Source organism: Dipteris shenzhenensis, chromosome 27 (assembly GCF_047967505.1).
Source record: "Dipteris shenzhenensis isolate YYH24624 ecotype China chromosome 27, Dip_SZ_1.0, whole genome shotgun sequence".
Lineage (NCBI taxonomy): Eukaryota > Viridiplantae > Streptophyta > Polypodiopsida > Gleicheniales > Dipteridaceae > Dipteris > Dipteris shenzhenensis.
The window spans coordinates 38,733,353-38,805,441 of NC_141622.1; the positions used below are offsets into that span (position 1 = coordinate 38,733,353).

The 72,089-nt window shown below is 42.4% G+C and overlaps 2 protein-coding genes across 3 annotated transcripts; both read right to left on the minus strand.

Moving 5' to 3' along the window:
• Positions 1–30,800: 30,800 nt before the first annotated feature.
• On the minus strand, positions 30,801–46,815 carry LOC147884265 (putative E3 ubiquitin-protein ligase ARI2). 2 transcript variants are annotated; one of them, XM_087398454.1, is made up of 7 exons: positions 46,553–46,815; positions 46,395–46,427; positions 37,761–38,049; positions 37,064–37,544; positions 36,417–36,965; positions 36,191–36,333; positions 30,801–31,577 (listed from the first exon to the last, which is right to left on the minus strand). In XM_087398454.1, exons 1-7 carry the CDS (start codon positions 46,682–46,684, stop codon positions 31,186–31,188), a joined length of 2,019 nt encoding a protein of 672 aa, XP_087254580.1. In that variant the 5' UTR covers positions 46,685–46,815; the 3' UTR covers positions 30,801–31,185. The 2 variants fall into 2 exon arrangements, with proteins under 2 accessions (XP_087254580.1, XP_087254579.1); XM_087398453.1 differs by having other exon boundaries at positions 30,807–31,634.
• A 19,160-nt stretch (positions 46,816–65,975) lies between these two features.
• Positions 65,976–67,739, minus strand: LOC147884266 (uncharacterized). Its single transcript, XM_087398091.1, has 3 exons — positions 67,634–67,739; positions 66,750–67,390; positions 65,976–66,125 (listed from the first exon to the last, which is right to left on the minus strand). The coding sequence occupies exon 2, from the start codon at positions 67,224–67,226 to the stop codon at positions 66,771–66,773; it is 456 nt and encodes a 151-aa protein (XP_087254217.1). The 5' UTR covers positions 67,227–67,390; positions 67,634–67,739; the 3' UTR covers positions 65,976–66,125; positions 66,750–66,770.
• Between the last annotated feature and the right edge of the window lie 4,350 nt (positions 67,740–72,089).

A 72,089-nucleotide genomic window follows, 5' to 3' on the forward strand; every position in this document is an offset into this window, starting at 1 on the left:
TTTGCTTCAAGCTTGCTCACAAGCATCTTCACTCTTCTCCCTCCTCCTTTTGCTTCAAGCTTGCTCTCAAGCCATCGACTGGACTTAAACAGCACCTTCGCCATCAAAACTCTACAGCTTGCTCTCAAGCCATCGAAACGGACTTAAACGGCAATGTAAGGCTCTACCGAAAGCTCTACCGTAAGCTCTACCGAAAGCTCGCATGCAATGTAAGGCTCTGCCGAAAGCTCGCATGCAACGTAAGGCTCTACCAAAAGCTCCTTAGCGGCTCTCAAAAGCTCCAGAACGCTTCACGAGCTCTACTGAAAGCTCTACCAAAAGCTCGCATGCTATGTAAGGCTCTACCGAAAGCTCTCAAAAGCTCTCAAAAGCTCCATAAGTTGCTTCACGAGCTGCTCCCAACTTCCAACTTCCAATGGCTTTGCAATCTTGACGTACCCCTTTCACGATGTCAAGATTGCAAATGTTTTGAAGAATAATGATGAGAACGTGAAAGGGGAACGTGAAATTTTTTAAGCTTCTGGGCGATCGGACCATAAAAACCTGGTACGCTTCTCTGTTTGCATTCCTTTCCGATTCTTCCATCCGTTTCTTACTTGTCTGTTAGCGTTGTTGAAACTTGTCAATTCATTGATCAGCTCCTAGAAAATGAGGGCTCGGCGGTTCATAGGCCTGTGCTAGAATCATATAGATCGAGAACTTAATTTCCTACGTGACGAAATCAAAATGAAGCTTGGCTATTCGAGACAAGGGCAAACGAGAAATAGAATTCACATCGAAGAGGTAGCCAGCGCCATGGCGCCATTGCAGTGCTCAACGCTTGCGAAAGGACTCACTGTGGGCTTTGCACTAAATGAATCCGTAGTCATGTCTGTCAAAAATTCTAAAGGTCTCCAGCAAATCTTTCTCTTCCTCACCGCCGTTTCACTCCCAACTTCCGTTGAAAATGCAACTGGTCGAGGTCGGTCCAGATTGAAACGGCCTCGCTGCAACCTCAACTTACTGCCGTTTCAATCTCTTTTGCTCCAATCTCAACTACGATTGAAATTTCCCCATCTCTGTAACATGTCTACTTGACGGCTTCCCTCATCTCCCAGCCTCTCTCTTGAGCTTCTCAATGTCTTTTCTCCTGGCTTCCAAATGCTTCTGTCGCGGTCCTGCTTCTACTGTAGATGTATCTGAAAGACTCTTAGATGGTTTCCAAACGCTTCTATCACGGTCTTGCTTTGCGGGTATATCCCGAAGACTCTTCGACATGCAACTTTCCATTATTACATGCCAATGTTCACGGGCATAGAAAATGGCCTTCCAGAGCCTTGTGATGTCTAAGTCGTTTGTTTGTGTATGGAGTGATTTCAAGGGTGTTCGATTGCGTTGTCGATGGAATTCTGGGCTGTTTTAGTATTTTTGTCTTGCATGTTGCATACCTGAGTGTCTAGGAAAAGAAAAGCACCTTCGTGAGTGCGTCCATTGTGTCGTTATGTTTAGTATGTAGGGGAGGCAGTGGAGTTCTTAGGCGCCTTTGAGCTCGTGCGAAATCCTTCATTTCTGAAATGCTGTTGATGGCGGTGATGCTTGTCTTCTTTACTGACTGTCGGCTCCTTACTGCCCTTCTTAGCATTTTCCAAGTCCCCATTTCTAGGCAAGCAACTCGCGGGTGCCCCCTCAGCACCTCTGAGTACTCTGCCAAATGTTTTGATCTTTCATGAGCGCCATAGTTGCCTCTTCTTGATTTTATAAGATGATGAAGAAGAGGATGCCGATCTCTTCTTCTTCTGACAAAAGGCAGCTCCCTTTCATGGCTTGAGCACCGCGTATTAATACGCGGTGCCAAAGTGTATTATATAAGCTCTTCTCTACAAAGTGCCAAAGTGCCAAAGTGCCTTCTCTACAAGCTCTTTATCCATGGAACCGACATATATCTTCGCCTTTTCATGGCTTGAGCACCGCGTATTAATACACGGTGCCAAACTCTCATATCAAAGCAAGCTGATATGACTTCCTTGCATGTGAGGAAGTAGTTTATGCTTGAATTATCACTTCCTCTTAGTTTGAATTATCGCTTCCTCTTTAATTAAATCACTCTTTGAATTGCCACTTCCTCACAGATCACAAAGCTTTTTGATCAAATCTTCGTCTCCAACTCAACTAGAGCCGTGGAGATAAAATCAAGTACCATTGTAACAAGTTTGGAATGAAGGCCTTTCAAGCAAGCTCTAAACGCATTTTTTTCATTGGTAGAGCACGCGTATTAATACGTGGTTGAAAACCTTTTAATCTTGCTTTTTTCCAAATGTTCTACCATTTTCTCATGCTACAAAGATTTTATAGTTTGCCTTTTATCAATTCTCCATTGAGGTGATTTGTTGGCAAGAATGATGTGTTTTAGGAAACGATTTGTCTATGAAAATTCCATATTTGCACTTGAGGAAGGCAAGATTTCAGATGTCATTAAACAAGGCAATTTGCAGATTTTAGCTCAGCGTATTAATACGTTGTGCAAAAGGTTGTTCCTCGTGCAGATTTAGGAGGACATATTAGTGTTGTGCTCGTGCTTACTCTTGGAGCCATTTCTTGGGGCTTGAGCAAAAAGGTGAATTTTGGCCTGCCTTGATATAGCAAATGCTCGAAAAATAACGGATTGATTGTTTTTTCATCATGGATTGCTTTTTGTTATTGGTGGATTTCAAACTTGGAATCATGGTCAAGAAGAGGGTTTTGAATCTTTGTGAAAACAAAAAGCCTCCTCTTGCCACTACTGCAAGGGCACAAAGAAGGAAAAGAGAGTGCCCCCCGAGTGAGGGATCTGTCCATGACAATGTAGGGAACGAAAGAGAGGTTCTTGAAGTGGATAGTGTTACAATTCAAGGTATGGATGAAGAAATTGAGTGGTCACTTCCACAAGAGGATGAAGAGATAGATGTCGATCTTGCAAAAATGAAGGTGGAGATGGCAAGAGGAGGTGATGTCATTGGCAGATGCAGACTCCTTGGCTCTGATAAGTGTCCACGAATACCATTGTGTAGGATGATTCTATATGCTCGTGTACGTGGTTTGAGGTCTAATGTGGCAACACTTAAAAGTGCTTTTCAATATGAAGGTTACTTACTTGAAAAAGGGGCTTTCATTGTTTCTCTTTGCACTTCAAATGGGGAGGAAACAAAAGTCACAAATGAAGTCAGAGAAACATGGACACCATTGTGGAGGGAACTTGAAGGTGAATTTGAAAAGGAGCTTGCAAGTAAAAAAGAGTGGCAGTTTATGTGTAAGAAGATGTTTTATGTATGGGAGGGAAATCATCGTACCACTGCATGGATGCAATTGATTTCTGAGGCCTACATGGAGACTGAGTTTCATTGTCCATCACCTATGGATCCCACTGTGTGTCGAGGAGACACATTGCTTTGCAATTGTTCCATTGGAGATTATATTGCCATGGGCTTGGACTTTGTTGATGGGAAGAAGAATGGTGTTTACACGCAAGCTCATGAATTTTTCTTAGCAGTGGCTCAAAAAGAAACAGACTATAGGAGATTTGGCAAGAAGGTGAAGTGGGCTGCAAACTTTATAATGCTTGACTTTCCAACTGGTTTTGATATTTGTGGAGATGTTGGCCTCCCCTCATGGAACAAAATCACAGAGGATCACTTGAAGTATGGCATAGCTGTAGCTGCAGCGACGTTGGATGATGATGGGTGGTTGGTACTCATCTGTCCATTGGTAGGTAAGCTTCTATTTACATCCATTTACTTCCTTCTTTTGCTTTACTTCCATTTAAGACTTCGAGCATGGATGCTCTTTGACAATATGGATATTTTGTATGATCTGTATATGAAGGACCATGTATTACATGGATGGAACGATATGTTCATGCACAAGGATTGGAGGTGGACCGTCGCTAGAAAAGTTTCCATATGGTCACATAAATGTACATGAAGGAGAAGATATGTTGGTGAGTTGGGTTCATGAAGTTTCTTCTTATCATTGTATGGTGTGAGAGATAAAATGTCAATGACATATGTTCCTTCATCTTGCAGATGCGATCCTTCATGCTTGTGTTTGTGAGGCGTGTGGGCCATAAACCACCAACATTCCATGTGGAGAGTAAACCTCTTTTTGACAAGCTGAATGTTTGCCAAATGAGTGACCACTGGACTCATTATCTCCCTGACATACAAAAGACAGCTCGAGGAGCATTAGAGAAATCTGCTAGTTTCATTGAGTGTTTGTTGATCCTTTTGTGTCCTCCTAGTGGTTTGTGCATGGAGATGGGATGTGGTGTGGCACCTCTCATGAGAGCATGCTTGGCAAATCGGCGTGCATGCTTCTCTTTTGATAATGATGTTTTCATTGTGAGTAGTGTTGTGGAGCCACTTGTGCAGACCGCCAATGCAAAGAGAGCTCGATTGGAACTTCTTGATCAAGACATTGAGGGTGATGAGAATGCTATTGAGCCTCTCAAAAACCCTTATGACTCATAGTGAGCTACTTTTAGCTTGACTTCTTTTGTGCTTGTTTTGGTGATATTTAGTGACATTTTAGAGTTGTGTGATTAACATGGTCAGGGGTAATGACAAACTATGGTGATTGGTGTTTTTAATACTTTTGATTGGAGGAAGACACATAAATTCTAGCACTCATCTAACTATTCTCTTATGCCACACTTAATTAAAGACTCACTCCATGTGATCTTATGTGATATTGGTCAAACTATGAAGTGCAAATGATAAGTAATTTCTTTTGGAAAGTCAAATGCAATGCTTTAGGATGAGTACGTCTTGTCATACATGTTGTTTTGAAGGTAGGAATGGAGCATGGTGTGCTTGGGTGTAGAGTTCATTGCTTGCATTCTTAAATGTGATATGTCGCAAAAATATTTCAATAATGTTCAATAGTCAAATAGTCATATAAACTTTAGTGCTATTTTTACATTCTTATATATATTTACACTGTATATTGTGTGTGTAGTGAACTACCATGCTATGCAGAAGCAATGGCAAGGGAAATGGTGAAAAGAGATAAGACTGTTCAAAGGATCAAAGGGATGAAACAAGTTCGTTGTGTCTTTGTTGATGATGAATGCTCAACAAGTTCGACCTGAGCTTCAGTTTGTTGTTGAATTATAAGTCAATTTATTGCTTCAACTTGGTCTTCAATCATTGAAAGGAAACTAAGAAAGACTATTGGTGATGGATTATCATGTTCCATAAGATATTATAGTGCTTGTATGATCATGTTTGTTGGCTTTTTTTGTTTCTAGTTGTCAGATCCTAAGTCAATTGTCATATCTATAATATACTAAGCACGCTAATTGGATAGGATCATTTAGAGAATGTGGGACCTTGGATTTAATGTGATGAATGTAAACTGTTAGATCAATTCAATTAGAGTGGTATCAATTGGTATCATGAGGTGCGCTTGATTCTTGCATTGGGTTCTGAATCCTCGAACCACCTACAGGCTTCGAGATCACGTGGATAGCATAGTTCGTGATCAATCTTTCTAGGTTTTTTCTTATCTTTAATTTGTTTCATGGAGTTCCATCACCATGCTTAAAGGACAGAAGTCAACATCCAAATAATGTTCTATAATGCTATTGTTGTAAATGGCTGTTGTTGTAAATACTATATGGCCACTAATATGGCCACTATGAATGTAAAAATGATGCCTGGTGGAATGAAATGGATATAGCCTATTTCAACTTTAAACCTTTGTTTCATAGAGATCCAATAAGATCGTTCTTGCAAATTTTTTGGGTGGATTGTTTGTCTTCCTAAATAGTTTTAAGATGGAGGGGAATGTTGGGATCCCTCCATGGAACAAAGTCATAAAGAAACACTTGGGGTACAATATAGCCACATGGGGCTGGTGATGATGAGACTATTATTTTCCCATTTGCAAGAAGGCAAATGCTTGCTTTATTTTATTATTTTTTCCTTTTTGCATGACTTCACATACAACATCACTACTTATCTTAATGTCCTTCCAGTCAAAACATTTAGTGTTTAATTTGTTAATGGACCATGTATTTCTTAGATGGACCATGTTAAATGTGTTACTTGAATTGCATGTTAGAATCATGACTTTAACTATGTAAAGTATACTCTCTTGGTTTTCACTGCTCACTTTTCTTACCTCACTTGTCTTTTGTCGCTCTCTTTATTGACTACCTCTAGCAACAGCGTGCAGGCAGTACCAGTAGAGCTGTTCGTAGCAATTGAGGAGATTTGCACGGAGGCAGTTCATGTACCTGCGGAAGAACCTTGGATTATTGACAGTGGTGCATCGCGTCACATGACCAGTCGGAAGGATTGGTATACCTCTCTACACCCGGTAGGGAATGACATCCTGGTAGCAGTCAGCAATGATGCAAAATGTCCAGCAAAAGGAAAAGGTACGATTGCTCTCAAGTCAGATGGAGTTGTAAAACAGTTGTCCGATGTTCTTTATGTGCCAGATATCAAGAGGAACTTGTTGTCCGTTTCTACGATCACGGATCGGGACCTCAAAGTTCAATTTGATAATAATGGTGCACAGATTTTGGATCTTCATGGGAAGTCATTGGTAAAGGTACACAACGCAACAACATCTACGAACTCTCAGCTTTCAGTGCTCGAGCCGATGTGAGCAACACTAAGCTGTGGCATGAGAGGTTTGGTCATCTAAACCTTAGTTCTTTAAAGGAGATGCATAAAACTGGAATGATTGCAGACCTACCAGAAATTATAGATCTGCCCGATGTATGTGAAGCTTGCATGATGGACAAGCAACATCGACAGCCCTTTCCTAAAAGGCCATTAGGGCAAAGGCTTCATTCACACAGACCTCTACGGAAAGATGGAGATGGAAGCGTTGGGTGGTTCCTACTACTTCATGACGCTGATCGACGACTACAGTAGAAGGATATGGATATACTTCGTGAAGACTAAAGATGAGGCTTTTAGTAAGTTCAAGAATGGCATGTAATGGTCGAGAAAGAAATAGGGAGGAAGGTGAAGAAGTTGAGATCAGACAGAGGTGGTGAGTTCACATCAAGTGAAGTCGAAAGTTACTGCAAAAGTCACAGGATCAAGAGGCAGAAACCCCCGCCACATACATCATAGCAAAATGGAGTAGTAGAGTGCAAGATGCACGTCATCGCGAAATGGGCAGGAGTATGATGAAAGGGAAAGATTTGCCAAAGACTTCCTGGGCTGAAGCATGTAACACGGTACTTTACATTCTGAATTGTAGCTACACAAAGGCTGTGAATGGGATGACTCCATTGCAAGCCTTTTCTGGTAAGAAACCTTCAGCTGCACATTTCAGAGTTTTTGGATGTGACTGTTTTGTGCATGTCCCTGATGCTAATAGGACCAAATAGGAACCAAAGAGCCGGAAGTGTATTTTCTTGGGCTACAGAGTGAAGAGGTGAAGGGTTACCGTCTCTATAACCCTATTACCAAGAAGGTAATAGTAAGTCGCGATGTGGTCTTCTCAAAACAGCCGCATCAATTGGAGGAGGATGCTTCCTTCCCAGACCAGGATATCCATCCAGTACAACCACCAATAGTAGATCGAACTCCCCCAACGGTGCTTGGGAGGATTCAAGATAAAGAAGAGGAAGAAGAGCCTGCGGAACCACAACGGCCATTCCCAAAGTAGGTAAAACAGCTTTTGGACGGTAGAGAACCTCCAGCCATTGAGGAGGAACCATCCGAACACCACCGGTCCAAGAGATTAGAGGAGCAAAGAAGGGCGCAGGAACACTTGGTCAACTATGCTTTAATGACAAACGTGATCCATGCTGAAGAACCCATGTCTTGAAGAGGCACAGGGTGATGATAGGTGGATGGAGGCTATGCAGTCAGAGTATGGCTCCACAATGAAGAACAACACTTGGGACCTTGTGGATCGACCACCAAAATGCAAGGTCATCGGCAACAAGTGGGTGTACAAGACCAAGTACAAGTCCGATGGCACGTTGGATAAGTACAAGGCTCCTCATGGCAAAAGGATTCACACAGGTACATGGTTTTGATTATCAAGATACTTTTGCTCCCACACCTCGACTAACCACAATTCGCAATGTTTTGGCTTTAGCAGCACAGGGAAGTTGGCCCGTGTTTCAGATGGATGTAAAATCTGCCTTTCTAAATGGAGATCTCAAGGAGGAGGTATACGTGGAACAACCACCAGGTTTTGTGATCCCCGATTCAGAAGGTAAAGTCTGTAAACTGAAGAAGGCACTTTATAGGCTGAAACAGGCCCCACGAGCATGGTACCAGCGGATTGATGCCTACTTTCTACAAAACGGGTTCAGGAGGAGCCCATTTGATGCAAATTTGTATATCTTCAGAGAAGGAGGCAAGTGTATGATTATGGTCCTTTATTTGGATGACCTTGTCATAACAGGGAACCATGAAGAGAAGATCTCACAGACAAAGCATTTGCTAGGAAGAGAGTTTGAAATGATAGCTGATGCATTTCTGTTTGGGGATTGAAGTTTGGCAAGAGCCAAAACAGATCATCTCACAACTGAAGTATGCTGGCGAGATACTGAAGGCATTTAGCATGGCTGAGTGCAAGACAGTTGGCACCCCTATGGAGGTTGATGTGAAGCTCTCAAATGAGGATTCATCACCACTAGTGGACGAAGCGAAGTACAGAAGGCTTGTGGGCAGCTTGATTTACTTGTGCAACACGTGGCCAGACATCAGCTTTGCAATTGGTGTACTAATAAGCAGGATTTCCAATAAGCCCCGGGAGAACCATTGGAGGGCAAGGATGCGGGTGCTAAAATACATCAAAGGCACACTTGGTTATGGCATCACCTATACCAAGGGCAACATCTTGATCGAATTCTATGACTCGGATTGGGCAGGAGACGTGGACAGCAAGAGATCAGTGACAGGTTACTGTTTCTCACTTGGATCTGGAGTTGTGTCATGGGTCAGCAAGAAGCAACCTAAAGTTGCTCTTTCTTCTACCGAGGCTGAGTACAAATCAGCATGTTTTGCTTCTTGTGAGGCAGTGTGGTTGAGGAGGATTTTAGGGGACATGGGTGCAGTGTAGAACAAGCCTCTACGCAGTTATCATGTGACAATCAGAGTTGCATGGCGATTGCAAAGAACCCTGTGTTTCACGCTCGCACAAAACACATTGAGATTCAATATCACTTTGTATGTGAGCTCATCATGGATGGAGAGGTCGACTTGGTGTACTATTCGACTACAAAGAATGCTGTGGACATCTTCATGAAGGCTCTTGGAAGAGACTTGCTGGAGAGGCATCTTCATCGACTTGGCATTGGGCCAAAAAAGTAAGTTCACTTGCGGGTGGACATTGAGGGGGGGTGTTAGATATCAATGCTCCACTCTCATGTAACTACGTGGGAACCAGCTAACTCTACTTATAAGCCCCCCATATGAGGAGAAGGAATTTGAGTAGCTCGGTTATCCGGTAGGTCCTAGTTTGGACACCAAATGGGGGGCATGTGTGGCCTAATGGCTGGACGGCTTCAGATAGAGTTGGCACACTGCCAACTAGGCTACATGCAAGTGCGAGAAGACATCCCATGACTGACTGCACTGAGTGTAGACAGAGCATTTCCTGAGGCAGCCCACTTTTGGGTTACGGGGCCTGTTTAGAGCCCCAGATGATCCCGGATGGCTGTGGGCCGAACGGAGACCGTAGGTTAGTTGCTCTATTCTGTGCCACGGTTCTATCGTGTGGTCGGTGGCCTATTTCGAGACCGACCTCCAGTCGGCCGGTTTGGGGGGACTGGGTCAGTCTCCTAATTGGGTCTAACCGACTATGACTAGTGGCTATATAAGAGCAAGCCCGTGAAGCCCATTTCATCACTGGCTACAACCCTGATTCCTTAGCGTCCAGCCTCCGTCCTCTACTATTTCCAGCATGCCATCGAAGCTTCTCTCATAGGAGCACATGGGCTAGGAGGCAGCGCCATCTATTGTATCAGTTTTACAGTAATCAAATTTTTGATTCTCCATACTATCTGTTTTTCTCTCTTGCATACGAGATCCTGTTATCTGTTGAGCACAGACGTATTATTTTCTTACATCTCTATGCTATTTGCTAATTACTTGCACCTTGTATTGCCTTTGATTATGTATCTTATGAACACTCGAAGAATATAAATTTGACCTCTCTCTCCCTCATCACATTAGGTCTATGTGAAGAAAAGTCCACCATACATCCCATCAAACATTGCATATATAGCCGCTAGCTAAAAAATAGAGGGGAGATCATTTTGATATGGAAGTCATCCATTCATCTTTGCACAAAGTGTCTCTATACACATGGCACATATTCTCATTGGTGCAAAAGTGGGTCTTCCACCTATCATGCCTCTCATCAAGAGAGGTAAACTATGTTAACACTAGAAGAACAAGTGTTTTAGCCTTTGTTGGGTATTCTAGCATTTCTAGGTGTGGTTAATAAAACTAAGGGGGGACTTCAATTCAACCCATTACCATCTATACTATTAGCTAAAACAAAATAAAACCCAAGCAACAAGTTCTAGTTAGGGCTTTACAAACACCTATGAAATTTCCCAAATTGAAAGGAGCCAAGTTCAATGGCAACACACGAGCAAACACAAAGAGGGTGTAAATAGCCACATAGGTCACTTTGAGAATTAATGGAAAGCTAGTAGCTTTAATGTTTTGTATAATGATGATGTGAAAAAATAGTGAGTTGCTACACTGTTTCAAGATTTGGTGGTCTACTTCGGTGCTTGGATGCCCCCTCCAAGAACCTCTAGGACACACATTGCCCCAAATATGGGGTTTTGGGATGTGAAACCCACAAATGATGTCTGAGAAAGAACAAATGTTGCAAGGGTGTGTGGTGGGTTTGACCACGCACTTGCAAGTCTAGCTGCCCATCGAGCATATCTCACGTGAATAGCAAGACATAAACATATGTTTTCTACATAAGCCAGTCCTAGCAATACCAAGACATAAACATATGTTTCCTACATAAGCTATGTTGAGATATCGAGCTCCACTCATCATGCCAGGGTGACCGTTGTGCATTTATGTCACCAACTTGTTAGCTGCAGATGCGGTTGGTACACCACCCATGAATAATAACTGGATGACAGCTATCTTTATGTACTCTAGTTAGTGGCTCAGTTAGTATGCCACCTAGGTTAGATGAGTTTGGTTTGAGAGCCACATATAGGGTTCATCTATTCCTTTTGTACTAAGAGAGAGTTCTTTTGGCTTACACAACTAAGAAGAGGAAAACTATTTTCAGCCTCCACACAGCTATCTTTATGTACTCTAGTTAGTGGCTCACTTAGTATGCCACCTAGGTTAGCTGAGTTTGGTTTGAGACCCACATATAGGGTTCATCTATTCCTTTTGTACTAAGAGAGAGTTCTTTTCGCTTACACAACTAAGAAGAGGAAAACTGTTTTCAGCCTCCACCTTTGTGTGTATTCCCCCATCGTGTATGTGAGAAAGCTATAAGTGAGACTCCTTACCTCTCTCCCACTCTCTTCACATGGTATCAGAGCTCGGTTCATGGTAAGGAGCTCAAGAAAGCAAACCAAGTTCGCGGTGTCTTAGTAAGAGGATCAGTGTTGCTTTCCTTTTTCGAGTTTGGGAGCAAATCTCTGCAGGTAGCACAGCCGAAAAGTGCAAGAGTGCACTGTCTTAGATTGGGATGCCCTTCGCGGTGTGGTGAGAGGGTAGTATATGCTATGTTTCGGGGCCATTTTGAGGCCCGTTTTGGTGGCAGAAGTTTTCTGCAAGCACTCAGAAAGGTGCCCTATTTTTGCTATGCGACTGCTATTCTGCAGGTCGGTGAAAAGTTGCCACTGCTGATGCTCTTTCACAGATTGTCACTGAAAAGCTTGACAAGAACAACTTCCCAGCATGGAAGTTTAGAATGACAAATTTCCTTAAGGGAAAAGGCTATTGGGAGTTCATTATTGGAGTTGAACAAGAACCAGTTATTCCTAATGTTCCCAATCAACAGGAGTTGCTGGCATTTAAAGGATGGCATGAGAGAGCCAGAAAAGTTATGTACTGGCTATCTATCAGTATTTCAGATTCTATGATTGTGCATATTCAAGATGCAAGCACGCCGAGGGAGGCGTGGGATACCTTGACAAAAATGTATAGCACAAATATGCAAGCCAGGAAAATGTAGCTCAAGCAGGAGTTGCATAATGTGTAGAGAGAAAATATGAGCATCAATGACTACCACATGAAGGTGAAGAAGATTGCAGATGCACTTGCTTCCATTGGGTCGCCAATGGAAGATGATGATTAGTTTCTATGAACTTGAATGGTCTAGGAAAGGATTATGCACAGTTTCGGACATCCATTGCCATCAGTGAGAACTTTTCTAATTTTGGGGAGTTGATTGCTCTTCTAATCTCTGAAGAGCAGAGAAATGGTGGTGCATCTTCTTCAGGAGGAACTTCAAAAGAAGCTGTCTTCTACTCAAATGCTGGAAGAGGTAGAGGCAGAGGTAGAGCAGGCCAATCTGGAGGCCATGGCAGAAATCAAAATATGCAGCAAATTCAAGAAAACCAGTCCTATGGAGGAGGATGTGATAACCTTAGAGGCAGGGGGAGCCAAAGAGGTCGTGGTGGATGGCAGAGAGGCTAAAATGCAAACAGCAACATTGAATGCTACTACTGTGGTAAAATGGGTCATATGGCTAAAGACTGCTACAAAAAGCAGAATGACATCATGAATGGAAAATTGCAACAAGGCAATTATGCATCCTCTAGTAGATAGGGTGATGACAGAAATGAGCATTGTTAATGGTACAACACATGACCAATTCTGTGACAAGTGCAGAAGAAGCAATGATGTGTGGTATGTTGACTCAGGTGCATCAAACCACATGACAAGTCATGCAAAATGGATGCAGGATGCAAGGAAAATGGAAAGACCACGATTTGTGGAGACTGGTGATGATACTGCACATCCTATTGTGCAGATTGGTAAAATTCCTTTGTCTATGCAGGATGGGAAAAAGAAATACCTGTCTGATGTATTTCATGTCCCGAATATCACCAAGAACCTGGTTTCTGTTGGTAAAATGGTTGAGTAGGGCTTGCAGGTCAAATTTAATCCTCATGGATGCTTTGTTGAGGATATGAAAAATAAAGGTCGCTTGATAGCAAAAGGGAAGAAGAAGGGTAGGATGTTTATGTTGGATACGGACATGCTTGAATTGAGTGCAGCAATGTTTGCACATGGGACCGGTGTGGTTGCAGATATTGATATCTGGCATAAACGCATTGGTCATATTAATGTACAGTGACTTAAATTAATGCAAGCTCAAAATATTGTTGCAGGATTGCCTAAGTTCAAGGTTGCAGAAATGCATAAGCTATGTGAAGCCTGTCAATTTGGAAAACAGGCAAGGAAACCATTTCCTAGACATGTTCAAGAGAGTAAGAGGCCATTCGAATTAATCCACTCTGATGTGTGGACTACTAAAGCTGCATCTATTGGAGGCTGTCATTATTTTGTCACTTCTATTGATGACTACAGCAAAAAAGTTTGGGTGTATTTTATGAAAAAGAAAAGTGAAGTGTTTGGGCATTTCAAAGCTTTTAAAGCTATGGTTGAGAAAGAAACAGGCCTACAAATAAAATGCCTAAGCTCAGATGGAGGGGGAGAGTACCTCTCAAATGAGTTTGCAAGGTTCCTGCAGGAGCATGGCATAAAGCAGCAATATTCATGCAGTCATACCCCACAGCAAAATGGACTTGCAGAAAGGAAAAACAGGCATATTGGAGAGGTATCTCATGCCTTGCTCAACGAAAAAGATCTGCCATATTATTATTGGGCTGAAGCAGTTGCTAAAGTAGTCTACATAATGAACAGGACTCCCACTACAGCAATACATGGCATGACGCCAGAGGAGAGGTATACTGGTAGGAAACCAGATATTTCTCATTTGAAAGTTTTTGATTGCATTGCCTATGTTCATGTGCTAGATGAGTTGAGATCCAAGTTGGATCCAAAAGCTAAAAAGTGCATCTTTATTGCTTATTCTCTGCAGCAGAAAGGGTATAGATGCTATAACCCCTCTACTCGTAAGTTTACAGTGAGCAGAGATGTTGTTTTTTATGAGATGAGTAGCTGGTATAAACCAGTAAATGTGATTGATGATGTAAATGCACAAAATGGTAATGCTGCACAGAATTCACAACAGCAATCACAAAATATTAGTGGACCTGTAGTGTCCTCTAGCCGTGGTTCACATACTTCGCCATGGACAGGCAGATTGAGATTAGGAGAATCTCCTCAAAGCAATGCAGATAGTGGTATGCAAGTATCACGAAAGGGAAAAGAGAAAGTAGATCAGCCCATGGTTGATGTGAATGCAAGTCACTCTTATGTGGATGGTGAATCCAGTGGCTCAGAATAGAGCCTTGATGATGAGTTGGGTATTTCTTCTATTGTTACACCTGGAGTAAGGAAGACAAGGGATGTTTTGAGAGCACTTGGTAGTGAGCCTATTTTTCGCAGGTCTACTAGAGTTAAGTATCCTGTGGATAGGTTGAAATATGATGGATTTACAGCCATTCACTATGCCTATATGGTCAAAGTGATACATGAACCAGAACCCACTTCTTTTGAGCAAGCCATGGGAAAAGAAAAATGGGAGAAAGCCATGGATGAAGAAATGGATGCCTTGGAAGCAAATGCTACATGGAATTGGTGCCTTTGCCTAAAGACAAGAATGCAATTGGCTACAAGTAGGTCTATAAGGTGAAGCACAATGCAGATGGTTCTGTGAGCAGATACAAGGCAAGATTAGTTGTCAAGGGGTATGCACAGACATATGGCATTGATTATGATTCAGTCCAGTTGCAAAGATGGCAACCGTAAGAGTAGTCATTGCTATGGCTGCATCAAAGGGATGGTCTTTACATCAGATGGATGTAAAGAATGCCTTCTTGCATGGTGATTTGCAAGAAGAGGTCTATATGGAGCAGCCACCAGGTTATGTGCATGTTGTTCATCCTGAGTTTGTTTGCAGGTTGAAGAAAGCCTTGTATGGCTTGAAGCAAGCACCCAGAGCATGGTCTGACAAGATAGGACAGTATCTTGTCACTATTGGCTTTCAGATTTCCACGGCAGATTTCTCACTTTATGTGAGAAATTCTCACTTTATGTGAGAAAAACATAGAAAGGTATTATGCTGCTTGTCATTTATGTTGATGATTTGATCATCACAAGTGATATTGATGAAGATATCCTTCATGTGAAAATGCTATTGAAGCAAAAGTTTGAGATGAAGGATTTGGGAGAGTTGCGTTACTTCTTGGGCATTGAGGTGATTAGATCCACAAGTGGGATATGGCTCTTGCAGAGGCAGTATGGATTGGACAGGCTGTCCAAATATGGGATGATAGGCTGTAAGCCTATTTCAGTTCCTTTGGATCAGAATGTGAAGCTGAGCACAGATGCAGGTGAGCTTCTGGAAGACCCTACTATGTACAGACGCATAGTAGGAAGTTTGATTTATATGACTATTACCAGGCGAGATTTGAGCTATGTTGTTGGGTTGGTAAGTCAGTTTATGCAGGCTCCAAGGAAACTGCATTTGGATGCGGCTAAATGCATACTCAGGTATGTGAAGTCCACATTGCAGTATGGACTATTTTATGAGACTGGGGTTCAGATACAGATGCATGGATACACTGATGCTGATTGGGCTGGTAGTATTTCTGATAGACGATCTACCAGTGGATATGTGTTCTCTTTTGGGAGTGCTACAGTCACTTGGAGCAGTAAGAAACAGCCTACAGTTGCCTTGTCGAGCACAGAGGCTGAGTACAGGGGCGCAGCAATGGCTACATGTGAGGCAGCTTGGTTGCATAAGCTGCTTTATGATATGCATCAGTCTACAGATGGGCCAGTTGTCATTTATTGTGACAACATGAGCAGTATACACTTGGCAAATAACCCAGTCTACCATGCTAGAACAAAGCACATTTAGGTGCATTATCACTATGTGTGGGAGAAGGTTCTAGTAGGTTTTATTGATCTAGTTTATGTCAGCACAGAGGATCAGGTAGCTAACATATTCACAAAGGCATTGGGTGCAGAGAAGCTATGCAAGTTCAGAGACGTGCTTGGTGTACAAGAATTGGGATTGAGCTCGAGGGGGAGTGTTGAGATATCGAGCTCCACTCATGATATGCCAGGGTGACCGTTGTGCATTTATGTCACCGACTTGTTAGCTGCATATGCGGTTGGTACACCGCCCATGAATAATAGCTGGATGATAGCTATCTTTATGTACTCTAGTTAGTGGCTCAGTTAGTATGCCACCTAGGTTAGCTGAGTTTGGTTGGAGACCCACATATAGGGTTCATCTATTCCTTTTGTACTAAGAGAGAGTTCTTTTGGCTTACACAACTAAGAAGAGGAAAACTGCTTTCAGCCTCCACCTTTGTGTGTATTCCCCCATCGTGTATGTGAGAAAGCTACAAGTGAGACTCCTTACCTCTCTCCCACTCTCTTCACAAGGTAGTCCTAGCAACATAAGCATATGTTTCCTACATAAGCCAGTCCTAGCAATGTGAAATTAAAAAATGTGTGTTTTCATGATGCTTGATGATTCAAATGGTATTAAAGAAGGACCAAGCCTTGCCAAGGGGGTGTGGTGTGCGCTATCCTACACTCTTGCAAATTTTGGTGGTCTTGAATGTTGCTTGGGACTAGGATGCTCCCTCCAAGCATCTTTAATGCGGTTCAAGGACGCGGAACCCCAACACACACCCTGTTTGTTGCCCCCATCAAATAAGCATTTCCTATGTAAGCCAATTCTAGAGGTGCAAAAAATTAAAATTATGCATTTTTGCAATGCTCGATCACTCGGATGGTGTCAAATAAGGACCAAAGCTTACGAGGGATGTGATGTGTCCCATACCACACTGTTGCTAGGTTGGAGGTCATCAAACGTTGCTTGGGTGATCAAATGCCCCTTTGAATCATATTTAGCATGCACCTTACCTCAATAATGGAAGTTGGGGATGCAAAACCACATCATTGAGGTATGAGGGACACAAAACCTTACAAGAGTGTGTGTTGGTCCCATTACACACCCTTGCAAGGTTTGGTTCCCATCAGGTGTCGATTGCATGCATAGCAAGACGTAAATAAATAGTTCCTACATAATCCAATCCTAGAGGTGCAAAATGTAAAAAACATGTCTATTCACGATGCTTGATCTCATTGGAATGATATCAAATAGGGAAAAAACATTGAGGGGTGTGTAGTCCATGCCACACTCTTGTAAATTATAATGGTTATTGGATGTCACTAGGGAGCTCGAGAGACCCTTGCAAGCATCTTTAGGACAAACATTGTCCCAAATACAAAGTTTTGGGATTATTAACCAATGAAACCATCACATGAACCCCATCTGATGCTCTTGCAAAAACTTCAAGCCCATCCAAGGTCATTTAACCTTACCATAGCCGTCCAACATCAATTATTAGGTCACTTTTCCTACATACTCCTTCAAAATATGCATGCTTTACTCAATTCATTTTTCTTAAAAAATGTTGGATGGGAATCAAACTTTGCAAGACTATGTGGGTAGCCCAAGGACATGTTCTTGCAAAGCTTCATGCCCATTCGAGGCCATTTGAGCATACTATAGCATTTTAATTTATATTTTTCAAGCCACTTTTCCTACATATTCCCCAAACAAGCATGTCCTTTCCTCAACCCATTCATCCCGAAGGATGTTGAATGGGCAACAAAGAAGTTGCCACTACTTTGTTATTTCAAGTTGCTTGCATTTCGACCTACTATTCTCTTTATTGAAGCATCAAATGGAGTTCTAGCTTTCTCACCTTTTCCTTCAAGAAGAACTTTCAAGCGTCTTCTTTTTCTATCTTCCTCCTCTTAACACTACATATCAATCTGGAACATTCTATTCCAAGACTAACATTCATCGTAAAGGATGATATGCCCTTGGGTCTTGGTAAAAAACAATGGAGCTCCTTGCTTGGACTTGCTATAGAACTAACCCAAATATCTAGTGGTCGAACAAGGCTTCTCTCACAAAAACATAAAAGTCCATGCTTATCTTAGGGAATGTTGCTAATTCACCTCGAATTCCTTGTTTGTTTTCTTAAATCATAGTTTTGTGCTTCCACCTTACCTACACCTGGATACTTGCTTCATTTTAATCAATATACATACATCAATAAATTCAACATGTGGCATATCCTCTTACCCCATACCACTAGGAGATATATATCTCATATAAGTTTCTTTTAGACAATAAGATTGAGTCAAACTAAACAATCCATTCCCAACCTCTTCCCTTATGCCATGATTCTCTTACAGATAGGACTATGAAATAAATTGATATATCCAACCCCTAAATGAATCCAAAATTATCAAAATGTCTCCAGTGATCGCTCTTTAACTTAGTATGGACCACAACTTGATAATTCTCCTTTGATCTAGTTCATACAGTGTCCATATTGTTTCAAGAAATTCAAAAAATTGTCATACACTTCAAATTGTTAATATACATCATTTGGCCTCTCATTGGGTGAAAAATTAGTCCCATATTCAATGTAGTAAATTATTTTCACTACCATGGCAAGAATAGACTTGGTAGAGGCTAGGAAGGTCAAGAACATGAAGAATAGGATTAGCACGGTGGTCCATCACGCAAACATGAATAGCCCTCAACATCAATTAATGAATTAAAGACAAAGAAATTCAAGGCTTATCTTGGACAAGCAAACCACCAAGACAAGGAAGAAAGTGTACACAAAATGTAGAATTAGTAGTAGTTTGGTAGCATAGTAGGACATGAAATGTGTACTTTTGATGTTTTGGCAAAGTGTAGAGACATCACTATTAGCAGTAGTTTGGTAGCATAATAGGATATAAATGTATACTTTTGATGTTTTGGCAAAAAAATCATAGTGAATACCTCGTTTAGTAAAAACATAAAGGATACTAGTAGGCCAAGATTTGTAGAAATTCTTTTATCTTTCGATGGCTAGCCTAGATCTTGAATTCTTACACTCTTTGATGGCATCCAGGGTGTAAATGATATCTTGCTAGATGGTGACATGGGTGGTTGCTAGGGGGACCTGATGGCCATCCCATCACAAATTGTAGTGGTGGGCAAACCAAATGTTCCAAATTGTGTGATGATGGACACTCTCTTAAACACTATCCTATAACCAACTTAGAGGGATGAGTATCCAACTGGCATGAGAATTCTTGAGCATGATCCACATATTTTTAGTTCTCTATGGCTTTGTATTAGCGTTTAGAGAATTGACCACTTGAGGGGACTAAGGGCCTTATCACATGAGTTGGTCAAGAGGCATTGGATCCTATGCCTCTATGTTGAATACCCACTAGACCTGGATCCTATAGGTTGGAGAGGCTGGATCAATGGAGAAGACATGCCCCCCTCTATCAACCAGGAAGCCATCCCCCAAGCGAAGTCTCACTACACCCTCTATGTGCTAGCAACAATATGAAGGTCACCCATCTAGATCCTTTGTGCTACTAGGTAGCACAAGAGATAATGTATGATTGTCTCTAGAACTCTATCTATGAAACACTGGCCAACTATTGTCTATCTGCATCTACTCTAGCCGCTAGAGCCAATAAGCAAACTTCCATGTGCCACTATTTAGAAGAAATAGGAAATATTTCACGGCCTACAACTGGTCCATAAACATGGCAAAAAATGGGAGATCACATCCTAGGAGCTCCAATGATGCTCTCTTGGTCTGGGCTACCACCTCTAGTTGAAGATGTTGGCCTACGCACGTCATGTATGAGAAGAGGTTAGATCCTCCACCCTACTCAAGTGCCTTACTCGCATAGGCTAGAACCACTCACCTAGATCCCACTAGATCTCCCAAAGAGGCCATCCTTCCCATAACTAGAGGTGCCAATGTGCCCCCTCCTACCCTACCAAAACTAGAATTGGAACTATAGTCCATTCCTTGCCCAAGTGGTCCACTACCTTGATCCTCTGATGCTCAAAAAATTCTAGTGCCTCATTGGCCTTAGGGCCCCCTATAGTTGAGCTGAAGAACACCTCTAGGCCCTACTCTATATAGTCTGCATTGATTGGAGCTAAGAGACTACTACAAAAATGAGTCTTGAGGGGTGCTCCGGTCCTAGAAAATTGTTAGTACTAATGAGAGAGGCCTAAGGAAGTATGCAGTCCCTCCCACTATAACTCTGGGATCATAGTGTCGATCTTCGACAATCCAAGTGCACGTCCCCTCTGATGAGAAAGTGCTCAAAATTGTACCTTTGCCTCCGCTCAAAGCTGGTTGCCTCCTCCAAAAGACACTAGCTAGGCCACTATCCCACTGTGCCCATCCCATGTGCATTTTTTGCCCGAGCATGATTCCCTCCTAGTCTAGAACCTTGAATGATAGATAAATGGTTGTTGCTGCTCAAACTCCTCCTAACACCTCAGAATGGCCCAAATGAGCCCTCCAAGCAAGCGCTACCAAACCTGATGAAGGCTCCTCATTAGGGGAGATCCCTTCCCTATGAGGGGACCTGTTTAGAAAATCCACCTATGGTACTACTACCATTGATCTCTTGTATGAGGAGTGCTCCCAAGATTCCCTTGCTGAAGTAAAATCTCCTAGGGCTTGGAGCATGGGGTGAGACTATGTAATAATAGCTTGCCTAAAAGAGCTATGCTTTGCATCTTAGAGATAAAAATGCCAAGCCCTCCTTACACCTAGATCAGCATCACCATTCGCCAAGTGACTCTAGCTCTAGTGTTCCTTGTACCATCATCTGACCTTGCCTATAAGAAATTGCACACTAGGTGCCTGAGCTGACCCATACGAAATTCTCCAAACTTTGAGCCCTATAGCTCCTCCTATAAATGAATCGAGAGCTGCATCATGGTGAGGCTTGCTACCTAAGATTGCAGAAAGTAACCCAGAGCTTCATCCATGAAGAGGAAGAGGAAGCAAGCCAGGGGAAAACCTTCACAAATTGAGTGAGAGAGAGCAAAGGGGGAAACCCTACAAATTGAGCAGAAGAGAAAAAGGGCCTCCCCCATGTGACAATCAATGAGCATCTGACTGGCTCTCCTTGCATACATGGCCAAAACCCCCTGAATCGATTTCCTAAAAAGAGTATGGTGCCCTCTAGAAAAAACCACTCCACACTATCATAATCCTTCAAAAAACATAGAAGATCATAATAGGTTGAGACTCCTTCCAAGCCCAATCAACTACCTCCTAGATATTACATTCCTAAATAGAACTTGTCTAAGTGTCCTGGATAATATCTACGAGGTGAGGCCACAACTACAAGCTCAAGAACTTGGCTAAGATCTTGTTAGCGGTGTCTAGTAGAGTAATTGATCTCCACTAGCAAATGTCCTACCTATACCTGCCCATCAACACCAAAAAGATAAATCCTCCACTCAAAAATCCTCCTGAAAAGCCAACCGAAGGGAGGTGAGAATGTACTCATAGAAACACATAAAGAAGGTAGTGTAATCCATCCTCCTCAGGCATGTTTATAACACATACAAAATGAAAATAGTAATGGTATAGGCAACGTGTTCTTGGGGGTCTCTTTCAAAGATGGTGAATAGTACTATCCTTATTAGTCTAGTGACCAAAGGAGTTAATATCAGGATTGTGGTTTCAAATTAGAGGCTGATTTTATTTCTCAATATGTCCTATATAATAATAACTTAAACTTTGATAGTAAGAAGCTCTTACCGCATTTGGTTAGTAAGGAGGACAAGGGATTTGTATACAAAAGAAACATCTTCAAAAATATATTTAATATCAATATGGCTGTATAGTCCAAAATAGGAAGCATACCTATTTATGGCATGGATGTAGATAAGGCCATTAGATGGGATCTTTTGTTGAAGGTCTTTAAGAAATTGGGTTTTGGCCCTAAATTCTACATGACAATTAAGATGTGATTCAACGGTGTAGTAAAGCTTGTCGACCATTATGAGAGTGCGCAGCTCACCTTCAGTCTAGTGAGATCCGTTGGGTTGAGTTCTCATATGATTCATTTTGAGTAGCCTGGATATAGTAGGGAGATAGGATGAAGTAGTTTTCTCATACCACTAGCCCCTATTCAATAGGGACGTAGCTCCCTGGGGCGCCAACTCCCTTTAGTAAGAATACCTATGAAAATTGCTAGTATGAGATGAATTTAACAATATGCCATGAGTTAAAGTTAGTTAAATTGGCATGATTGTGTTCTACACTAAGAGAGCTTCAAACCTATCTTTACACCTTGAAATTTGGGTAACACATGAAAAAGTTACATGATTTTGAAAGGAGTTGAGTTTTTAGATTTGAGTGTATTTTTTGTTTTAATCCCCCTCATCCAAAAGAACCCCCCCTTGGGTCTCACATATTATGAAAATTATGTACAAATCTTAAAATCTTTCATATTTTTTGAAGTATAAACCTTATGCTTTGTTGTCATATTTTTCCCTTATGTATTTAGAACTTTTATAGGAAATCCATGCATATTATATATGGAACTTGTCCCCCACTACCCTAGATTTTGGATGAGGGTAGTAACATAATACAAACTAAGTTGGCGTCCCAGGTGCAGCTCCAATGTCTATGAGATGCACTCAGACACATAGGTGATACTAGATACACTCAGACACATAGGTGATCCTAGATACACTCAAACATGTAGGTGATTCTAGAGATGCCATAGTCTTTAATTGGCACTTGTTCCAGAATGAGGAGTCCCCCCAGGTCCTTGCAGTCTGAGAAGTAGTCTGGGCCCATATGCCAGTAGATGATACTCCTCAGGATCGCAGCTCTCATGCTAATAGACACAAGTATGCTCTCGTGATCCTCCCCACTGCAAGGCGCCATCGTGGAGTGGATGTCGCCTTGCAACTACGAACGCGACTCAAAGTAATCTTGATCGCAACAACAAGATGAGAATACATGTATGCCTCCTAAACCGACATGTACTCCTGGAACTCAATATAACGAATGACCATGCCTCTGTATCTGCTAAAAATAGTAGCCACCTACGATCATGCTATGAGCATCGAAGTGCATCCCATGCCCATCCACTGTATCGTCATTCAGCACACTCTTCACCATAGAGCATCACAACAAGTAATAATCCACACCCTCCTCATTACCCTCCAAAGCAATGACCGCGAAGATATCACCAATATGCAACATATCTGTAAGCTGGTCGTAATCTCTAGAGGAACTGCTCCCAAGGCTGGAAGGGAGAAAGCACTCGCCATGCCCATGGATCGGCCCATGGTATCATGGAGCACCCTCCCCAATCATCATCAATGCATGCAGAGCAAAAACATGCAAACGTCGAGAAAAGATTGTGGGGTGAGACTCACCTATGCTCCTGATGGAATGGAAATCAAGAGTGCCAGACACTGAATGATAATCAAAAGGCCTAGACAGATCAATACTCCCAATGTCCATGCACCAAAAATACCGGCTCACCACCCTATCGTCACAAGACTGAAACGAGGAGATAGCACTTGTGGATAAGTGCTAGCTGCACCACCGCACCACATCATGTGCATCCTTGAAGCGATCGGCACTGTGACGCAATTGGTATCGACGCAAAGCATGCTTCATGCAAGCACTTGCACCATCATGCTCTCCCTTACCGTGCCATGTCTCGAAGTAGCTCCATGTGATCGGAATGCCTGTTTCATGGTGCCATCTACAGAACCAATAAAACTGTCTGGCATATTTGAACTGACCCCACCATAACCGTCTGACCAGATCCAGTGCCGTTGCCATGTGACACCACGATCCCTCATGAAACTGTCATGCAAAGTGAAGCAGTGCTGCACAAAATGGGCATCATGGGATCGATCATCATCTCGCTGATGTAGAAGTGACTCTCGCACAATGATGCGTGAGTCCATGGTGCTATCAATGCCATCCACATAAGCATGTGCATGACGATAGCTAATGTGCACAAATATAGCAACCTGCAATATGGCATTGAAAAAAAAATGACTATTGAACTAATTCAATATAATGAGGCCATTAAAAAACCAATAACTCAATCACATGTCACCTGTTCAGAGAAATAATACTCCAATTGGATCTCATGCTGTGGTGCAAAGGTATAATTCTCCACATAGGAAATGTGCTCAAACATGCACGGAACTAATGATCCTCCCACTTCGCAGTGTGCGAGTGGCGAATGTAGGAGTACAGCTTCCCTCAAAAATTGTCAATGAAAACAACACGTGGAGTCTCCTTCCCCAAAAGCTGCAACCTCCTCGACTATGCACCACCATCTAATGTTAGGGTACTATACTCATACTGTTGCCAACGAACCATCTGCGTGTCACAAGTATCTAGTGCAACTCGTGGCACTCTAGCAAAGTCACCACACAAAGTACACCTGCCTTCCACACAATCAAGGGAGTGGAATAAAGCATCGCCATCTCGTGTACACAATATGGAATGAATGAAGTCACGAGGGCTAGTAGGAACCACTCCCCTATGACCATCAAGGGAACGGAATACGTCATACATCAATCCAAAATCCACATGGTAGCGACAACAACACGTGTCATGCTCCTGAGAGCATTGCACAAACTATGGCCTGCATCGCTCAAATGACCTCTGCCCAATCCTGAACTCCGCTACAAACTGAGTGTACAACTTAGTCTGGGTACACTCCAAAAAACATGCACCATGCTCAATGTACACACGACGTGACACCCTCTTCCGCAATGCCTTCTTGAACACTGGGGATGCTCTACAATGATCCTCCTAAAACTACTGTATGAAGGACCTAGTGGAATCATCCAACAATTGATCGCTGCAAGGTGCACGACCACTTGAAGCCCAAAGAGCATCAGTCTCACTATCCTCTAGACTCTGCCTCCTAATCATGCCTACTCGCAATGTGCGCGGTGCAATCTGAAGATGTGAAGTGGTATGCACATGGCCTATCATCTGAGGTCTACTAATGGTAGCCACAATAGCACAACGTGCTACCAAGGCATCACTGGATTTCCTATGCTTAATAGAAGCATAAGAATGTCGAACACTGCTAAGGACCTCGCTACATACAACCCTATCTCTACGTGCACCAAGACCAGCAAGCCTCCTACACTTTACCAAGTCAAGGTGATCAATCAGGGACGTGAGAAGAGTAGACCCTGCTAGATCTAGATGTGCATACAATAAAATTGATGGAACGGGAATTCAAGAAAGAAGAGATGAATTTCTATCAAGAACTCAAATGATATGTAGGGAAGTGAACCGAATCCCAAAAAAGCAAACTAGATCTCCCAGAAACAATCATCTTCCTCAGAATTGTCAAATGCTACATAAAAGAAAAAGTACAAAGAGGATTAAGCAGAGAGTAGCAAGAAGAAGAAAAGGATAAAAAGACTTGGACCAGCTAATTTCACCCTTGGTCATGGAGTACTATGCAACAACTTGAAGGAGGACATGTAGAGACAAGAACACAACTTAAATTGGCCTCAACTCTTTGCCATGTGCCCACAAGCTAGAAGAGGGGTAACTAGGTGTACAAGCATTAAAATATCAAAGAAAGAAGGAGGACAAAATATTGCATCGATAGTGTCTACATAGCACCCGTAGAAACAAGGGAAGACATGCTACCTACATTGGATTTATTTCGATTAATATGTGATGACAACCAAGGGGTATGGTTGCCCTCTCATCTTGGGTTGTCCTTAGTTGATCTTGGTAAAATCCATTCAACGATGGGACCGAGGATAGATTTTGTTGCAACCAAATGGAAGACAAGATATAGTGTGTGAGATGAAAGAGCATAAGCATAAGAATATCAGGTATGAAGGCAATGATGAGGAGGAGGCTGAGAAGTATCTACATTCGAAAGAGGAGTTTGAAACCAGTTGTGATAGTGAGGACTCAATCATCAATTGGATTGATGGGAGTAACACTCAAACTCCTTGAATTGACACAAGAGAATGAGAAAACAAACATGGATGTAAAAGAGCAGCCAAACGTGGATCAAAGCAAACTGGAGGCTATGCTTCAGAAGATGACTTGGAGGCCAAGGAGAATCAAGAATACATGAACATGCTAAGCAGGTATCCTTTTTGTTCATCTCTATTATACTTGGATTAGAGGGATCAATGCCATAGAACACCACATAGATTTAAAGGGGAGTGTCAAACCAATAGCCCAAAAGCCAAGAAAACTATCAACATGATCCATTGTTTAAATAGAGTTACCAATTGCTAAAGGTCGAATTCATTTGGCTTGTAGACAATTTTCAATGGGTATCTCTTGCAGTAGTTACCTCTAAGAAGAACGACAAGTGGGGAGTGTGTGTGGACTATAAGCCTCTTAATGTAGCAACAAAAGGGACCACTTTCCCTACCCTTTTATGACAATGTTCTAAATGAGGTGGGTGGTCATGAATGCTATATAGTTTGTAATGGATACTCAGGATATATTTGAGATTTGAATTGCTGAGGAGGGTCAAAAGACTACGTTTATTACACCTTGGGGTTGCTTTGCCTTATGGGTGATGCCTTTTGGATTAACAAACACTCAACATTTCAAGGCACATGAATTTTACTAGAGGAAGGATTGCAAAGACTTGACAGCCTTGAAGGGAAATTAAACTTTGATAAGTATCAAATTGCCATGAAGGAAGTGATCATGTTGGGTCGCTTGGTGTCAACACAAGGGATCTCAATCGATCATGTCAAAATTGAGGCCTTATTGGAACTACTAGCCCCATCTAGTATTGAGGAACTTATCTCTTTCACCCAAAAAGTTTAGTATTTATCCAAGTCTTTCCGTCTATTGTCTCAACTATTTCATCCTTTGTAAGTGTTGGCCAATCAAACTATCTTTATGTCGAACAAGGAGTACGATGCATATTAGGTGCTTTGCCCACCTCCGAATGGGATCCACCTCTCTATGTAAATCCCAGCATTGGAAGAGATGCCATTTGTGCCAATCTATTATAGAAAGATGCTTAAACCGTGGTTTTGAGACCTATATCCTTTTCTAGTAGAGTCATGTTGGATAGGGAGAAAGGTTACACCAAAATGGAACAACGAATTTCAGCCTTGATGCTTGTTGTATGAAGGTTTAGGTCCTATTTACTTCCCAAGTCTTTTATCATCAATACTGTGGAAATGCTCTTTCCCTTGGCGATACAACATATGACTGCATGCCATAAGATTACAAAGTGGGTGCTGGAATTATAGGAGTTCAAGTATAAGGTAGAAGATAGAAACAAAGCCACACTTGCTAACATCTTGACTCATAGGGTGTATGGCAAGTAGTTAAAGATTAAGGAGCCTCCCAAGGAGATTCAGCTAGCAAAGCCTTTGGAGTACTCTTACATAGCACACTTTGATGGAACATATAGGGGCAAATTTAAAAAGCAGGGGGAGGATTAATCTTGCATGATTGTCTCGGACAGGTTGTATTAAAAGAGAGTTGTGTGTTGACATGTGTGCAAATCAACAATTAGATTGAATATGTCGTCCTTGAAGAAGGTTTGATAAGGTGTAAACAAGTAGGTATTGATGTGTCGCCTGTCAAAGGAAATGCCTTACTTGGGTATTTGGGCTTGCAAGAATTATAAGCTTAAGGAGAGACATAGGAGGGTAAGGGTCTTGCTCAAACAATTTAAGGATGTAAAGTTTCCAAAATTGCTCGAGGAAAAAAATCAAGAAGTTGATCAATTAGCAAAGGAGCAGGTAGAAGTCATGATGAGTATTACAGTTTTAAAAGATCCACTGTTCTACATAAAAGAGGCATTGAAGGACATACTTTGGTGACTACAAATTGGAGAATCACTTACAAGTCTAAACAATATGCAAACACACACACTTTTGAAAAGATGCCTTGCCTGTTCTTTGATTGACGATTAACTATACCATCATGGAAAGGACTTGGTTGACGATTAACTTTGATTGAAAATTAACTATACCATCATGGAAAGGACTTGGTCTTAAGGAGAGTATCGAAGTCAAAGAATATCCCACATATACTACAACGTTGCCATGATGACGTATGTGGAGGCTGCTTTGCTTATGATTTGACTATTAAGAAATTTTACCGGTGGGACTAAGTTTGCAAGTGGATGTGATGTATTAGCTCAAAACTTATCATGCATGTCAATTAGCAAGAGAGGAGATTATGACCCCAGATAGCCTATTGTGACCTATGGGCCTATTGCAAATTGATGATATTGGCAAACTTTGCTATTTGCAAAGCTCTCCCTATTCTCTCTCCCTCTCATTTCAATTAATTAATTAATCATTCTCATACTCCTCACTTAATTAACCTAAGCATTTCACTCAAATCAACCTCCTCCCTCACGGCTCTGCCTCCATCACAGCTCTCCATCATACCTACTCCCTCCCTCAGAGACTCCTTCCCTCATAGCTCTCCTTCTCCATCTCGCATCTCTCAACCACTCCCTCCCTCATAGCTCTCCCTCTCCCCTCCTCACCTACCCTCCTCACAACTCTCACCCGCTCCCCTCTCCCTCTCCTTTCCGCTGTCCTCCCTCTCCCTCTCCTCTCCCCTACCTTCCTCTCCCCTTCCTTCCCCCTTCTCTACCCCTCCTTCATCTTCTCTCCCCTTCCTTCCTCTCCTCTCCCCTCCCCCTCTCTGCTCAGCCCTCCCCTCTCTCGTACTCTCCCTCGCCCCCCCCCCCCTTCCCCCTGATATACCCGTTGACGACAAGCGACTACGAAACTTCTCGAATTGCTGGGGGCCATCGAAGCTTCTCGACAGATTAATCAACATGGGACATTGATAAGCCTACATTAATCGAAACATTGCCTCAACTTACCTTAATCAAACATTGTGCCCTCCCCCCGCAAAAACAAATTAAAGCTCCCAAACTTGTAAAGGTGTTATCTCGGTTGCAATAGATTACATGACTGGATGGGCAATAATTGCATGTATACTGTGGGGTAACTAATATTGCAATGTCAAAGTTTGTTTACTCTATTGATTTCATATCTGACCATGAACAAGGTTGTAGAGGAGTCCTGCAACAAGCTTTGGACAATCTTCACATCAAGCACATGTATTCTATCCCTTACTATCCACAATGCAATGGGTTAGTTGAGAAGATTAATGAGCCAAGCATATGGAATCTAAGCCGAGGACATGGGATCAACATCTTGAACATATTGATGGAGCATTATGGGCATACAAGACCAATTGTAAGCCTCCACATATTTACCCCTTTTAAAGATCCCATTGAGCTCTCACTGCTATTGAAGTTGATGTGCCTAGTGCGAAGTGCTTGAAGAAAGTAAATAGAAACCCCAATGCTTTGTCTGGACAGAGACCGTGGTGGATCATTTCATAGCAACTTCCAAAAAACCAAGAAGTTTGACACTGCTCAGAAAAGGACTAAAAACAAGTATGTTGGCATTGCGATATGAGAGCTAGCTTGACAATTGGTTTAATTCTACATTTTTACAAAAATGGAAGGAACCTTCCATCATAAAAGAAGCTATTTAAACAAAAGCTATATTTCTCCAATCAATTGCATGCTACAATAGTAAATGGATTGAGATTCAAGCCGTACTTCACGATATTTGGACAAATTTTGCATGTAACAAATCCACCACAATTATTGAATGCACCGCTTGAGGTACAAATGCCTTACTTCCTAGGGAGTGACTAATATGATGAAAGTATTTCTTTCCTTTATAAATTGAAGCCCAAAAAGTGACAAGAAATTCCTTCTTCGGTAGTAGTAGTAGTATGAGGAGGAGAGAACTCTTTGTTGTAGTTCTAGGCGCTAGGAAAAGGCTTGAGCCACATGTGCAAAAGAGAAAAAATAATGAAGGGTTTCAAGCTAAGGCCTCTCCCATTATCTATACTCTAGAGGTGGGAGAGGGAGAACGTATAATGAGCTACTTCTTGCTCTTGGTTTCTAGCCTTGGGATCATGGATTTTCTTGGCCTCGCAAGACAAACTCTGGGCGCTCTTGGTGTTTAGCCAACAATTGCGCAGCCACCCAATGTGTCTGCCTTGCCATATGATTCTGACCATTCACCTCTCTCCCGCATTTCAAAAGAAAAAAAGCATGCCTAAGGGTGCTTTCTTGCACCCAAACCAGCAACGTCTAGAAAGATCTAGAGGTGCCCGCGTGGCCCTACAACTTTTTTTGAATTTTTTGCACAAAAACCAAGATACACATAAAAAACTGGAATCGTTACTGATAGAAGTATCTAGATGCATCCCAGGAGATCCGGAAGGTCTCAGAGGACAGAGGGCGTTGGTTCTAGGAACCCCTATCTGCTTCCTAGCACCTTCTATAAGTTCTACCCCTTCCTAAGCATATCCACAAGCTTCTCAAAACTTCTATGGTATACAACCCTCCAAAAACACATGTAGCCACACACTTGCTGAGGGAGTGAGACACATCCAGAGCTATACACCGAGCACTTAACCATTTTAGTACGTGCTGCACCAAGCCATATCGCAATTCTACCCGTAGTCGATCCCCTTTTGAGATATACCTTCATAAGATTAAAAAATATCCAATCTTACAAATTAGATATTTTGTAAAACAAGAAAAAGAACAAAGGAGAGGGCAGAAGAGCCAAGGTAAGGAGCAGCTCTAGAAGAGAGATGAAACAAAACTAAGACTAAAAATCACCTAAGCAAAGATACGCTTATATTCACATCAATACCCAAGCATAAGCTGCCATCTAGAGGCATCAATAAATCTTTCATCCCAAATCTCAGTTTTTTTGCAAAGCTGGTTCCAGTTTTTCTGTATGCACATAAAGTGTTCCACAGCAAACATGAAAACTGAGCTCAGCGTAACCTAAATCCTGGTTTTCTGTTTCCTGCTCCATGCTTGAATAAATCCTCTTTTATTCATTAAGATCAAGTGCACATATTCGTTTCCTATTAGATTTAAAATTTGTAGTATAGGGCTGCAGCAGCCCAGAACAGATACCTTTATACATCATTTGAACAAATTCTGATCAAAACAGAAGCTTTTGACTTTTTAACACCAATATATATGAAGCATTACAAATAATTTAAATTCTGCACAGCGCAAGAAGATAAAAGATCCCTCAGAACAGCTCTCAGATAGGCATGAGACTCGAATTGCCATCTTATGCCTGTACATCTAAGGCTTGAGAATGGGGATGAATAAAACATAATCACTGCATTCGACTGGTACATCTGCTTCTCCCTTCAGAAAGCTGGTTCTTACATTCCCTTTTATTTAAAGTCGCGTCAGTGCTATAATCTGCTTTCTTCCAATTTATTGAATCAGCTGTTTGCAAGGCTGTTTCCCTCTCGTTCATGGATACAACAGTATCATCTACAAAAGAAGAACTTGTGCTAGGTATTGAATCATGAGTGTCATCCACCCCTTCAGATGTAGAACCTCTTGCACAATCTTCTACAGGAAGATTCAAATCAATATCACGCCATGGTCTTTTCCTTCCTGAAGCTGAGTTAATGGCTGGCTGTGCAGAGTCCCCACTTCGTGAAAACTCCTGATAACCTGCGAGCACCTCTGTGCTACCAGCTTCAAGCAAACCTTTATCTGCAGGCAAAAATATGTGTGTTTTATCTGCTGCCTCTTCTGTGGAGGTCCTGATTCCTGCACCAGAAAATTAAAGAAAAAGACTACATGTTCAAAGCATGTAAAATGACAACCGGTTCTGAAGTTCAAGAGCACACTACCCCCCAACACACACGTGCACCCACATATGCACACATGGACTGAGGCAGACGACTAGCAACACACACATACACACTACTCCCCTTGTTATCCTTTCCTCTTTGATTTCACAACAGGTCCGTAATTACACCTCGGGCCATTTTCCCCGAGTAAATAAACCTCTATCACGTTAAAAGCTACAAAAAGGCCTCGATATTTGGACACAAACAAGGACTAAATTCCCAGAGTCAGCCCATTCTTCAAGGATCATTGATGTTCTCTGACAGGTTACATCCCACCCCTTGTTCAGGAGAGGGTGCTCATAATTGAACCTAACATTAGCTCCGTTTTAGACTGATTGTCTCTTGGAAGTTTTAGGAAAGACTTAAACGAGTCTTTGACAGCCCCCGAGTTATCTCATCAAGTTTAGCCTATAAGCACAAATGCGCTTGTCCAGTGAAGGCTTTCCAAGACCAATAATATTCTCTGGCAGGTTACAACCCAACCTTTGTTCAGGACAGGGTGCTCACGATTGAAACTAACATTAGCTCAAGTTTTAGACTGATTATTTCAAGGAATCATTTCATCACTTAAAAAGAGTTTTTGACAGCTCCCGAGTTACTTCTGCATATATCTAGATGAATCCAGGAACATTCCCGAACTCATCCTCTATCTCATGTAGCACATGCTACTCCAACCAATGCTTCTTGCATGAGGGGGTCTAGGGGGAGGTGGCTAACTATAGATGTTTGCTAATGTGGGTAAGGGCAATTGCACCGTTCTTGTGGAAACCTTCCTTAACATCAATCCCTTAGGTCCCATTGTATTTCTCTTAAGGGGCAGCCCTCGTCACCCAAAGCCTCCAAACTACTATGAAAAGAGCTTTTTGGGAACAATGACAAGGTCTTGGTTAAGAGGATTGATGGGAAGTAACACTTACTCCCTTTTCATAACCCTATATATATATATATATACCTTTGTAAGACTAGAACAAGTCCAATCATAAAAATTTAGATTTTTTGTTGTTCTAAAGATCAAAAATCTACACAAAAAATAAAAGAGAAAATAAAAGAGGTAAACAAAAACTTTTATGAAAAACAAAAGGAAGACATACTTAGCAAGCAAAGCAACACTTAAGTCGTCATCAGTGCCTAAGCATAAGCAGCTATACTGGGTTTCTAAAGACCCGCGGAGTCTCTTGGGCGAACCCAATGCTTACTAAAATACGTCAAATAAACAAAAGAGAAAGAAAACTAGAAATAAAGAAGAAAGGAAGCAGGTGACTAAGCAAAAAGAAACAAGCAAATCAAGAAACAAAATCTTCCAAAAAACTGGAATCTCTCTCTCTCTCTCTCTCTCTCTCTCTCATTTCAAACATAAAAAACTAAATGGCCCTTTACACTATGTATCGTTTCCTACAAAGAGGCAAAAATACATTTCTAACTTAGAAAGCACAAGCATACTCAAACAAACTCTCTTTTGAAACTAAAAGAAAAACGGGCTATTCAGCTCCCCGCTTTTTGTTTTCAGCTTATGTTCAATCATTCTAAACATACCTAAGGCCGATACACCATAGATAAAGGACTTCATATCTAAGATTGTGCGTACTTTTTTCAATATTTTCCTTGGATTATACCTCTTGTGTAATAGTAAAGTGATCAAATTACTACAATGAGCGATAAAAGACTCAGTTGTTGTACAAAGGCGGGAAAATCTATGGAATTGGGAAGAAATGACTCCATATTTTGTCAAATCAGAAATGTTTGAGTCAATGTGAGGCATTTTTATGATGTGTAAACCACTATATTCAGGTTGTTCATGTTTATCGTATATATCAACCTCTAATCCTATGGTAGATTGAGAAAGTCTAAGATCTAAGAAAACACAAGAATTCCCTCTTGAAGTGCAGTTCAGTTCACAAGAGTCACGAGGATAGATTCCTTCTCCAAAAGCACTAGCATCTTTGTACATAAAGTCTTGAAAGTTAGGAACATCTGGTACAAATAAATCATCTATAAAATCCCTAACTTGGCTAAGCTTATGTAAAATGATAGAGCAAGTATTGATAGAAATAAGACGTTGCATAAACTCAAATTCATAAGTGAAAGGATAAAAGTTTGCTAAAAAGACAGCACAATTAGTATCCATAGGGATTCCTATAATTTGTTGAAACAAAGAATCACCTATTGTGATGTAAAGATTATCTAAAAGAAAATCTATCCAAGAGTAAACATCTTCCACACTTACTACCTTTGTGTATCTTTTCTTTTTAGAACCTATGTCATGATCTTTATTTTTTAGCCACAAAAAGTCAAAGCATAAGGCTGTTTTCTCAACTTTTAGCACTTTGCATCTATCTTTGTCAAATCTCAGCTTGAAAACTTCAGCCACTATCTTTTTTATTCTAAACTTCAGGTCTTCCAGCTCGATCTTTGTGTAAAGTGTGGTAAAATCATAGGTTTGAAGGAGAATTGTAGCTCCTTGTTGGACCTTTGCTAGAGGAAATTGTCATTGTTGCACGGTAGAAGATCAAAGGACAATTGTGGAGCTGCTCTTTAGAGCATAGGCTTTGGTATGATCACACAAGATCGTTGCATGGGTGAGGTGCATCTAACACACGTTTTATGGTTGGGATGGTATCTAACGAGGGGGCAGCCCGCCCATATAAAAAGATAGTATCTCGTGACTACTTGGTGAGTAGGTAGACACTAACACACCAACAGATCCATGAGGCCCCTCCACCTCTAGACACCGCCTCTTGTTTCCCTGAGATAGTGTCTAGGAGACCTTTCAAATGTGATTGCGTAGAACGAGTAGCACTTTGATGAGAGGGCCATCTAGTTAATCTTGTCACCACTCTCATCAACGTTTCGCTTGGTATTATTTATAGCTTGCGTGCGATTTGGGAACAAAGTACAAATGATTCTAAGATGATCATCGAGCAAGGCTTGGCCTGCTATCAAGTTGTATAGCCTACCAAAGTTGTTGCTGGCACTTCCCCCCCGGATCACCATAGGCAATAAGCGGAGACCGAAGAAGCAGGCTACAAGGCAGCCAGGAGATTTTCCCCCATCAACACCTCGCAAATAGCTGACTCTTTTGTGTCATTCTCAAACGATTTAAAAGAACGTACTCAGAATGGGGTGAGGATGGGATCGGAACAGGAAGAAAATACTGAAAGAAAGGGTGTTCAAGTAGACAAGGAGAAGAAGAGAGAGAGAGAGAGAGAGAGTTGTATTAACGTCTTCGGGAGGCCTCATGAGCCTATGAGACAAAGTACAATCAGCAGAATGAGAGAGAGAGAGAGAGAGAGAGAGAGAGAGAGAGAGAGAGAGGGGGGGGGGGCATAAAATGAGCTAAAAGTAGAAAAGGAAAAACTCAGGAACCACAGCTGCACTTATACTTGCACAAGTTCACAAGGATTCTATAAAGGAATAAGTTTGTTTTCCAACGCCCCATAAATGTGCCATGCTGCAACTTACAGTTGGAGCTCAAAAGATTAACTTTCACTCCGTCCTGCACTTAAGGGTGATCTTCCTAGGGCATACGATTCCATGAATGCCAAACTTTATTGGATGATTTCAGAACTCATACCATTCATCTCTACAGAAGTAATGTGCCCCTCCAAATAGCGTAAGGAGATCCTCCCAGGGCAACTTTTCCAACTCTCCATAGATTTGCCATGTTGTAACTTTTAAGTTGAAGCTCAAAAGGTTGAATTTCATTCCTATACATGATGACTTGCACTCTTCCTAGGGCATCCCGGAAATAATCACAGCCCATGCCATTCATCCCTACAGAAGCTACGTGCCTGCCTCCAAAGGGTGTCCATCACTGAAAGCAGATCTCTCCAGAGCATAAATTTCAAGAATTGTCAATCGAACCTCATGCTCTGTAGCCCATTTATCTCACTTGTTTATTGCAACTTCTACAGAGAAACCAAATCATAAATCAAAGAAAACAGCAACAACAATAACACTGACAATCGTCAACTATAAATAGGCTGGCAAAAGGTTTCAAGGGGATTGCATGATAGCAAGGAGTACTTGGAAGTTAGCAAACATAGTCAGAAATTTTCATCATTTCCTGATAGTGAGCTGACCAACAAGGAAGACAACCAGACTTTTTTGATACTATTTACTTACACAGGACACTCAAAGACAATATAAGCATTTCATTGGATTAATATGGTGATTGAGAACAGGACATCCTAAGCAGACTGCAAAAATGTCCCAAAGCCTTGCCTTTAGAATAATTATAATACCGTTTACACACTGTAAACTATTATTAATTTGTTTGACTGGATTCAACCATCATGAGAGAAAAGGGAGCAAAACTTTTAGAGATTTTATTTTTACTGTCGAGTCGGCCATAAATATATCGTATTGCCATTTTGATTTTTCCCTGAGCAAATCTAGGCAAAACAGTTTCAAAGAAGCCCAGTACAATATACAAATCAGAAAGGAAAAGAGCAACATAAATATATCTCAACTAACCCATCCCAGTTGGATCAAATGCTACGTTTTGCGGATCCCTCGTGATTTCTGATGCTTTCTCAGCTCCCCTTGAGCTATATTTTGCAATATGATGCGTTGTTAATTGCAATTTCCCCAACAAATCGTTCTCAATGCACTCATACCTGCATGAACCAATATAATCCGATGATTTCCAGAATAACATTTTCTGCTACTCAAACACTAGACGGATTGTCCGGTAACTTACATTTTTCTGCACAGAGTATCTGTAAGAGCACTCAGGTTGATGACCTGCAACCTTATTTCAGCAACTTGGCTATCATCAACATTGAATTCAAATGGTGTCTCGATAGCCTTTGAAAGCCGCTCAATTGTCCCTTCCAGTTGCTGCTGCTGATCCTCAAAGAGGTTCTGATATATTTCATTTTCCTCTGGTGTAATCTCATCTTTGAACAAGTCATTCCCAAACATAAAAAAAGCAAAAGCATACGAGAACGAGAGCGCTTTTCGAGCTCGGAATAGGCGCTGTAAACCATTTGTAAGCCAGCTGTAGTCCTTCACTAATGACTCACTTGCTTCTAGTTTTGCAATCTTTTCCTGCACAATCTCCTTCTGTTTGGCTTCGAGCTTCAATGAGTCCATGTGAGCTTGCCATCTAGAGTGATAATGAATGTAGCGTTTTAAATCCCGTTCGGCTCTGGCAGCTTCTTTTTCTCTGTCCTTATAACGGCCACAGCTGTGGCCTTCAATACTAGTCCAATTGTGCTCTCTACCCGTTGCAGCACCACAAAGCCAGCTGATAGGTATCCAAGAACAGAAACAAGAGACTCAATTGCATGTGGGATAAGAAGCAAAAACGGCATGTCTCAAGCTTTTAAAACAGACCAAACTCACCAAAAGGCCTGACCACAAATGCATCCAACCAAATTGCAACCGCCATTCTTTTCTACAGGTTTATGACATTTCGGGCACGGCTTCGTGTGAACGGTCAGCCAATTCACAGTCTCTGACTCATCCTTACACTTTTTATCCCATAACTGCCACATTAAACAAGAGCAAGGGGAATGCGCTTCTTCTGTACAGTTAAAACAAAATTGCTGGCTACAGATGCACTCGATCTCACAGTAAGGGTCTCCTTCCACACGAATTGCATTGCCACAATGAGGAACACTCGGACACCATTTCACCTTACTGTTGTCTTCTATGTAGGACTCCAGCAAGCACCGCTCAAACTTTTCTGCTGCTGCTGGATTCCTTGCAGAGACAAGCCTTCTAATAACATCTTCATCACAAATTGTGTTACAAGTATAAGCCATACACTTGATGCGCCTGCTCTGACCTTCCTCGATCTTCACAAGGAAGTGTTGTGTCCAACCTATGAGCATAAATAAGCATCAGACATGCAACTTTTTCCTTTTCTTGGGAAGGAAGTCTAGGTTGTTATATGTGCGGGTGAGTTCACGTGTGTGCATGTTTGATGTGCATGTGTGTGCATGTATGTCACAATGAGCCTTTACAGTATATCAATATTGTCGTTTGATAAAAAGACTGCCAAATCTCTTTAAAAAGATATGCTGGTATGAGGTCTCACAGTCATTGCAAAAGGTGTGTCCACAATCCATAGTAGACGCTACGTCTGCTGACACCTCCTCAAAGCAGGTGTCACAAGTTAAAAAGACGGGCAGTTTCCCTGCCAACCTGGTACCAGGACCCACTGATACACCAGATGGTAAGCCTGCTTCCAAAAAGAGATGGTCCTTGCCTTTCTCAGCTAAATTTCCACAAAGTCTTTCAAAATCCCATCGATGATGAATAAGCAAAGTCCGTGCATGTTGCTGCTTTATACCCAGCATGTCTGCCACTTTCATGAGATCATCACTCTGTTTACAAAATTAGGTTAGCTGAAATTGCAGAAATTTTTATAAAGCACATGCAAAGCCACATCTCTTCAAATCCAACCTATCAGCACAGGCTGTGTCTCTTTAGGCATAACATGCAGCCAAGCCAACTGCAATGGGATTCTAAAAGGGTTAACATAGCATCAACCTTACACGATCATTTGAAAAGTATTCATTCATGAGCAAAAGAGTCACCCAAATGGCAGGGTGAACACAGTGAACCAAAAAGAAGCATACAGAAGCCCAACAACCACCACCAAAAATAAGCACCTCCACCCCCCCCCCCCAAAAAAAAGAGGAAACTGGAGCAGATATACAAGACTGATAATGCCAGCCTGAAAAACAAACGTAAGAAAGGGAAAGAACCGAAAAGAAAGGAGTAAGAAAGGGAGGAGAACACACACACACACAGAGAGAGAGAGAGAGAGATTAGCATATTCAGAAGGCCTCACGGGCCGATGAGACCAAAATGACCTACCAACAAAGTACAACGCACTGCATTAAATGCCAGGACCCAGAGAACAAAAACTTCTTACAATACAAAAAGAAAAAATAATCGAGAGCAAGGTGCATGACCAACACCTGCTGGTGCTGTCAATACAATGCAAGCTATCAAATGAGATAGCATGTGTCATCATCGCCATGGATCAAGTTAGATGTATCCCTTGGCACATCTCTCTATACATGCCGAAGATCATAGAGCATAGGACTGCCTGGCTGAGTTGCTAAATGTGATATGTATGTGATTCTAGGGCATATTTGTGGCCTGCTGTTCAGCCTGTGGACCTAGTAACCCTAAAGATTATCTTATCTACAGCAGATAGTGGCTCCACTTGTCCTAGTACCCTCTAAATTATTATGAGATTGAGGACATTTGGCTGCCACCAACCTCTTGGATGCATCAATTCGGATGCTAAGTTCATTAGAAGAGAGATCTTCACGATGTGCACAATGTTGAAGCGGTATGTGCACATGTACAGGTATGTCTATGCTGCAGGTCTCTAGAACTAGTAGCTTGGCTCTCTTCAATGATGTCTCCATACTTGTGCCCCTCCCCCTCCTCCATATCCGTATCCTTTCAATATGAATTAAAAAAGACATTTGGTTGTAGAGGTCATGCTCCGAACTTTGCCTAATGACTATGTTGGGGACTAAGGGCTTGCTACACAAGATACCTATGATGTCTCCATCCTCGTGCCCACCTCCATGACCTTTTGTATCTATGCCATTTCTGGAAAGGATGCCGCTAGTATGGGGATTAACTCGGCATTGATGACACGGTCTTTGTACCTCCATTATATGAGGCAGCCCTCTAGTTTACAACAATCTGCACCCTTTAGGATAGAGCTATCTATTCTTGCCAATTTGCTGGTATGCCTCTTTTCATTGGACATGCCAATAAGTCTTTCCATGAGCACCACTAGACTTTTCAGCATATTAGGTAGCATGCCTAGAGAGGTGTTGGGTTCCCGCCAGAATTCAGAAAAATGAGGCAAAGACCTTCCTCCCCCCATTCTTTTGGGTCACAGTCCTCACATCATGCTGCATTTCTTAGGAATTTATGCCACTATCCTATCACAGGTGAGCACTCATAGACAAACACAACCCGTGCATTAAACTAGAGCCTCCATGTTGTAGCAAGGCAATGGTAATACTTGGCCATCTTGACATTGATCACATGTTGTCCAATGCTCTACCGAAGGACATTGAGAATAATAATGCCATTTCACCGCTATGTGATCCTTAAGAGAAATGTCTAAATCTAGCGATAGGGCAACGCCCCACTTAAGATAGAAAGAATTATCGCAAAACCAACAGGAAGCAACATGGACGAAAACTTCACAAGGTGAAATTTGCATGTCCGCTAATACGGCAAAAGCATATACCTAGATGAGCCCAGGAACATGCCCAAACTCATCCTCTAAAAACATAACATAGTGCAGTTAAAATCTCATGATAATCACTCATAACATTGAAAACCATAAATTCCATCACATATCAGGGACTAGCTACAAGGATATCCCCACTGACATCATCAACCCCCAATAGTGGGTGTAGACCATAGTATAAACATATGCGCTCACACATACAAATCCACACCCCCACACATACTTGAGCATCCATTTATACAAAGTCTTCGTACTGAGTTTCTATCGGCACTCCAGAGGTGAAGGGCAAACTCAGCCATTTATACAAAGTCTTCGTATTAAGTTTCTATCGGCACTCCGGAGGTGAAGGGCAGACTCAGCCATGACGAAGGCTAGCACTAAAGGAGAAGGCTAATCGAAAGGTAGTCCAAAATCTCTTCATTCAAGCTACAACTGCTTGTGAAGACTAAATGATTTCATTTTAGTCTCTCCCAAACGAGCATCTAAATCTAGCTGATAGAGCAACGACCACTTAAGATAGAAAGAATTATCGCAAAAGCAGCAAACTGCAACATGGATGAAAACTTCACCAGGTGAAATTTGCATGTCCACTAATACGGCAGAAGCATATACCTAGATGAGTCCAGGAACATGCCCAAACTCATCCTCTAAAGTGCAGTTTCAATCTCATGATAGTCACTCATAAGGTTGAAAACCATAACCTCCATCACGCATAGTAGGAACTAGCTACTATGCATAGTAGGCCCGAAACGCGTACAAAATGTTTCGATTCTGAAAGTCGCGTTTCGGGACCCCCAAAAAACCCACAATGTTCAAAAAATCCCCATTTGTCCTAATTTTGGGAAATCTGGTGTCGAGTTGCATTTTTGCCACCCGTATGTCTCAAATTGCCGCCCGTATACTGAAATCGACCTTCAGCCCATCCATTTTTCTTTAGCCCGTCCAGGTGCAGCACGAACATAAATCATGATTCATGTACAAAATATATTTTCTACCCAAAGAAAACAAAAGCAGGAGAAAGCGGGAGGGTTATTGTTGGAATGGGGTTGGTCACCTTCCCAACTGTAAGCCCACATATGGGAGAGCAAAGGGGGGGACCATACAATGCTGTGGCTGCCACATGGGCAGAACTTTGACTGCCATGCTAGGCAGCATGCTCACGACAAACATGGGGCTGCCACATGGGCAGCACATGGGGCTGTTGGAATATGGAAGCAAGAACTAGAAACTAGAAAACTAGAAGTGAAATAATAACAAGATTGAAAGACAAGAAGTACCTTGAGAAGAGTGTAGACAAGACACAAGCTAGATAGATAGATTGCAATGATGTGACCCATGAATATATGGGCCAAAGTACAAGACATAAAGCAAGAGTGCTTATGGGATAATTGTAGAGGTGCCACATGGCACACACTCAAGACACAAAGACTAGACTAGACTTAGACAAATGTAGACTAGGGAAATAATACACTTAGTGTGCACTTATCTCCAACAACCTCCTTAAGTGGACACTAGGAGTAAGACCAAAAGACAAGACTAGAAGACAGACATAAAGACTGATAGACTGAGAGAGAAGATAGAAGACATGACAGACAAGATCCTGAGACACTCCTCCTCAAGCGATATCCTCATATGGGTCCACAAGGGTAGGGACAAGATGGATCTAAAACAAAACACAGTCAGATTGATAGACAAATAGACAGACAGACAAGACTAGATAGACAGAAGACTGACTGTAAACAGAAAGACCAAGACACTAGAACCCTTTGACCTACATCATCGGTGGTCAAAGTGGTAGACAAGAAATAGAAGTAATCAGAAAGCCCACTTCTCATCATATGAGGAAGGAACAGCAGGATCAGCTGATGGAGATGTTGCAGCAACATGGGCTGAGGTAGATGCAAGGGCTGATGTAGAGGGTTTGGAGTAGCAGTCCCTCTCCCGGTGATTATCACGGCCACAAATGGTGCATGGATGAGCCTTGAAACAGTCCTTCTCCATATGATTAGTTTTGCCACAATGGGTGCAAGGCTTTCTTACCTTAGAACTTCCTTTCTTTGCTAAAAATGCAGTGTCAGTTACCTTTCGTTGTTGAGTTCTTTCTTCCTCTTGGAGAGCATTGATGATACCTTCAAGAGAAGGATTATTGTGATACTTGAAGGTAGTGACAAGAGTAGCATAGGTGTCAGGTAAGCTTTTGAGAAGCACAGCGATAGCAATATCTTCGGAGATGGGGGACTTCACTGATGCAAGCTGAACCATAAGACTGCGAAGATAATTGACATGAGAGGCTATAGTAGCTCCCTCCTGCATATGTAGATCAAAGAATGAGATCATAAGTGCAATCTTAGAGTTTTTAGATCTGAGTCCAAAAAGGGTATCCAAAGTGATCCATGCTTGAGAAGCAGACTATATGTCGGAGATGTGATGAATGTAATCATCTCCAAGACCGAGCAAGATGATAGCATAGGCTTTGTCGTTTTTGGCATTGGGAACATAAGTGACAACTTGCTCAATGTCGGACTCTTCGGGAGCAGCACGGTGAACAACGTCCCAAAGACCTTCTTTCATAAGATGGCACTTAATTTTGATTTGCCAAGTATGAAAGTTGGACCCATTGAATTTGTCGATAGACATGAGAGAATGAGAGGAAGATGCCATGTGGGAAGGTCTTACCTCTTGCTAAGATGCAAGGGCAGTGTCTATTCCCTTACAATAATGCAAAAATAAAAGAAAGGAGAGATCCAAGAAGCCGATTCTCTCACCACTTTGTCAAGGCCATAGCATGTGACAGCCCATCGAAGCAGGAGGAACCAGCAAAAAAAGGAACTGCTCAGCAAACTGAAAGAGGCAATGCACAGTACCTTAATCCCAGGCAGAGGCAGAGGCGCAGATCTCCGTGAAGATGGCGCAGATCGCGAACAGCAGCCTATGCAGGTACGGATTCCGTACAGTCGTACGGACTGTACGGACAGTCTTGACTTGTACTTCGAATATGTCCGTTCGTTGATGCAGGTGCAGGAGCGAGAGCAGGAGCGGGAGCTACAGCAGCACCAGATCTGCGCAGATCTGACAGAGAGCGGAACTGCGCAGCAGATCTGGCAGATCTGACGCGCAGATCTGACAGAGAGTGGAACTGCGCAGCAGATCTGGCAGCGCAGATCTGGCAGAGAGATGGCGGGCAGATCTGGAGCAGCAGCAGGAACGGCAGCAGCGTGGAGAAGACGAGCAGAAGATGAAGATGGCAACCAGCTGAGCGGGGGAGAAATCTGAGAAGAGGCAGCTATGGCTACAGCAGACTGAGGGGAGAGAAGAGGGATCAACCTAGCTCTGATACCATGTTGGAATATGGAAGCAAGAACTAGAAACTAGAAAACTAGAAGTGAAATAATAACAAGATTGAAAGACAAGAAGTACCTTGAGAAGAGTGTAGACAAGACACAAGCTAGATAGATAGATTGCAATGATGTGACCCATGAATATATGGGCCAAAGTACAAGACATAAAGCAAGAGTGCTTATGGGATAATTGTAGAGGTGCCACATGGCACACACTCAAGACACAAAGACTAGACTAGACTTAGACAAATGTAGACTAGGGAAATAATACACTTAGTGTGCACTTATCTCTAACAGGGGCTGCCATGTGGACAGCACAAAGAGCATGTACCAGGCTGAGATGACGTGGACCAGATGATGTCAGCAACAGTACAGCATGACTGCATAGGCTGGAGCAGGGCGTCCACATGGTAGATGATGTCAGCAGCAAGGAACCCTGCAAGAACAGTACGGGACAGCAGATCCAAGGTGCGAGCTATTGCGATGGATATAAGGGCCAAACAGAGCCTAGCAGATGGCGGAACAGCAGGGAAGCAGAGGCGCAGGAATTGGGGCAGAATTGACCCCCGACCAGAGGCAGGAATAGCCTGGACACTGGCTGTATGCCACATTGCCAGGCGGGGTAGGTAGGGCAGCAAGGAGACTGCCTACCTGGTCAGTTTGCAGACCAGCAGGGTTGGCTAGTAGGGCTAACTGGGTCAGCCAATAGTCCCCTACCTGGTCGGCCAAAATGGGGGGCATCCAGCCCCTATAAAAGGAGGCCACTGGGGCCTCACTTCACATCTTCTGGAACAGCAGTCCAAGAGCACAGTGGAGCAGGAGAGGGCCAGCCAGAAGGGCTTCCACAAATCCAAGGGGAGTGGCACAGGACCTGCAGAAATAGCCCACAGGAAGCTGCCCACCTAGGCTGGCGTCCACAGCAGCAAGGTGGAGAGATCACGGCATGGAGACTAAGTCTACAAAAGCTCAGTGAGGAGCACGCAGGCTCAGGGATATAGAGATACCAAGGAGATGCTAGGACAACGTTCAGTAAGATCAGAGGACCACGGTTTGGTGCAACTTTGGATCTCTCTTTGGTATTGTGTCCATTTGAGGACAGAAATAAACCTTGTTGGTGCTATATCTCTCTTGGAGCATTGTTTATTTACTAGCTTGCACACACGCATGTTTGTGAAGTACACATAAGTAAAGAAGTTTTCGATTCCATAGTTAAACACTTCGGCGTGCATTCCTGGAACTCTCTATCAGTCTCTGCTATGGGATACCCTCTGTATAGGTCATTTCTAACATAGTATCATACCCCGATCGGAAGTTCACAGGAAGTGGAGCTTGAAGGAAGACCTTGATTCATAGCTCAGGGGGGACTCTACTTAGACATATGAAGGATTGTCCCTTGCGAGAAGGAGGAAGGCTCAGGATAGGAAAGGTGTACGGAGATTATTATTTGGTTGCAGACCTTGCCAGATAGTGAATGGGTTGAAACAGATCCAGAGAGCATGGTGCCTAGAGGACCTCAGGCTGGTCACTCATCATGAGGGGACAATTGGAGGGTGTTAGTACTTGGATTGCTCTAGTTCAAAGGCAGGTACGTGACTGAAGGTGGTGGTGCCATCCGGTGCTACAAAGGATGACCCTGTGTACCAAGGTGGTGTGCTTATGCGGAAACGGACCTGGTGGAGCAAGAGCCACTAGATGAAAAGCCATGAAATGACATCAACACCGCAATGATCTAGAGGGCCATGACATGGGAGCTACTGGAGCATCTTCATCAATGGGTGGGTATCGGGCCAAGATGTGTCGGTGAGAGAGTGTTGGAATGGGGTTGGTCACCTCCCCATCTATAAGCCCCCATAAGGGGGAGTGGACCATATGATGTGGCCGCCACATGGGCAAAACGTTGACTACCATGTGGGCACATGCTCACAACAAAATACACGGCAAAAGGAATGCACATGGGGCTGCCATGTGGGCAGCACAAAGAGCATGTACCTGGTTGAGACGACGTGGACCAGAAGAAGGCAGATGACTATAGCAACAATACAGCATGACTAAGCATGGCGTCCCCGTGGCCAATGACAGCAGCAGCAAGGAACCCTGCAAGAACAGTACAAGACAGAAGATCCAAGATGTGGGTCTATTGGGAGACCTGAAGCAAGGCAGACACAGCTATGGATATGGATTTAGGGGCCAAACAGAGCCTGGCAGATAGCAAAACAGCAAGGAAGCAGAGGTGCAGGAATTGGGGCAGAATCAAGCCATGACCAGAGGTGGAATAGCCTGGCCACTGGCTGTATGCCACGTGGCTAGGCGGGTCAGTTTGGAGACCAGCAGGGTCGGCTGGTAGGGCTATTTGGGTCGACCAACAGTCCCCTACCTCGTCGGCCAAAATGGGGGGCACCCAGCCCCTATAAAAGGAGGCCACTAGGGCCTCACTTCACATCTTCTGGAGCAGTAGTCCAAGAGCACATAGAGAGCAGGAGAGGGCCAGCCAGAAGGGCTTCCACAAGTCCAAGGGAGGTGGCACAGGACCTGCAGACATAGCTCACAGGAAGCTGCCCACCTAGGCTGGCATCACAGCAGAAAGGTGGAGAGATCACGGCACAGAGACTAAGTCTACGGAAGCTCAGTGAGGAGCACGCAGGCTTAGGGATATAGAGATATTGAGGAGATCCTAGCACAACTTTTGGTAAGATCAGAAGACCACGGTTTGGTGGGACTTTGGATCTCTTTTTTGTATTGTGTCCATTTGTTTGGTGCTATATCTCTCTTGGAGCATTGTCTATTTACTGGCTTGTACACACACATGTTTGTGAAGTACACATAAGTCAAGAAGTTTTGGATTCCGTAGTCAAAAACTTCAGCGTGCATTCCTGGGACTAACCCACATAACGCCCGTATATGTCGGCTATTAAGGCACCTCTCCCAAATGTTGTGAATTGGAGCACAGAGAAAGAGATACAGAGAGAAACAGACGGACAGAAAGAGAGAGAGAGAGAGAGAGAGAGACACACACACACACACAGAGGCGTAGGTTTTTAGAGAGCTCGAGCCTGGTAGAAGGAAATGCGCTAAAGCGCAAAACTAGTAAGTAAATCCGTACCTGTGCTGACATCAAAGACTCCTTCGTAATGACCTGGTCGACATCGAGTGGATGATCAGTACAAGGCAATGTTCCGACGAGCATCGAGTCGGCAACTGTTTGCTGAGACGGGTACTGGAAAAACCGAAACTGAGGAGCAAGAGCACACAAAAACGGACCTTGTGGGAGAATTCGGTGGCATCTAGGAGGGGGGAATTCTCGTCATCATCATCGGCGCAATACTCGACCACCTCGGAGATGGCACTATCGTCGTAGTCACTGGCATAAGAGGTGCGCTCCTCATCGCTCATGGTGTGGGGGGGAGCTAAACTGGGAATGTGAAGAATGATGAGCAAGGAAGAAAGATGCGATCATGGAAGCAAAAGCAGAGATTGAAGAAGATGATGATGGTTCGAACGAAGCTTGCAGCTCACAGAGACGATCAATTCATTATACACACCAAAAAATGAGTATTTCTAACGGACTTCAAGGCTTCGCATTTACCCTATTGGAGAGTCCTCCCCTTCACGTCCGCCCTCCCCCCCCCCCCTTCTTTTTTGACCTTCCCTCGAAGAAGGAGTGCAAAGTAAGGTGCGTGTGTGTTTCTTGTGTGTTTCTTACCTTCCCTAAGGAATGTGTGTGTGTGTGTGTGTGTGTGTTTTCGTCCACCGCCATCCACCCTGCCTCACATCCACCGCCTTGGCACATGCGTGATGAGTGTTTTTTTTGTGAAAGGGAAAAATCCCTATTTGTAAAGTCTCATATAATCAAAATCGATATCCTTGCCAAGAAAATATAGATGTAAAATAATCATCTAATATCCCTCTTGCTTATGTTGCGACTAACCTCCATCGCATGTTTGAATGTAAGAACTAATGAGTTCAGGAAATGACTAGAGAATTTATTTGGAGCATGCATCATCTCAAGAGTAATAAAAGCCGAGATCTTCAACTTTCAACAATCAACACTAACTCTAGAACACATGGTGTAATACCTATATTAAAATAGTATGGAAGATCTTTCTTTATTTGCACTCCCATTCGATATCCCTTCATTAGCCATGTTCATCCATACAAGTCTAAGAATTGTGACTCAATAATGAAACAACATATATAGAACTATGACAAGCAAAAATTTCCATGTATTAATCTATGACAAGCAAAAAACTCTAATATCCAAATTAAAACGGTACGGAAGTTCTTTGTTCATTCATAGTCCCATATGATATCACTTCATTAGCCATGTTCATCTATACAAGTTATAGAATTGATACTTTTATAGTCGTCAACATCTATACCATCCCATACTAGTATGACATTGAAAAAATAACAAGGACAAAATTCGATTCTCTAACCTTTTTCTAATAATGTGATTGATAATCCATGACAAACAAAAAAATACATGTATTATTTTAACTAACCAAATACTTTAGGAAGGTGATTTCTCATATTTCAATGTAGCTTATAATGATACATATGCATTTTCTTCTCAATTTTATAGTAGCTAGTAATCATACATATGTATTTTCTTCTCAATCTTGAACACACACACACACACACACTTTTTTTTTTAAGTGAAAACTTTTGATTGATTATATTACAAGAGTAGCAACCTCAAAACGAGGCAACCAAAAGTGCATCAACTAAAAATCTCAGTATATGCCAAATATACATCATGATCTATGCAATGCATCTGCAAGCAATCAAAGAGGGATTGTTGCAGAGAACGCTTAAAAAAACCAAACAAGGAAAATATGGGATCACCAAATACTTTACAGTTCATGTCTGTCCATAGAGTCCAAAGTACCCAATAGCAAACCCAAACAAAGAAAAGATGAAACTCTGGTCTGGGTGGATAAAAACCAAAGAGCCTGAAAAACTTTCCAAAAAGACTAGTCGAGAGTCTGGCTCGCATGCATTGGCAAAGAAGATCAATGAACTCACGAGAACATGAACAAAACCAGAATAAATGAGGCACAATCTCGAGCATCTGTGGCAACGAGTAGGAGCAATGTGTCTATAGGCCAACATCTGTTTAGATGGAAAAATGCCTAGAAGCACTCGCTAGAAGAAAACATGTTGTCGAAGAGGAGTTTTGTAAGCCCAAAGCTGCTTTAATATCTTTTTCCACCACTTGGCTGTGCAATGCATTCACAAAATAGAATTACCTTTCTCTGAAACCCAAGGTTAAGGCAAAAGGATTTTATACAATGCAGGCACCGTAATCTGAGATAGCCTCAAAGGGCGAGAAGAGGACCCTGGTGAAGTCAAAGTCCAATCCTTCAACCTGTCCTGAAGTTCCAGAGGAGGAATCGGAACAAAATGCGAAAGTATATAAGCAATTTGTTGCCACAAAACACGATAATGAGAGCCCAAGCCATACCGTGTAGCTGCTAGAGAGAAAGGTAGCATAGAGCCATCTTCCTGAATAACATCAGCAATAGAAGTGATGCCCTTAAAGGAAACAAAATAGGAATGACAAGGTTCCTGTAAAGCCAGTGGAGACTGAAAAACTATTGGCCAGTGAATGCTTTTAGCTTGCAAAGAATTCCCCAGCACAGATTGTCAACCATTCCATTCCAGATGAGAGAGGACGTGCTTCTAATCAATAAGCAAACTAGACACCAAAGGGCAGCCAGGCAAAGTGACCAAAGGTAGCAATATTGAAATGTGTAACTAGAGATCTAATCATAAGAGCCCAAGGCTGATCACCATCATGCAGAAATTGTAGCAACATTTTTCCCCTATGAGCAAGGATGTGCACCTGGATATTCATGATGTTCAAACCACCATGCACCTTAGGAGAACAATGTTGATGCACTGAAAGCAGTCTGATACTTTTTCTGCCATGTTTGGAACGCCAAAAGATTTCCATAATGGCAGACATGAAAGATTTGCCTTGATGAACATTATCAAAGGCAAGTAAAATTGAATATATCCACAAGGATGGACTATACTATCCGAAGCTGAACATGCAAAGGCAGGTTGCCAATTTCCAATATTATAGCTTTTTGCAAAGCTTGACCATCACCCAATTAGTTTGTTGACGATGAGTGAGACCCCACCCCAAAGGGTAACCAAGGTGACGAACAATCTGAGTGGGTGGAATGATTTCCCCGGGCCACAAAAGACTATGCCAGTCTTTAAAATGCAATGGGAGCAACTTGAACTTTTGAAAATTTACATGAAGACCAGCTGCCAAACCATAAACAGAGAGAGCCTGCATCAAAGTAGAAAGATCATTCTACGTATTCTTCAGGGTAAAGAAAGAATCATCAGCATAAGCTTGAGCAACCATGCTGCGATTTGCATCCAATTCCAAACCATGAAGGGAGCCTGCAGCCACAAGATGATCAATATATTGTAGCATAGGATGGGTAGCAATGGCATACAATAAAGCACTAAGGGGACATCCCTGACGGACCAAACAACGAAGAGTCCACTCATCAGAGAGATCTCCAGAAAGGATGCAAGGTGCATTGCTGTCCCTGTAAAGCCAGTAAATAATCTATTTCATTTTTAATCCAAACCCCAAAGCTCGCATTGTTTGCGAGATGAAATCCCATTGAGCTGTATCAAAAGCTTTTGCAATATCCACCTGTAAGAGCAGAACATCTTGATGTGTGTATTTGGCATATTCAATCCCAATATAAGCATTGGCAATATTATCTATGATATGCCTATAGGGAACGAAGCCATATTGCGAAGGATACAGCCCATCATGCAAATAACATTTAATATGATCCACAACCATTTTGGCTATGATCTTGTAAATAACTGGCATAAGCGTTATTGGTCTTCAATCAATGAGCAAATCACATAAGTGCTTTTTTGAAAGGAGCTTGACAAGTCCTTTTTTCCATAACATAGGCATTTGGGCATTTGTTGATTTTCCCAGGCTGAATAAACTATTTGCAGCAAAGTGTGCTTAAGGATATCCAAGAAAGTAAGAAAAAATTCCACAATGAGACCATTCCATCCGGGAGATTTCCGTTTGCCACAGGATTTAACAACATCTGACAATTCTCTTTCAGCGAAAGGAATTTCCAATTCCAAAGCTTGAGCATCAGAGAGGATGGGATGGACATGTTGCAAAAGAAGCTAGCGAGCAGACACAACCTGAGGAGAAAGAATGTCCACATGCCCAAAATGAGGTGAAAAGTGCTGCACACAAAAAGCAGCAAGCTCTGAGCGAGATGAGGACCAAGAACCTTGAGGCATCCAGATCTGACAAATATTGGCAGCTTGTCTTTTGTAATGCAAACTTTTAAAGAATTGCTTGGAAGAGCAACCTTTATCCAAAAAATCCTTTTGCTGAGATCGTGTCTCCCATTTAGCAAGCTTTCTTTGATCATTCGATTGGAGACAAAATTTAGCCTGACATAATAGCAAGTTTTCTTATGAAGACAAAGGCCGAAGATGACTAATGTCTGTCAAACTCTCGCAAGTGTATTTGGCATGCTTAATGGTCTCCCGTGTGGACTGCATGTAAGATTTACCATAATCCCGAATAACAGCTTGCATACTGGCAAAAAATCCCTGCCATGCATAATCCAGATCAATGTGCATCTGATGAGAAAGAGGCTGAATGGCATTAGAAACCATGGCTTTAAAATCAGCATGGTCAAAGCAACCATTATTTATCAGCAAAAGCATCTGCAAGCCAATCTGTCATCTAGAAAGTCATGCAAAGAGAGCCTTAGCCAAAGAGGAGCATGATCAGAGTATATGAAAGCATGGTCTATCCAAAGTTGACAAGTGAAGGCATCAGAATGCTGCGGATCAACCCGATACCATCTGTCCAAGCATGCCCGATATGAAGATTGAGAATTATGCTGAAAGATATAGCCTAAAAGCATGGGCTACAATTCCTTCTAGAGATCAACGAGAGACAACTAAAGCAAAAATTCAGACCATGCCTATTTTTCAGAAGCCAACATGTGAGTGTGGCCTGAGGTATTATCTCTTGGTTGTGGGGCATTATTGAAATCACCACAGATAAAAGCATAATGCTGCCAAGGATATTTATGCATGGCATCCCAAACCAAAGCTCGGTTCTCGAAAGATTGAGGAGCATATACTGATGCAAATTCAAAGATGTCGCCTTGAATGAGGCATTGGTGATCATTGAAGACCACAATAGGGTGAAGGTCATGCTTAACCAAAAAAGCTGCCCTAGAGAAAGAGTGCTCTCCAGCATAAAAAATGCCATAACCAACAAAATGTCCAGATTTTCCAGCATACATATGCTGATTATGCTCTTGCAAAGCCACTATATCAGGCTGCAATTGGCGTATATATAGTCAGACCAGTTTCCATTTTCAAGCATCACACAAACCCTGTACATTCAAAGGGACACATTTGAGATGTTCAAGCATATTTACAAATATAGGACAGGTATGTACAATAGCAAAAATGCCTTCTATGTCTGCATTTCCACCTCCGTATCTGGGCCTCTGCCCTGAGGAGAAGACAATAATGCAGCAACTTCCTCTTCTGGAAAGAGGGTACGATTGGCTGTCACCTCAGCCCAAGTCAAACCAATACCAGAATTCTCAGTTGGTGTATTGCCCTGAGATGAAGCACCATTCCAAGTCCGAGAGGGCAAAGGTCTCTGAGGTGTGAAGACTTTTCTTGGGGTTTGCCAAGCATCATTCAAAGTTTTTTCTTTTGCCTGAGGATGAGAGGCCAAAGGCACAGAAGGAGAAACATCACCATTCGAAGCAACCGGTGCTTTCCCTTTGTCCAGGACAGTAAAAAACTGTTTCACCCCCTTAGCCTTCATTAAAGAGGGGACAGTAGAAGTCTTGCTCGGAGGCGGAGACAAATTAGCGTGCACTGGCATCTTTGGAAGGGCATCGATGCCCAAACTTCTTGCATTCAAAGCAAGCACCTACAAAGAGAACCCATTTCAATTTATAGAAGGCACTGCCCATCGAAACATTATTCACTGTAACCAAATAACAGTCAGGGGTTGGATTATCTATGTCCCACAAAATACAAAATCTATTTGAATTGCCATTAGGCCATGGTGGACAAACCACTTTGCCAAGAGAGGCATCAATTTTTGGCAAAAGAGAGGCTAGACACTGAGGGAAATCCACAACTTCCACCCAGACAAGGCATTTGTGTCGAATCAATGCCTGGTAATCTCTTGTAGGAGACCAAGGCAACACATGAACCATCTACTGCCCATAGAAAAGAGGAGAGTGCTCCAATAAAATCTGTTTGTGCTAGACAGGGCATTGTGTCGAATCAATGCTTGATAATCTCTTGTAGGAGACCAAGGCAACACATGAACCATCTGCTGCCCATAGAAAAGAGGAGAGTGCTCCAATAAAATCTGTTTGTGCTGTTCATCTGCCATGATTAATTCAAAAAAGCCCCTTGCTACATAATGAACTTTTTTGACATAGCAACCACCTAGGGTTCTAGTCAACCAATTACCAACATCTGCAGTAGCAGGCATCTGTCCTGGAAAAAAAATAATGATGGCATGCTTGGCATATTCCTTCACGGGATTAAAAATGTCATCCACCTCAACCATGATGCCCGTGGTGGGAACCGGATCTTTCCAACTCTTTTGAGTGTCTTCAAAGCCCTCATGCATCACCTCATAGACTAACTGAGCCTCTGTAGAGGCATGGAGAGGGTCATCCTAACCCATAACCTACTTTTGTTTTTTATTCAGAAGTGATATGTCTTTCTGAAAGGTCTTCTCGTAAGGACAATCCGCCATTGGGAGCTAAAAAAGTGAAGAGCCCAAGAACGGAAGAGGCTTGAGAAGGAGCTGGACAGCAGGGACTAAAAAAGTAGAGCAAAGGAGAAGGTAGAAAGGACAAGCAAAAAATAGTACGGAAATAAAGAAAGCTGAACAGTACGGAAGCGAGGACTGACAACTAGAAAGAAAGGCTGATAGTATGGATAGTAAAGAGGGCTAAACTATACGGAAAGCAAAAGGTTGATAGTATGGATTAAAAAGGACTGACATGACAGGTAATTAAGTACTGACAGTATGGATTGACATCACGGCAAAAGGTATGGACTGATAGTACAAAAATATGTACGGGCTGACAGGGAAACTATATGAAAAGAAGAGAAGAAGTAAAAGCCAAAAAGAGGGCCCAAAAGACAAAAAAAATAGCAAAGAGACGAAAAAAACAAGAAAAAGGACCAGATGACAAAAAAAGGAGAAGGGAGGGGAGCAAAGCTAGAGGGAGAACACTCTGAAGGGGAAGAATTACCCTGGGATGCACAATCTGCAGAGAAAAGGTACGAACAGTAGACGCCAAGCGTGCGGACCTATACATATTTTGTACAGGCTGTATGGAATCAGCAAAGGGATGTACGAATGCAAGCAGGATGACAAAGGGGGCTGTACGGCAGAGATCAACTCCTCTCCTCAACAAGGCATCACCAAATACACACACACACACACACACTTTTTTTTTGGGGGTGAAACCACTGTATTTATATTAGAAAAAAGTTTTAACTAGAAGAATAGTCTCGAGAAAATACTATTTTAAAAAATCAAAAGCAGTGGGAAAACACCTCTAGAGAAGATACATCCAAGTCATTCTCATGATAAGCATCATACAGACACACACACACGCACACAGGCACATGCAATGTACAATCCCATACACATCCCAACAAAATGGTGTTGCTAATCTTTAATGAAGATGGCCATGTGTATGATAAAGAGCAGAAAGCTACCTCATAGATTCAAGAAGGTAGGCATTATGTATGATGCACATGTTTTGAATAGATGCCAAACCAAAGCCTTGAAAGCAACCACACGTTTTGCAAGAATCTAGAATAGTCCCTCAGAGGGCTTATACTAGCCTTTTATAGGATAATGAACTATTAGCCCCTCTTCCTAGTAAACACAAGTTGGTTCAAGAGGTCTAGAAAGAGTACAATGTGCTAACATAGCTTGGCTGAGAACAATTTATGATGCATATGAACCTAAGCTCTTTGTAGATGCTCAAGAAAGAGCATTAGATGAGAGCCATGTAGGCTGATTTGGATTCAATTCATGAAAACAAGACATGGGATTTGGTGGAGTTGACCATAGGCAAAAAGGCTATCAGGACAAAGTGGGTTTAGAAGGGGAATCTAATAGTGCCATCGATAAGCACAAGGCAAGGTTCATTCCCACAGGCTATCGTATGCATAAGAGAATAGATTATGATAACACCTTTGCTCCCACCTTTGAGATGACCATTATCAGGTTTTGTTTCATTGGCTATAAATTATGGCCAGAAAGTAAATCAGTTACGTAAAAGCAGCCTTTCTAAATGGGCACTTTCAAGAGGAAGTCTATGTAACCCAGCCCATTGGATTTGCAATTCTTTGACAGGGTGGAAGCTACATAAATCATTGTATGGTCTCAGACAAGCTCCATTCGCTTGGTATGAGAAGCCACACACTTAATAAGACTAGCCAAGGTTTGAAAATAGTCCAACCAAAAGTAACTTGTATGTCAAGAGAGACAGAGGGGATTTGTTGATAGTCATCCTTTATGTGGATGACTAGCTCTCACAGGCACAAATAAGAGCAAAATTATAGCTTTCAAGATTGAACTTGACGCCCCATTGAGATGTCAAGTATGGAGCTATTGCATTCTTACTTTGGGAATTCAATTTATGTAGTCAAAAAGTGGCATAGTCATATAATAGTCTAATATATACATGGGCTATTACATAGATTTAGAATGTAGAATTGTAAGCCAATTTTAACTATGATTAATCCTAAACTTAAGCTTTCCTACTTGAGGGTACCAGACATTTCAAATTGTTCCATGCATGGGACTAGGTAGTTGGAATTGTTTCTTTCTTGGCCACTCATGCATATCCTCATTGAGCAAGCAATAACCCACTACAGTCACCTCTTCATGTGAGGCTGAGTACAAGGCAACCTTCACAACTACATTGAGAGTACAAGTCACCTCTTCACAACTATAGCCTCACATAGCAAAGCTAGCTCTCAAAAGAAAACAAAGTGTATGGATTAGGAGATTGATGGTATATCCTCATGGGATTTTCTAGCTTCCCACTTTGATTATGACTAATAGTCAAAGTGATGGTAGATTCTCATGGGGCCTCCCACTCCAATTTGACTGATAGTCAATATGCCATTGTGGTAGGATGAAACATTGTGTTTCACACCTGCGCATTATGTTGGAGAGAGATTCAATAAAGGAGAGATCAGCTTGATCTATTTTCCTACACACTAGAACATACTAGATATTTTCACCAAGGCATTGCCCACAGAAAAGGTTGAAACTTTTTGGAAGGCTTTATGCTTATTTTCTTTTGTTAATTGATTCATTCTCTATACATATTCACATGACCATTATAGGGGGGTTTTGTAAGATTATTAGTAGTGCAGTGTTAATCTACCCTTGGGACAATTTATTCCTCTAGTTAGAACGTTTTCCCCTAGGGTTAGTAATAGGGTCAGGGTACCATTGCAAAAGATATATATTCTCGTTTTGTTTTTTTAGTGTTTTTTCTCCTTGTGACACAGATTTGTATAGAGATTGCTTCTCAATCTGTTCATCATCGCTTCCACCATGCATAGGGTTGGTACCTCCTTGATTTGGAGTGGTGTGACATGAACCTTGAAGAGGTTTCTAGAGTCACGAATGAATTCCATAACAAGGTACACGTTATTGTCCACAAGATGCTAAGTTCACCAGGTGCTACAATGATCTAGTTAAATACCAATGCAAGAAGAATTTATTCAGGTTTGTTATTCTCTAAGTGCTAGTGGCTAAAACTACAATTGCATGGAAATGGTGGTTGATGGATGGTGCTACTTGCCATGATAAATTTAGCATAACCATTCTCTAACTTAGGTGCTAAGAGAAAATAGAGTCACCCCATGGTACTTTGTGAAATAGACTCGAAGATCAATTTTAGCTCACATAAATTTATCGTAACCATACAATGTTAACTGCTTTAGGAGACAAGGCATACGAGGAGCATGCTCTAACATGGACCTATGATGCCATTCTTGATTCTAGCTAGGTAAAGTGGCTCCTCCTATTAGAAAAACCATCAAAATGGTCCAAGCATAGGGGAGAACAATTCAAGGTGACACCTCTAAGGCCTTCTTGGCCTTCCAAACCATGTGATGATGGGCATCATGATGATGACTTTGATGATCAAAGTAATGATGACCATTAAAAACCCATTCACGTCTCTTTTCCAAAAAACCCTCATAAATTTGTTTCATTGTATATTTTATGGGGAGGCCTTTCAAATTTTCTTGTTCATATCACAGGCTGTGAATGTGCTAGGGATTTTTGTTTCATTTATGTCCCCCAGTCTAGTGTGATCTTCATGGGCAGTAACATTAATATCATACTTATCATTGATCCCTATTAGTGGATCATGTATCCCACAAACGGCATCTATATCCTCATTTCTAGTAAGAATTTCACGGCCAATGCCACTAATATCAACAATTCTTGTCAGTGCATCACTTATCCCTCAAACGGCATCTATATCCTCAATTCCAGTAAGAACTTCATGGCCAATGTGACTAATATCAGCAATCTCTGTTAGCGCATCACTTATCCCACCAACCCCTTGCCTTTGTGGTTTATAATTTTTAGACCAGGTGTCCTTTTGTTTTCTTTGGTTATTTTGGTAATATATTATCGTGTCTTCCATCACATTGAAGGAAACTTCTAATGCAAATGTAATTTTGAGAAAACTACCCCTACATGATAGTGTTATGAACTGCTAAGTATGGACTACCATCATTGCACTTTAATGATGCCTTCACATGTCTATATGAAGATAACCCTTAAGTTTTCCTATCCTATTGGATCTACACACTCTGAGGTCCATTGGATGTTGTCTGGCATACATTGTGTAGGTGTAGTAGTAGCCCTCTATAGGTGCTTGAAGCATGCACGTAGCATAAGCCTCCTCCTTTTTTGGCATCCTATTGAGTAATGAGACCGTTGTACTTTTCTCTCATCCCTATTAAAGGTCTTTTTGTCTTTTCTCCTTGTGACATGGGGTGACATGCTGGATGGTATTTGAATCTTGAGTCGACATGTAAGTAGAGTGTCTAAGTAAGCGCATGAGTACGGGTATAATAAATGAGCAAAGTAGCATGAATACAAACATATCAATGACTTTAATTTGAATCCATAAACCATATTATATTTTCAATTCTAAACTCGTACTTCATGCATCAATCTCTTAGCTTGCAAACATACCATGAAGTAGAACCATGAAGGATGCAATATGATGCATAGTATGATATAGTATGGTGCATGGGGTGTTGTGTCATGATATGATGCAACAATATATGATGTCCAAATGTAACCAACACAACATATGATATGATGCATGTTATTTTGTAACATTGCAAAAGATAAGGAATCAAGACTGATTAAAATTCTTGGGTGTCGAGTATCAAATTCTCATGTATACAAATGTCCCAAAATTGAATATGTACAATGCTTCAGGTTGCATGACCCTATAGACTACTCAACAAGCTTAAGGGCAAGGTACATCTCTTTTATGGGTCACATAGCATAATCCCCATTGCACCCAAACCAATTGAGACAAGCTTCTTGTAATGGCTTTCTTTTCGCGGGCTTATCTACCATCATCTTGTCTAGAATTTACTTATCTACCATCATCTTGTCTAGAATATACTTCTTTATTATGCTCATAATTTAGGGTAATCATGCATTCAAACTACACTCCATAAATTTCCATGGGCATCAAAATAAAAGAATGACATTTCACCACTTAGCTAACCAAGTGCAAGTACATATGATTTTGGAACGTAACTACTTTGCATGGCCAAAAAACCCATAGCTCAAGTGCAAGCCACTATGTCAGAGCATGCTTTTGATCACGTTTTTGGACTTGCCTTATCTCCTCATATCACCACTTTAAATCATAGCTAGCCCCACCATAAGTACCAAGGATGTGGCCAAGGTGGCAAAGTTAGAGGCAAAAATAAGGCGTACAAGCACGACATGAATGGGAAGTACTAAAAGCTCAAAGATCAAGAATTGATGGATGTGCCAACACAGTTTCCTATACAAGGCATAAGGATGATGATGAATGGACTGGTATTAAGCCTAGAGCTTTCCAAGAAACAATGGCGCACCATACAATTTCCTATATTAGGCATAATAATGATGAATAATGGGGTGGTGTTAAGGCTAGGGATAAGGAAAGAGATTTCCTATATAAGGCATAAAAATGATGATGAATGGGCTCGCATTTGAGGCTAGAGCTAAGGCAAGAGCTAGTTGTGAGGGAAAAAATAGCGAGTGCTCTTATTATCATATTCACAATCACTATTGTATGCAGATGTTACCGTGCAACTACAACAGTTTGTAAACGTGCTTCGAGCCCTGTTCTTGATAATAGAAGGCTATCTTTCCCCTTACTCTCTCTCCCCCTCGATTCCATAGCATGCTCCTTCCACATATCTCCATATGTTTTTTTCCACATTCCGTAGCTAGGATGCTCAATTTTCCTTTATTGTCTAACACACCGTTAGTAGCATGACGTGGGCTAGTGACTTAGGATTGCAAGAGAGGACATTTTAGCAAGCATATGAGTCTACCAAGCACTCGAGACCTATTGTAAAAGAGTGGACTATCGCAAACCAAGCACTTGACCATTGGTCAAAATGAGGGAAAAAGAATGTCAACATTTGGTAATCACGGTGGGACCTATTGTTAAATAGTGGACTGCAATCCCTCCATGAATAGAAAGCCAAAGAAAAGAGCGGATTTTCTATTATAGAGGGATTTCCAAGGTCTCTTCCAAAAGGATTTTTGCAAATTGGTAGGAATCTAAAACTTCTCCTAATGGAGCTCTAGTGAGCTTCCAACATCCAATGACGAGCTGAAATTTCCTGACATTACTAGTTGTGTATTAAAATAAGGGGAGGCTCTTCTCGCATCAATCCATTCCCACTCCTCAGGGTCCCACTGCAAATACTTTGTGGGGACACCTCCATAGACCCAAATCCTCCATGAGCCCAAGGGGATGTGATCTGGGTTAGGGTATAGGTACCATCATGAAGACAAAAAACACTACCCCACATGACCTATAACCTAACGAGCTGAAATGCAATATGCATGAGTATATCATCCATGGATCTGGACAACCTTCCCTAGAATGAACATCAAAGACCAATCCATCCCTCTCTAATCCTCATAGTCTTACAACCTGAAGTGGGATCCCTGATCTCGTAAAGGATCCCAGCCAAATATCTCGAGATTGAATCTTGTCACTTGGAAAACCCCAATCCAAGGAAATGGTTGCATCAATTTGTTGGATTCTCTCTGCACTTTCTCTGAGGTGACTTACTAACTAGAGTTTACAATCATATGGAAGGCTTTTAAGTACCTTCCAAGAACTCACAGAGGAAAGTAGGGCCCCTCTCCCAATTAGACCATTGCATATAGTCAGAAGTGCCAAGTGGTCTGCCATGATCATCAAGTATAGTGTCATTCCACATGATTAACTGCCTATCAATCTCTTCTTGAGAGGAAGCGGGAACTCTCTAAAGAGGACCCATGAAGCTGGCCCAAGCTTGCAGGATAGCAATCATAAGAAGGGAGGAAGGAGCCCTAAGATGGTCTAACGTAAATATCCCCTCCTACTATCCATCAATATTCACTTGTGGAAGGAGAGCGGGGTTGTATACATCCAATGTAGAAATCCTTCCAAGGTTCCTATCCTAGCAAGAATCCTCAAACCACAATCTTACATGGTAAAGATTTGCTCTAAAAGTTTAGACCTTTGGAATCCTAAACATCTACGCACCTAATTGCCAATAACGGTGACTCTCCTTATGTAGGTGGCTCACCAAGAGCGTCCCAAATGTGGAATTGTAGCTTGTTTGAACATACTTTAACAATCTAGAGTTTGAGAAGGGCAAACAGGGTAGAGTGTCCTTCTCAACGGGTCTCTCTTCAGAGTGTAGCATGTGGGGGCAATTTATCTTTGTAGTTAGTGGCTACGATCTATGGCACGAGGCATAGTTTTCTAGAGTCCCAAGCACAGCCTTTGCTACTCCTTTGATCAGCATTGACATCGTGACCTGCTAGAGAGACTCAACATTTTCTACATGGGAGATTGGGTGATGCATAGAGGTGGAGCCACCAGTATTCTCGCTAAAACAATGATGTTTGATCACTCCCCATCGGTATTCACATGGAGAAGCCTTGTTGTGGACTCCCTCAAAACAAGATGTTGATCCTCGATGCATTGCTACAAGAGGAAAGGGCTACAACAGGCCATAGAATAGATCTGACGACAACTGGACTTGCTCCCATAGGATCGCTAGGCTAGTTGGGTAGCAACAACAATTTAGAGAATTGATGTGAGTAGCTATAGTGACAAGCACTTTAGAGGTGTAGCATCCTTGAGGAGAGGAAAAGAACATTGAGAATAATGAGACTTGGCTTCCATAGATAGATTTAGGGAGTTGGACTTGACCTCTTAGTGGCCTGTAGACAGGTATAAGAGTACATGGCTTGCCCTCCAGGCCACAGAGATTCATAGAAAGTGATGAGACTGGCCAGGTTTGATGAGACCCTTCAAGAGATTCTTGAGCTAACTACATTTTTCTATCATCGATTGTTCCAATCACAGGAGGAAGTTCTTGCAGCCTAAACTTTTGTTTGGGCACCAACTCCAGTGGTCTCCTAGGGCATGAGTAGATTAGATGGATGCCTTGTTCATAGATGAGGAGCTCTTCGAGGCCCCCCACCATAGAATTGCCTAGGTGAGGATGGTCCTCCTTTAGGTAGTTTTGGGAGCGCATTCATGCTCCCTTGTCTAGGAGATATTTGACTCTAGATTGCTCCCTCAATTGCTTAGCCATAGCTGAATTTGTTTGACCCCAAAAGGCAGAGACCAATCAAATATTTGACAATGGTGCCTAATCATTTTTTTGGACACTACTTGCAAGATCTAAGCTAACATCTTGAGCCTATAGTTGTACTCCCATCTTGCTAACATTATATAGTTGTACTCCCATCTTGCTAACATTATCCATGACACTCAGACATCTTTTCAATTAGGAGTGAATCATCTTGGACAACATCTTCACCTTTTGGGAGACCTATTGCATTCCTCTCTTGGATTTCAAGAAGGCTTACAGAAGGGTGGAGTGGCCTTTTTTGAAGGGCGACCTTCAAAAATCAGTCACAAGTTGAGGGGGTCATAAATTTGTAATTACTTTGGATACAAATGAAGGAAAAGGGACAAGTTTGCATCTAAAAGGTTCACCTCTCCAAAGAACATAAGTCAGTGTCTTCCAAGATTTTGTGAATGCAAGGAGTTTTGTTTACATCACACTCTCTAGTACCAAGGCAATGTACTGCTCTGTCCATGGCCTAGTACATAGCCTCATGCTGGTGGTTTCACACGCGTTGCATGGGACAGCTTAGATGTATGGTTTGCAGCTTCTCGTGGGTAGGATCGGATGACACCAGGAACACTACAGCCATCGTCATTTTGAATAAGGTTCTTGCCTTGCGCGCAAAGGGAGGATTTGGCACCATAGGTCCAACCATGCAAAGTAGAGCCTTTTGGACAAGTTGGTGGTGCAAGGTCTTACCCCAGGTTTGGAGCCTCTGAAGCTCTTGCTTCAGACAGGGCTTCTCAACAGAGGGGGCTAGTGGCAATAGTCTCATTGATGAAGTTCTTAGAGGCCCCATTGAGAAGGGCAACATTGATCAGTTGTCTATAGGGTTTGGTAGCCTCTGTCTAGGAGACTCATCCTGGCCAACACTCAATGTCGTGAGGAGTTTGACCGCCATGCCATTTGGAGATTTGTGATCAAGAGGCCTTCATGTTGGCGTAGTGGACACGAACTTTGGTTGGACTGGGCACAATTGGATAGTGGCCGGCTAGTTCTTTCATAGCACAGAGTCATCTCCCCAATGAAATAGAGGCACATGCAAGAGCCCTCTTTGACCTGAGGGGGGGCAGGCATGCATAGCCTCCGCCATCCCTGAGTCTTGGAGGGTTGGTTGACATAGAGTCACAGCTCTCCCACACTAGTATGGGGAATTTCCTACGATAGGGGTGCCCTTAAAAGAAGTCATTATTCGCATCAAGCCCTATCCTCCTACTCCATGCATTACAAAGTGGGATTGCTTGGTCTTCTTCATCCAAAGACATAGGGAGATCTAGAGTTGGATGAGGCCCTAGATTTGCTTGAGTGGCAATGAATCAAAGTATGGGCTATCTAAGCAATGGCTACACCATCAACCAAACACCAGTCACTTTGGGACAGGGGTCTTTGGTTATCGGATGGCTGAGGTACAATGGAATTGAGGTGAATGGTTTTGGCCTTCAAGAGTAGGGCCCTTAGAGAGGTGTATGGAGGTGTGCTTCTTTTTGTACACGATACACATTGGTTGTCATCTTTAGCTTGAGGCGAACTCTTTCAAGAGAGCGGCAATAGAGCGAGCAGCAAGTGCCCCAAGAGTTTATTTCCAAAATTTGGCCGCCATTAGGACCAACCTTTGGCCACAAACGATTACATATCTTGTTTGAATGGTGGCCCATGGGGGATTGCCCATACGATTGTGGCTAGGGAAGATGCATGTCGATGTGAGGTGCCACTTATGTGTGGATAGTGACCTCAAGACGACTTCGCATTGGTTGTGGAGCTACCCCGCAGCATAGAAGATTTGGGAGGGGGTCCTCCAAATTGTGGCTAGGACACAGAGGATGCAACAAGACTTCACTTGGGGCATGAAAGTCTAATTCATAGAGGGGATTCATGCCTTCTTGATTGACGTGGATATGCCAGCTTAAAGCATTTAGGGACAATGGGTCTTCTAGATTGAGGTTTAGGACACAACTCCTCCCTCTCAACAAAGCCCTGCATCTTCACCTAAGGATAGTATTTGGGAGATGGGTGCCCAACATCACTACTTGGAACATTTGGGTAGTCCATTGCATTATAGTGATGGGAGGCTAGCAACCGCTATCATTTTAAAAGAGTTCCATTTTATCTCTTGAGTTTACACTCTTGTGACTATATATATACACATCTCACAATCAATGTGGTTGCATTTTAGATTGACTACACCATGATAATCCTTATTACTAATTTGCCTCTACACCTCTAGGTACATGTTTGTTGGATCTCCATTATCTTTGATATGGTCAATGCTTGCATCCTATGATTCATAGTATTCGATGCAAAGTTTAGAATTTTAATCCTATTTGTGAGAAAAATACTTTACCCTTTCTAACTTTAGTGTTTGTTCCTATACCCAATGGAATAAGACACTTTTTCTCTCGCCCATATCATTTGAAAAGGTTTCCCTTTTGTCTCTCGAGCTGAGGTATTTGCTTGGCTATTGATCTTTCGTACTTATGTCAATGTCACAAATGTATTAGGAGAACCTAATTGCGAGCCCCTTCATAGGACATTAGGTCTACCTAGGAGTTTTTAGGATGGCATTATTATGCCATGAGACTGCTTGGCTATTGATCTTTCGTACTTATGTCAATGTCACAAATGTATTAGGAGAACCTAATTACAAGCCCCTTCATAGGACATTAGGTCTACTTCCAAGTTGTTAGGATGGCATTACCCTACACTACTATAGGGCTAAAGATCAGGTTGCTACTAGTAGACTAGTTGGCTAACTTTTGGTTGTCTAGATAGGGTCTACGGGAACCTGATTAAGATAGCCTAGAACAAGTTCACTTGACCATTTAAGGGGCTCTTCCCGCCCCTATAAATAGCTATCTACTCCAACCTCTCACGCCACTTTTTCCCCCACTTCTGGGGCATATTTTATCGAGCTATTAATAGCCTACCGCTGCTTTCTATGAACAAGAGTTTCTAGTGAAGCACTGTCCTAATGAAGTAATGTTTCCTACATGTTCTGGAAGTCCTACAGGGTATAATTGTCCATGGGTTCACTATTTTGTTTCTGCAATACCTATACAGTTCTATTTACTGTGTTTTTTGAGTCAACTGTTAAGTCAAACATGGTAGGCTTGTGTTTCCCACGCACCAGTTTCCATGTTTGACATACTTTAATTGTGAGTATATCAAGTGGCAGCACCTTGTAGTATGATAAAAAGACATTTTATCAATGCAGGCCAAAATTCCATTTTACCAAGACTGCTACAGATATTTCTTTTATAACCTTGCTCCTAGAAGAAACTCCTTCAAAAACTACTTGAAGAAGAGACCTGGTTGAGTACTTAAACCAACGAGAACAGAATGATTTAAGTACATAGAGAAGGAAGGCATACATGTCTCAGGGGGGAGACCATCATGATAAAGTTCCAAAAAGACTAGCTGCATGTAGAAACGACTTGCAATGTATGTTTACAACCTTTGTATGAAAAAAACTTGAATCATACCATATGGGGGTTCCCTGAACTAATTCTCTCTCTTCCCTCCACAGTGAGTTCGTGCAAATGACAGGTATTAAAAAACACACACACTCTCTCTCTCTCTCTCTCTTCCCTCCACGGTGAGTACCTGGACATGACGGGTATTAAAAGACTCTCTCTCTCTCTCTCTCTTCCCTCACAGTGGGTACGTGCACATGAAGGGTATTACAATTAATCCAGTTTAATAGTCTCACATATGACTCAAGAACATACTTCTAGGAAAATTGGAATAAACCAATGGCTGCAACTTCTACAAAAGTACCATGAGAGACATAGCAGGTCCAATCACATCGTAATTTATTTCCAAGAATACCATAAGACATTACAAGTCCAATAACTTCCAAATTTTAGCATCATAACAGAAAACAACATAGATAACCTTATCACAGCCCTAACAACATCAATAGGACTCAACAAGAACATCAGCTCCCCGAAGTACATGTCAATCACAGGTGAAGAGGTTGGGCACCTTATGAAAAATCAGTTGCAGAGACGATGCAGCGCCTGAACAGGGACATAATTGGGATTCTGTTTTTGCTTCACTGAAACAGGATTCTGTTTTTGCTCACATCCATACAAGCAAGGGATGCATAAAAGACAGCACTGAAGTCCTTGGAATATTAATCATCAGTGTGGAGCATAGATAATTAAATGCAGTCGATTCAATCTCATAGTACCACAACCAAAAGTACTTTTTTTTTCTTTTTGACGACCTTAGCTCAGAGAGGGTAAAAGACTTGCAGGTCTGCTACTAAATTCTACTTCTTACTGCCACACTAGATTTTTCCAGAGAAAACATGCTCTCTGCTTTCATTTACCCAACCAGACACGCCCTCTTTAAAAACAAGATACATAGAGTATGATACCTGAGACCTTAGAATATTACTTATCAGAGGTCTCAGGTTTTAAAAGGCAAAACACAAAAAGCCAAAATAAACCTTTTTATGTAACATGACTACAAGAACCAGACGTGGCCTTGCTTTACTACAGAAGTATATCCACTTGAAAAAAGTAAAAAAAACTCCGCTCTACTTGATGCCAAAGCATCACTCTGCCAGGAGAGTGATGCAGGAAAAACGTCTGCAGGACAAAAATTATGATTCTCCTCTTCTGCTTCTCTTCTTTCTAGGCCCCTTGGTCACAGCAACAGCAACAAAACGGAGCCTCCAGCAGTCTAAATTTCCAACTCTTCCAAAACCAACCACTATACAATATTTACATCATATTTGCTGTCCTTGCAGTTACATCTTGAAACTAAAAGTCTGATGAGCATATTCTACAAAAGAACATATTGTCTTGGATGACAGCTGCTACACCTGCGAAGTAACCAGACACACAGTTTAGTTAAACAATGCACAATTCAAGACGTAAGTTCCACCCAGTCCTGGGTGACAAAACATCTAATGCGAGGATTTTAGCTAACTGAAAGCCCCGGGATCGTCAGACAATCTTACGCTGACGTTGTACAAGCAAGGGTCATAGAAAAAATCTAACGAAACTTTGGTGTAGTGTCTTCCCCAACGGGATAAGAAAGGGGTACAAGACGTAATGCCAAAAGACGTGAAGCCAACGGAATAGAAACAGTGATAGAACCTTCCAAATTGGCCAGAGGACAAAGGGAATTAAAATTGGAGTTACCTCTCAAGAATATACTATAGATTCTCTGAAAAAAAAGAAGAAGAATATACTATAGACAGTTTCACCGGAAGCAATGACAAAATAAAGGACCTGAACATAAGTTATTACTACCCTGGCGATCTGACAAAATAAAGAGCCTGAGCATACACATTACTACCCTGGAGATAAGAAACCTCAGCCAAACATATGATCGGTCTCAAGAAGGAGCTCTATCAAATAACTGACCGTTTTATCCACGACATATCACATAATGAACCCTTTCTGAAGGCGTAACAGGAAGCACTGAACATGAAGCAACTCACCAAAGCCTCCTGAAGGTGCACTTAAGCGTCAGAAGTCTGTGGCTCGCCTTCATTGGCCATCACCGGAAGAAAGTCTCCATCTTCCATATCCTCCGTCATGAGCTTAGCCCGAGGCGAAATGGCATGCGGAAGGCGCTTCTGTGCAGCCGAGGGAGAAGTAGGCAGAATATGTAAAGGATTGGGGTCGGACGGAAGTAAATGCTGAGGGGAACTTGATGCCCGAGGGCTTCCAGCCTTGGAATGCTCCTCGCGCAGGCGAAGGGGTTGCGTACCGGCCAAGCGAGGGCTGGACGAGGACGCATGCAACTGGAGCGGCTGCAAATGCGAACGTATGGGGAGAGAATCGAGGTGAGGCGGGGTAATCTCGTTGGTTATGTTATTGGGAAGAAATCGGAACTGAGATGAGAAATCCGAGTGTGAAAACTCCGAGCCTGCAGGGCCAACGAGGCGAGGAACGCCAGACGGGTGCATATCCATGGCGATTGGCAGTGTAGAGCTCGTCGTCCAGCAGCGACCTCAAGCAGAAGCGATGCAGGCAAACAAGATGGAAAAGTAGGTTGCGGTTGCGATTCTTGACGCCAAGCTGCCACTGCTCGATCTTTCTGCGAGCGACGATGGTGGTTGACGTCGAGCAAGGGCTCCTGCAAAGTTCGACATATACGATGTCAAGCCCGCAGAAATCTTACAGCCGTATGCAGCCGTGTTCTGCAAAGGCGGAGCGAAATGCAACGACGGGAACCAAAAAGGCACTACTGCGAAGCAGGGAACGGGGAAGCTTACAGAAATGCAGTGGAGATCTCGCTATTTTGTACCGTGAGCAAGAATGGAGAGAAATGGGAGAAGCAAAGGACGTGAGAGGGAGGGCGAGGAAGGAGATAACATACCTTGAAGGCTATGGAGATGGAGATGGAGTTTGGCGATGGCGAGGAAGATCGACAGAAAAACGGCTGAAAAAGGAAGAAAGCTTTTGTTCAAGAAGAAGATGATGAAGAAGAAGAGGAAGATGATGAAAGCCCCCTCCCCAGTTCATTAATTAGCCTAATCCACACATTTCGTACTAATTAATCTTCCCTTAATCCGCCCCCCGCCCCCCCCCGATCTTCGTTTTGGATATGTACTCACCATGATCCTCCCTCCCTCCCTCCATCATGCCTCCCCCCCCTTCTCCTCTCCTTGCCTTCCTTACTTCGCTCCGCCCGCCCCCCCTTAGTTCCGCCTCACCATGTTCCATTGCTCCCTGGGTGCGTCTCATCTCACTGCACTGCTTGCACATCGCTGCTGCCGGAATCTGTATTATCCAATCTCTTTCTGAACCGATGCATAGCTCCACATACTCTTTGGGTAAATCTCATTTAAATGAAGTGCTTAAACATCATTGCGGGAGTTCGGATGAACCAGTCGGCTTTAAACCAATGCACACTTGGTCAATTCACTAAGTTTGTGTTGGTCAATTCACTAAGTTTGTGGCATTGTCCGATAGTGAGGGTAAGCATAATTCCAAGCAAGAAACTTTCAGAATACTGGAGTTGGAACTAACCTACCTAAATGAAGCACAAGTGCAACTAATACTAATAAGAGACACTATCTAGTTTCTTCTATAAGAGCTATACTCACATTGAGTGGATATACTAGAAGATTGTGTCGAGTTGTGTGCCTGAATTTTAAACAACACCAAAAAAAGTCACAATCAAGTAAATACCCTTCACATCATCTTCGCCTCTTGGTCTCCTTTGTTGTCCTTTATTTCTCAATCTTTTCTCATCTCTCCTTGCTACAATTTTTTAGAACACCATCCTTAAGAAGCACTTAGGAAGTTTCTAGTTTAATAAGATTCTTCTTGACAAAGAGCAAAGCCACATGATATATATATACATATATATATATATATATATACAGAGAGAGAGAGAGAGAGAGAGGTAGAAGTAGAAGTAGAATTTATTAACGTCCACGGGGGGCCAAAAATGACCCATGGGACCATCTCAATACAATGTAAAGAAAGTCTCCTCAAAAAGAGGGGTCAGGAATCTATGAGTTCCTGACGACATGTAAAAAGACGGGTGACAAAAGATCCCAACGCTGTCGGAGAGGCAGTGGAGAGAACTGATGTCAACTGAGGGGAGTCCTCTAGTATCTGCTGGTAGTCCTCCCTGATATGTGCATATCGAAGGCACTGTAAAGCTACATGTACCTCCATCTCAACCGACTGCAAGTCGCAGAGAGTACAAACTCTGGCGTGTCTGGGCTGATGCATCCAACCTTCTCTATAGCAAGCGTATGAGATATGGTGCGAAACCTGGCTATATTTCTGCAATAGAGAAGGGGAATAGGTGTGCTAATGTAGGGCTGAGCAGAGGCCTCCATGGACATGTATGTAGACCAACATGAAGGGTTTATGTTGTCTTGATAATACTCCAGCTTTGTCCTCTTTTCATTTGTCAACCAGTGGGTCTGCAAAGTGCTCAGAAGGGACATTTGAAATTCTTGCATGGTGACCTTTTCAGGCGGCATGGTCAAGTATACATCTACTTTCCATCGGCTGAACCATTTCCTTATATCTATTGCCCACCCTGTACAAATTATCTTACTTTTGTGATTCTTTTGAAGCTTTGTGCTGGCAGTCCATGCATGCTCTATAAGGTAGTCTATCTGGTGGCATTTGCTACACCTCTAGCAAATATTGCATAACTTTGATCAATGCATGAAATTCGATCGGCCTCCTACCTGTTTCCAATAGAAGCACTGAGTATGGGGGGGGGGGGGGAGAGAGAGAGAGAGAGAGAGGAATTGGGAGCCTCTAATATCATCTACATGGAACCTTTCACCTTAAGAAAAAGTATATTAAAATGAAGCTCCTGAGATGGCACCGAGACCTTAAAGGAAAGCTAAAAGTCTGGATGTTGTGAAAAGATGTGCTCATTATCATCTTTTGCCTCCCAAGGATTTATTCATCCTTAGAGCTTTTTCTAAATAATTCCTCTAGAATTCATCATTTTTACGACTTGTGTTTTGAGAGGAGCCTCATAAGAGGCTCTTAGTTTGATAAGGACCCTCATGGAACAAGGTGGCAAACCTTTATGGCCCTTCTTTATTGAAATTAGATGTAGTTTATGTAACCTTTAGGCAATGTGTTTTGGTGGTACTTTAATTTCTCTTATCTTTGGGTTTCTTTAAGTGTAGATAGTGTGTTGAATATGTAATATACTTCTCGTATAGCCGCGGAAGTCTCTTCGAAAGGGTGGTTCGAGGTAGGCCTCAGACATTCGTCCAGTTGTGAGCTTGAGGTTGAAGATATCAAGCCGGAGTGGAACGTCTCGCGAGGGGCAGTGCATATTTTTCTTCATCGGGAGGGTGCCGATGTTGGAAGAGTTGTAGCAGTTCCTGGTCTTCGAATGTGACATTCCCGCCTCAGCATATACTACAAGGTTCGTGGGTAAAGTTTTCTACTTGGTCTATTTTGTGTTCGAAGCTCTACGGAACGACACCCTTGGTAGATCCTTCTTGTTTGCAGGTGCCTTTGTTTTGGTCATTCCCAGGAGTGCCTCTTTCTCAATTGATGAGTTTTTGTATCATGATTGCCTGGTATGGGTTGATTTTCCAAATCTCCCACAATGGCTGGCTGAGTCCATTGAGAGGATTGCTATTTCACTTGGTAAGTTGCTGCGTATTTCACATTCAGCACGTTCGCTGGTGGGTCAGAAGAGAGCATGGATCCAGTGGGATAGGGCTCAACCGACTCTTGACTACATTGATATTGCCGTCCCAGGTGGATTATCCCTGGGACTGCAAGTCAAATTTGGTCCATTCCCGGACTAATGCTTTATACGCAAGCGGTTGGGTCACTTCACCGGGGAGTGTCTAGATAAACCAACGAACACAACCTTGGCACGAGGTGGGAATCATAAGATTCCTAAGTCATTGTGTCACTCGAAAAAGATGGATTCAAAGTCCGAGTGGCAAGCGTCTATGCGCCCCACACTCCGCTGGCGCGATCATGCTACAACACTCAATGGCAAGCATTGGATTGTGGGAGGGGACTAGAATTTCATGGAGGCCGAGCAAGATAGGACTCACCCATCTCAACCGTTGGCCGCTCAGGAGAAGGATGTGTTCTAAACAAAGGCTTGATTGACTGTCAAGAGCTGGACCCCGATGGTCTCGCAGGTTTCTCCTAGTCCAATCGTTAGAAGGGGTCTGACTTCAGGGCCGAAAGACTTTGATAGAATCTATGCTTCGAAAGAAGTACGTGGGCCTTTGAGTGGCAAAAACGTGATGGATACAGGGCTCTCTAACCATGCACCACTGTTTTGGTCCAAGAGAGCTTGAAGAGGCAAAGTGGGCCTGTGTTAAATGTAGGCAGCACTGGCTATCTGTCGGCGGAGACTGCCCTTCAAAGCAATTCTTCCATGATATAGAACGCAATAGGGGCGCGATTAAATCGACAAAGTCCAAGACCGTGAAGGTAACATCATTAATGAGTTTTGGCATGTTGCACATGTATACAAGGTCATTCCCAAAGCTCTAGCAATCATGATTAGAGAGGTCTAGACAGATATTGTTGACTTTGAGCAGTGTGGCTTCATGAAAGGAAGATATATTTTTTATAACATTCTGAATGTCATGTTGGCTTTGGATCATGCCTAGAATTTGAGACTAAGGATTATTCTCTTCGAGTTCAACCTTGATAAATCTTGTGATCGGGTAAGATGGGATTTCATCCTCAAGGTTCTCGAGAGGGTCGCTTCGGTAACTGCTTTTGCCACATGATATCATCCCTTTTTGGCAAAGCCTCTACCATACTTTGCCTTAATGGTGGCGTGGCCAGAGCTTATGACCTGAAGAGGTCCGTGAGACAAGGCTACCCCCTAGCCCTCCCTATTGTTTGCCATCTGCACGATCCCCCTCATATATCGGATCAAACAATCTACTGTAGCAGGATGGATCAAAGGTGTCGCTCTCCCCTCAGGAAATCATCTTACCACTCAACTATTCGCTGATGATATGATCTCATTCTTTGTTTAAGAAAAGGATAGTGTTGACAATCTAATGAATATTATTCAGAAGTTTTGTAGGGCCTCTGTTCAATGTGTAGTTGGGCCAAGACCTTCGCTATCCACTCAACAAATGACCTGCCTCCCTCATGGCTATCTGACTTACAGATCCAGGTGGTCAGGAGAGGCCAAGTTGTCAAAGACCTCGGAGCCTCGTTAGGGCTAGGCCTCACCATCAGTCAAAGGTTCGACTGGTTCCTCTCAAAATCAAAGCTAAGTTAAAAAGTTGGCACGGTGCTTAGTTGGGATGGAACGCCAACACTATAATAATTTAGCATGTCCTCTCGACTGG

What these genes read in the sequence shown, in the direction of transcription:
- LOC147884265 (XM_087398453.1), bottom strand. Translation starts at nt 46,684, where the DNA reads ATGAGCGATGAGGAGCGCACCTCTTATGCCAGTGACTACGACGATAGT. An exon ending in CCACCGAATTCTCCCACAAG is followed by an intron (nt 46,428 to 46,552) that starts GTCCGTTTTTGT and finishes GATGTCGACCAG; the next exon opens with GTCATTACGAAGGAGTCTTT. An exon ending in ACACACCTTTTGCAATGACT is followed by an intron (nt 37,545 to 37,760) that starts GTGAGACCTCAT and finishes TTATGCTCATAG; the next exon opens with GTTGGACACAACACTTCCTT.
- LOC147884266 (XM_087398091.1), bottom strand. Translation starts at nt 67,226, where the DNA reads ATGGATATGCACCCGTCTGGCGTTCCTCGCCTCGTTGGCCCTGCAGGC.